Here is a 72,089-nt window from a genome sequence, read left to right as displayed (position 1 = left end):
GTGCCATCTTCAAACACATTTCCTACAATTTAATCATTTATACTGCAACAGTTTTATGATTTAACTACATCTCAATCATTGCAATTTCAAAAACATATGTGCCATCTTCAAACGCATAGCGATCTTGCCGGAAGGGGATAACCTTCCTACAATTTAATCATTTATATATTCATCATATTGACATGATCTACAACACCGATTCTAATACTCCACAATCTCTACAGTTTAAAAGGGAGAAGAAAGCGCAAATAAAAGATTTAGAGGATAAGAGATACAAGCATTTATAAGTACTTTGTAAGGAAGGACGGAGAGAGAAAGCCCAGACAGGAATGGGGGGCTGTTTCTCATAAAAAAGCCAACAGGGAGAGTAAAATAGAGACAATCTCCCTCCTAAAAGAACCTACAGGAGACGTCCCATAGGAAGATGACAATGATCAACCCGAGACATATTCCCAAGATGATGATGATTGTCTTAAAGAAGAGGTCGAAATGGATATCATAACAGATGAAGGCATAGTCAAAGCTCACCTCCCGTAAGAGGAAGATGACCATACCCACTCTGAGAACAAACTATCAAAAGTTGATGAAAGGCTAGAGAAACAAGAAGCTGCGTCATGAGATGATCGCCATCCTCTCACTGAGGACAAACCATCAGAAACAGAAGATGAACCACTGAGAACAAACCACCAAAAGTTGAGGACAAGCTAGAGATTCAAGAAGTCGAGTCTAAAGATGATAAACCTCCTAGAACATTAGGGGCATCAAGTTCACTCAAGCTATCTACCCAGACTGGCATTTCCATTCTAACTATAGTCATGTGGGAAAGGGGCATATCCGGCTCCTTTGGGATCCAAAGACAATCCGATGAGCTTGAAATTTGTTTCTTCGTCATCGGTTTGCTCATAGGTCACTAGTATTTTTTGATCATTTGAATCATATTTTTCCCTATCTAATGTGTCTCATGGATAGGGATGATGATTTTCATACTTAAATGAATCATCTTTCTTTACATTTATAACCGGTATGGGTCCTCGCCAAACCCCAGCTTACCTACCAAAAAAAGGTATTTTGTAAGAAATAGGTTTGAAGATGGCACATATGTTTCGATAATGGGTGGGATGTTGAGAAATGACAAAACTGGTGAAGTATAAATGATTAAATAACACCAACTCTAACATCTTAAGCTTTTGGAGTGATTGGTTGTTTCACATGACAAGCATTTATGGTTATTTTGTAGGAAATGTGTTTGAAGATGGCACATATGTTTTTGTAATTTCAATGATTGAGATGTAGTTAAATCATAAAACTGTTGCAGTATAAATAATTAAATTGTAGGAAGGTTATCCCCTTCCGACAAGATCGCATTGTGCAGCGGAACAAAAATCGCGTAGAATTTTAAAATTTTCTTTTGATCTTGCTTTTACCCAAGATCCTAGAGTCTAGATTAGTTAATTAAGTTAATCAAACATAAATAAATACCTCTTTGAAGAAGAAATCAAGGAATCACGCTGCTTGATCTAATCCTCGAACGGTTGCGATCGTTCTAAACGCCGCGGACCCCGCAAGCTAAACCAATGGATTCTTTTTCTTTGCTTAGACTATTGTGGATGTGAATAACTCTTATTCACCTGTTTAAGGTCTGATCTAATCAGTACCTTTGTTGTAGGGAATAGAGAAATTGATTTGAAGCATTTCTCTTTGAAACTATTTCAATTGGAAGAGAGATAGAGAGAGATGGAAAACTATTTTCCAAAGGGGCAAGCAAGGGAGAACGAATTTTTGAGTATTCCACACTTGAAATTTTGTTCTCCCCTCTCTCCTTTATATAAAGTAGAGTTTTGTTTTGATAAATCCTTGTTTCTCTCTCCCAATTCCAATCCAATTGAGAAACCGACTTGAATTGAGACTCCTCGAGTGAATGAGACTCTCCCAAACCTCCAAGGCTATGTGGGGATACTAAAGATACATGGGAGAACGTGTATGGAGGCCTCCCTCAAGCCCTTGTGGCCTTATCTCATAAGAGTTGGTGTTGGAAACAAATTGCTTGCTTTGTAAATCCTACAATTTAGCAATTCTTATCCAACAAGGAGTTTGAGTGCAAGTCAAAGTCCTTGAGCAATTGGGACTCTTCTTTCCAGCTCTCCAAGTGATTTAGGAGTGTTGTGGGCCCCACAAACCTTATCCAAATGTGTAGTCCTATCCCAATTCCCAATTCCGCGACTTTTGCAAAACCGGTTTGGGAATAACTATCCTCATTTGGATTACACATTATTATGATAATTATTAATCAAATTAATAATACATAATAATTAAATAATTAATCGATTAATAAATTAATTAAAAATTTAATCGATTAATAACTCACATCTAATGGGAGTTATTTCAGCTCAAATTTGTCTTCAAAAAATTCTCTTACTGTCTTTTGCTACTTTCCTAACAAAGACAAGTGTGTGTGTGTGTGTGTATATATATATTTAATTAATATCCACATTAATCTAATGGATCATATCCGTCCGTGCAATTATATGATGGGTGGCCGTGAAAACACGTGAAGTCTAAAAAAGTAGGTACGGCCCACTCCATATGATGATCCAAACCGTTCATCTGTTTGGGCACAACGTAAATAGGTTGTGCCCCAAAAATCATTTCCATAGGATGATCCTAACCCTCTGATCTGAACTGATCTGAATATGGAGTGCCCCAAAAATCGTTTATGGAATCTTCTACAGATCGGAGGGTTAGGTTCATCCGATGGAAATGATTTTTGGGGCACAACCTATTTACGTTGTGCCCAAACAGATGAATGGTTTGGATCATCATATGGAGTGGGCCGTACCTACTTTTTTAGACTTCACGTGTTTTCACGGCCACCCATCATATAAATTCTCTCTCTCTATATATATATATAATTAATATCCACATTAATCTAATGGATCATATCCGTCCGTGCAATTACATAAGATGTGGAACCCTGATCCATTTGGATGTTACCGGGTCATTCGAGTTGTGAGTGGAATCGTCGCACGAATCCGACGGTCAATCGTGCAGAACTCTATGGTGGGCCCCACTGCGATCTCACTCTGTAGTTAAACTACACTCGCATTAGGTCAGTGGCCTCCATCGAGATGTAACCCTGAAGATGACCGTCAAATCATCTTACCCATAATCACATCATGTATGTGCAAGTCCTTTCTTCGTAACCACATCTACTGAGTTGAGTCATACGGGAGGTGACCAACATTTACCCCTTGGCCCACTCTTGGTATATCATTTTGGTCAAGCGGTGTTTGGCCTCCAAATGCATTTGTAAAATCCTTTGAAAACAATTCTATGTTTCATAAAACTTTTCCATAAACGTTTTATCAAATCCACCTGGCCATGCTATTTAATAGGCCTACCACTCTGACAAAATTATAGATGTCAATCCCTAAATTTTAGGGTGAAGAATCCCTTGTTTGAGTATCACTATTGGTCTCGAGGGTTTGCTCTAGGATATAGCTCTATCCGGATGTGACTCTAAAAATAGAATCACTATAAGATAGACTAAGACCCTAGAACGGACCGGCAGACCAATAATATCCCTCAGGTCTAAGGACTTGTGAATGGTCATGTCTGGAAGAACAACTTTATACTTTATTGTCCACCAGTTGTTCTTTATTTAATCTGGTTCGGTTACGCGATCCAATCGTCGCACCCACTCTTCTTGCTTAGGGTCCACTACCCAAATGACCGAGATAAGTCACGTCACGTCACGTGCATGTAGGCAAGGCTGGTGCTAGTTATATACAGAAAGAGATGTCCAGTCTCTTTCCCAACTAGAAACTATTAAGGCTTGCATAGAATTGAAATGTCATATCTCGTTGCTCCCTTCGATCTGTGAATCCTTTGAGCATGTCATTTCTACTATGCTACCTAAAGATGAACATGTGTCAATAAAATAAGCACATCACACACATTTATAAATGTAAATACCCATTCAAGTCATGAAATAAATCTTTATTGATTAGAAAATGTCATTCTACTGGCTTTCCAGGGCACATACTCTAACATAAATAACATCAACTCTAATATCTTGAGCTTTTGGAATAATTGGTTATTTCACATGGTATCAAAGCTGTTGCCTCACGTCAACTCCTTGATATTAAAATCCACGCGTACAGCCAACTCCCCAAAAGAGGGGCCATATGTGAGGGTGAGTGTTGAAGTATAATGGTAAAATAACACTAACTCTAACAACTTGAGCTTTTGGAGTAATTGGTTGTTTCACAAAAACTACCTCTAACCCAGGGCCGGGACGGAGCCAGGAATTATGTCCAATGGGGGCATAGAATGCTTGTCATAGCATGTTAGGGCCGTCACTTTTACACTTCATATTTTGATAGATGGGGCCCACCATCTTACATTTCATATTTTAATAGATGGGGCCCATCATCTCCTCACACATGTATAAGGTGAGCCCACAATTTACATATCATATTTTGTTGTACCGGGGCCCACTATTTACACCTCATTTTCTGATGGATGGCGCCCACTATTTTAATATGGCCCAAGAATGCTAGATTAGAAAATCCTAATAATTCCCATCATTTTTGTTGTTGTGCGCAGATGTAGTCCAGTATTTACAAAAAGTACTATGTGGCCCACTTCATAGGATGATCCAAACCTTTCATTTATTGGGCTACAACGTAAATGGGTTGTACTACATAAATCATCTACATGGGATGATCCTAACCCTTTTATCTGCAGTGGTTTCTATAACGGGCAATCGCATAGTAGATCAAAGGGTTAGGATCATCCCATGGGGATGATTTAAGGGGCTCAACCTATTTCCATTGTGGCCAAACAAATGAACAATTGAATCAATCATATGAAGTAGGCCCCACAATAGATTTTGAAAAAACCTAGACTTTAGGTTCAGCAACATAAAATCTCACAACTACCTATTGTGGATCCCGTCCGGAGGTCGTCTCCTTCTGTGACCCACGAGGGTGTGTGTTACGATAGCGCCTTTGTCCATTGATTTTGAATATGGTTGCTTTTTTCGTAAATTTGAGATGAAAATTCTAACTTACAAAAGAAGCCACGACTAGAGTCGCCACCTATGTTAGGGCCACGACCTATGATTAACTCTGTATGTTTGGTCTACGATTCCGAGTTGGGTAAGTTATCTGGTTACAAGAAAGGAAGGTGTTAGGCACCCTTCTTGCCCGACAAATGTCGGTCTTCACTCTTAAAAGCTTTAATTGTTTAAGTTTTAACTAAAGGATGTGAATATGTGTGTTTATTTGAACTAACTTAAGGGTTTCTAATGATTTGGCCGTTCACATTTTAGACTCATGCGGGCCGGGAGTGCATCATACCAACTACATACCTATGTGCCTATGTGAATGTTTTGACATTTTATGAGATTGACGAAACTTTGTTTGAGTTGAATTAGAATTATTGAATTGAGTGAACTACGCTACATGATCCTAAGACTAATGCAATGGTCCTATGTTGCATTTTTTGCCTATTTGTGAACTTTGGATTCCAAGAATTCTATTTTAGGGAACCTAGAGTGTGATTTCTAAGTTTAGAGCCTAGAATTTTATATTTTGGGAATTGGGATGCTCCAATCTAAGTGATTATGAGTTCTTAGATTCTTTAAGATTTTCTTGAGTTCCAAATTTAAACAAATACAACTAATCATGCAAAATAACTAACATGCAAAGTAATAAAAAAGCAAAGCAAAACAATTAGTAAGATACATAAACATGTGATTTCTAAGCATACGAAGAGAAGAATTAACAAATAAAGAAATCTAAACATGCAATTAATCATGCAACTAGGCAAAAAGAAACATCTAACATGCAAAAAAAATATTTTAAGGAAAAGGAATGGGTGAAAAAGGGAATGGAAGAGATGAAGAAGGGTGGAACTGAACTTGGTTTTGCCAAGTTGCCTACGTACCCTATGCTGGGGATCAAGCCACATGTAGTTTCATTGAGGGTTTTGATTAAGAGATGACAATGGGAATTTGGACTTGGATTTTGAATCGAAAACTTGGATTGGAATTGGATTTTTGAGTTGGGAATAGACTTTAAGGAATCTTTTATACTCAAGGAATTGGATTTAGGGATCAAAGGGGTGAGCTTATGATATTTCGCCAAGTAAGTTGGGTTCAGGGGGAATGGGGTTTGGGTTGTGTTGAGGTGCAACTCGGGTTGAGAATATAGGGGTGCTACTTGGTTAGGAATAGTGGTGACACTTGGGTTGGGAATGGAAGGCATGACTCGAGTGAGTCATGGAACGTAACTCGGTTGAGGTTTAGGTGTATGACTCGGTTGGGGTATGAACCGATTAGGGTGCGAGTTAACTCGGGTTGAGTCTGATTAGGTCTGGGTAGGACCGGTTGGATCCAATTGGGATTTTAGTTTGTTAAGTGTGCTTAACACTAGGGGTGTTCATTATTCGGTTATAACCGAATAACCGAACCGAACCGAATTGGTTTGGTCGATTCGGTTCGGTTTCGGTTTTGGTTTTCTCAAAAAAAAAATCGGTTAACCGAAATTATGATAAAAACCATTATTTTTTCAAAAAAAAGTGCTATATGAGCACTCTGTAGGATGATCAAAACCGTCCATTTGATTGATCACAACTTAATTAGGTTGTGCTCAAAAATCATTTTCGATAGGATGATCCTAGCCTTTCGATCCAAACCGAGATTTTGCTTTTCCCTCTTTTTCTCCCACTATTCGGAATTTTTAATCGGTTCGGTTTCGGTTATCGAAATTTGATAATCGAAATTATTTCGGTCTATTCGGTTCGGTTATAGCCGAACGAACACCCCTACTTAGCAAATGTAATTTGGGGATACGCACAGTGTATTCGAATGCTTGGTTTGGTTTGGTTTGGTCGGGTTGAACCCGGGTTGACTTGGGTTGGACCCGAGTTGGGTCAGGTTGGACCCGGGCTGACTTGGGTTAGCTTGGGTTGGACCCGGGTTGCTTTGGTTAACTTGGGTTGGACCCGTACTGACTCGGGTTAGCTTGGGTTGGACTCGGGTTGGACCAAGCGGGTTCGGGTGTTGCGGATTGGTTGGACCGAGTGGGTCTGGTTGAGTTGGGTCCGGGTTGGACCGGGGTGGTTTGGGTCGGTCACGTTGTGACTTGTTAAGTCGGGTTGAGTTGACTTGGGGTCATGTAGACACTCCATTTTGACAGAACCCTAAATCTCTTTGTGTGAATAAAAATCCTTCAAATAAGTGAATTAGTGTCCCAAAGTTTACCCTATGATGGGTTAGGATCCCAATAAGGTCCTTGAAAATTTTCATTGAAATCCACCAAAAATTACCTAATAAGACGAGCCCGGTTTGTAGTGTATTGTAAAAAGGAGAGTGCATTATCTGGATTAAGGGTTGGCCTTTGGAAGAAAGATTTGAATGCGTTACAAAAGTGGGGTGAATTAGACTAATAGAAAGTGTCCAATAGAGTTTAATAAAGTCAAAATTCCTTGCCATTTCAAAAAAAATAAAGTCAAAATTCCTTGAGTATTTACCTATTTGTTTTTTTAGAGACACCCCTATATAATAAAAAGTGGTTATACAAGTGGGTTGTCCTTGGAACATTTTGGGGGGTTAAAATTTTTAGTATATTGTATAAATAACAGCTAAGAGTCTAAGACTAGTTATTTTTATTTTCTTTACCAAATCAAAGCTCTTTGAGAGAGAGAAAGAGAGAAAATTCTCAAACCCTAAGCATTTTCCCATTTTCTTCTCCGGTCAACTCCTCCGGCAAGCTCACCGGAGCTTCGGCCAAAGTTTTTTTTCGTTCAATCCTTTAGATCTCCTTCATCTTCATTTCTTTTTAGTAGATCTTGTTATTTTCCCTTAGCAAGCAGCCCTAATCTTCTCCTAAAGTTCAAATTTCACCTTAAAACCTTGACTCAAAGCCTCAAACCCTAGCTACGACCTCAGATCTATCATTTCTTTGCTTAAAAATATTAGATCTAAGCTACAAACCTTAAATTTGAAGATAAAAACCTTACTTCTGTTCTAAAACCTTAGATCCAATCGTATACAAGTAAAATCAGGACATCTTTGTTCAAGATATGATCATTTCTTATAATTCCTTCATAATCAATTTCGAGAGGAACTCAATAGAGAAGAAATCAAGTAATTTGTCAATGATCGAAACGTATTCCTTTCTTTTATATTGTTCTTCTCTTATTTCTAGAGCTGTGATGTGTTATTAATTTCTGTATGCTGATTCTTGTGGAAGATTTTTTTTCCGATTCTTCTTCTATTTAATGATTTTTGTTTTGAAATTTTTAATAAAAATAAGAGAGAAGAACAAAATAGAAAAATGAAATGTTTCGATTTTTTTAAGGGATATGATCCTATATAAATGTTTCGATCTATTTTTTATTAAGAGATTTGATCCTATATAAATGTTTCGATCTAATTTCTATGAAGAGATTTGATCCTATGTATTTAATTCTTGTAATATTTTGCTTTCGGTGTAAATGGAAAATTCTGATTTGATCTTGATTTTGTCACTTCAAAGCATTGATTTGTAAAGTGTTTTATCTTTAAAAGAAGAAGAAGAGAAATAAAAAAGTTACAGCAAGACTGAAAGATAGTCTTATTTCTTTTATAATCTGTTGAATTATTAGATATTGCTGGAATTATCACATGAAGTTTTAATTTTGTATATTTCCTAAGCTTGATCTCCTTGCTTCTGTAAGAGTAGTAGTTTTGATCTTATCTTTTTTGTCTAGTTTTTTTTTATGATGAATTTAAAATTCTGATGGATCTGCCATTTGCAAGAGACACATATTTTGTAATAAACTTGTAATTTTATAGATCTGATCTATGGGATAGGTTGAACATTTGGAAAATTTGATCATGTTACATTAACAGATACAAATTGTGTTTATAACTACATGTTTACCAAGGTTTGTAGTGAGTTAAACTTTTGAAAAAATTATGTTGTGAATGGGTCATAACTGAATGGATACTGGAATAGACGTCAAATTATATGTCATGAACTATTTGTTTTTTTATATTTGTGTTTACATCATAAATAGATTAAAAATGAAAATTTGTTATTAGTTGAATTTTATCAAAGTGCATTTGATAAAATGCACTTTGATAAAATAAAAATCTATTATTGAAGTTTAATATCTTTATTCCGAAAAACTAGAAGTTTTAAAAGAAAATGATGATGAAGAATTCATTACTTATTTTTAAGATAAGCACAATGTTGTTAAGTGAATAAAGTTTATTCTTTTTGCTATCATGTTGAAAGATTGATATAGCTTCGATATTTGTTTGATTTATGGAGCAGTTTGATGTTGTTGAAGCTGTATTCTTTACCTAGGTCTGTTTGATTTTCTATCTTTAAAATGATATAGTAAAATTTTGTTGAGGGTAAAGATAGCATTTCCACTTTGATTTCTTACTATACCGTGGGAACCGGTTTTTTCCCGCGCTCGTGAAGTGGCAGTGGATCAACACATTGAGTTCTCTGGGAGTATTTAGTTGATCTGCATTTCTTGTGGACTCGGGACCGTGATCCTAACTCTGCAAGAAAGAGAAACTCAGAGTCGCCACCTAGGTCAGGGCCTAGACCCGTGTTCTTCTGATGAAAAAGGGAGTAGTACCCGACTTTCATTGGAAGAACAGGAGTAGTACCCGACTTTCATTGGAAGAACAGTAACCAAAGGGGTTCTTTTGCTCTGGGCCTAGAACCTTGTAATTTTGCTCTGTTTGTTATGGCATGGTCCTTACAGATATCTGGGTAAGGGTTATGGTTACAATCGAGGAAGGTGTTAGGCACCCCTCTTGCCCGGATGAATCCGGTCTCTTGACTTAGTTTGGCATTTTCGAAGAATTTTAATCAGGATAACTTATCCTTTTATCCTTTATTCTGATTATATTTAATTCCAGGATGTAAATAAAATGAATTTACAAAAAGACTGAAAATAAGCGGTAGTTATCCTGATTGAGATCGTATGTTGTAATATGAGTCCCGAAAGATCTCACAACTGATCACAATCAGGTTAACTTAAATCAAACGGAAAAGACAGTGCGGAAAGTAAAAGAAAGGTAGATGAATTTATATCATAAGTTCTGAAGGCAATGTGAGCCGTAGATCTTATAATGTCACCACCTCGTACCTTACTTTGTAAATGAAATTACAGAAAACTGGAAAATAAATGTAAATTTACCAGAATTTGTAGAGAATTTGGCAGCGTAACTGCACTATTCTGAAAAGGGGACTCCGAAGTTGCCTAGATTTCGGCAGCGTAACGATGCTATTCGGACAAAGGAGTTCCGAAATTGCTGAGAAATCAACGGCGTAACGACGCTATTAAGAAAAGGGGACTCCAAGGTTGTCGAGAAATCGACGCCGTAATGACGCTATTCTGATAAAGGAGCTCTGAAGTTGTAAAGAAATCGGCGGTGTAACGACGCTATTTTGTAAAGGGGCTCCGGAGTTGCCAAGATTCGGCAGAACAATGGTGCTATTATTGAAAAATAGCTCGTGGTTCTGCGAAATTCGACAGAACAACGGCGCTATTTGAAGGATGTCGCTCCGAACTTTCGGATTTTCGGTAGAATGCCGATGCCCAGTGTGAGCTACCTAAGGGTTTCTCTACTTTCTCTCTTCTAAAGTAAAGAAACTAGGGTTTTCTAGAAATTCAGAGGGGTTTGGACTGGAAAAGTCCAAAAGGGGTGAAAAACAATGGTTTTTCCAAAGCAAAAGAGAGGAGAGAGAGGGGGAATTAACCATCCTCAATTCTTACCCCCTATTTATAGTTTTAGCTGGGGAGGGGGGGGGGTATTTTATGGTCATTTCGACCAAATTTTGCAGGGGCAAAATTGAATTTCGCCCCTGCGAAATTTGGTGTCATCCAAATGATGTCATCTAGTTGACATCATATTTCGGTTGGCGCGAAACTTCGTCTCTTGTGTTTCTATTCCCTAGTACACTTTGCACCCAAGATGGATTCATATAATTGCACCAAAGATGAATGGGGCTAAGTGGTTTGCCTGGGTCAGAGTGTGGCATAGTAGTCGTTCTTTCCTTGTTTCATTTCACAAAACAAACTATCTTTACGTCACATCCATAATACCCAGAGGAATGCTAAACTCAGGGGTGCCCGGCAAAGATGGGCTGAAAGGGCGCCCCCATTGGCTGCATGTCACCAAAATGCAATTAATACTCTTGGACTTGCTGGGGCACCCATTTTTGCAAGGGCGCCCTTGAGTTTAGCATATTATCACTCTTTCTTTATAAAAGCCATCTCATATTGTTTAATTAAGGGAAAAATACACTTAGACCCCCTGTGGTTTCAATTTAGGTCTACCTTACACAAATTGAAACCACGGGGGTTCTACTTGTAACTTTTTAAACATTAGGGGTTAAGTTGAATGTGTCAGAAACCACATGAGGTCTAAGTGTATGGCACTGTCCATACATATTGAAGGGTCCAGCGATCATACTGCATGCTATTTTGAATGAACGTTGTAATGAGTGTTTAGTTGACTTATGGGGGGGAGAAAGGTATTTCCGTAATTAATACAAAAGGAAGGTGCCTTATTATAGTATAATGTTGGTGGCGTTTAAACCATAACTCCATATATATCACAGGCAGCACAGGCGGTGCAAATCAAAACTGCTTTCTTGGAAAATAAGATATTATTTAATCGTCCGTTCCGTTCCGTTGTGAATCGGGAGAAGAAGAGGGAGGATGGCGGAGGGGGCGTTGGCTGGCAACTCTTACCGTATCGCGGTGGTTTCAGAGAGGCTGGGGCTCTACCTAAGGAACGGCGTCCGTTCTGAATCGGGCGACGTCTTCAACCTTTGCATCTCCTTGGCCAGGTATCTATCTATCTATCTATCTATCTATCTATGCTCCAATGCATGCTTTTTATCTCTCGCTATTCATTCTTCTCTTGTCTTACTAACTCTATATCTACCTACTCTGACTGCTTTTGGTTCCGATGGTCGGTTTATGGATGCGAGAGTTGAGATGTGTTTCTTCTTTAAGGCCTCATTTTAGTCAAAAATAATTCATTCATGGATTTCCATCTTCGTGCTTCTTCTCACATTGGTTTTCCTCCTCTCTAGAAGAAAAATAAAATAAAAAATTAGTCACATTGATTGAATGAAAGATAGATGTAACTCTCCTGGCTGCCTCTAGAAAGCTTTTGTTGATATCGAGTCAGAGTTGCTCACTCTAGGAATTTTGTTTTGAGTTGTTGGAACACGGGATAAAATTTTCCTTACATCTGCTTTTACAAGTGGGAAAAGAGTTTTATATAGTAACCTCAAAGCCCCTTTTCCCTACATTAGAGAGGAAATAACTAACCCTATGAGGAGTGGTTAGGTGTAATTGCCTGCAACGAAACTTAATTGGCATCAAAGGTCAAGGGAGACTTGCCTTTCCACAATCTCACCACTTCTAGAGGCAAGAAGAACATGCTCTAGCAAATTCAAATGGAAGGGTTTTGGACTTTGTGCGCAACTCCGATGGGAGGGAGTAGCTATTTCCAAATTCTTTAGCAATCCTTATAAGAATATATGGAGGTCTCATCTATGGATTGTGGTGGAATTCTGATTCCTTCCCAACGAGCCCTAGTTTTCGATTGAAATCATTTATCTAAGGAAGAGTTTTAATTCACAAGTACAATTGCAATTTGTGCCCTCTTAACCTTCTTAGTATTGATATTGAGTGAGGTCAAAGCCCTAACATCGTGCGCCATTTCATTGACCCTCATCAGAGGGTTCTCATGGATAACGGGCCATCAATTTTGTCAACATATTAGATTATGGCTGTTTTATTGTTAACATTCACTTGGAAAAAGCTTCTGATTGTATCTAATGGCTTGTTTGATGTGGAGGATAGGGAAGATGACTTTTGGGCTCACATGTGGACTTGGGTCTGGGGTTGTATCTTTATTCCTTCTTTTTTTATATTTGATTAGTGACTTACAATTTGTCCACTTTCAGATTTCACAGGTCTTGAGACAAGGGGCATCCAGTCTACTATTTTCTTTTCTCCTTAATTGAGGCAATTGAATTTATCTTTATTCTCCAGGTTGCATCAGCATGCTCTCTCCTTACATAGATTGTGATGGATTGTGGTGATCTTATTGCTACATCTTTCCATCAGATAATGCTAACATTCTCATGTTGACATTTGGGAAAGCCACATGCTGTTGCTTTAACCATGTGATATGGAATCATTGTTGACAATTAGAATCTGTTACAGGATGTTGCTTGGCATGCCTCTTAAACAATGGGCTACTTTTGCATAACGTATTGATGCTTACTTGAGATATGGATTTTGTTCAGTGGGATAGATAGAAGGAATGCTTGTGTATGCAATCAAAATTTTCATTGATTTAAAAATTCTTTGGGTAAACTCTCTGCTTTCAATCTTCTATGGATGTGATCTTGACAATCTCATTTTTTGGTTGCTTGTTTCTTATATTTAGCATTCCCTACGTAATCATCTATTCTATTTGTTTCATTCTTGTTTTCATGCTCTATTTTCTTCATCTTATTGCCAAATTCAATTATGCTGTGATACTTTCTTGCTGTTTTTCTTTTAGTTGTTTATCTTTAATATGTTATTTCTGTTTTGCTTATGCCACGTAAGAATTGTTTCTCTTGATCCTGATATGATACAAGCACTTTGCATGTTATTTCTTGTATTAGTTTGTGTAGTTGGACAAAGGGTGTGAACTATTTATCTCAATTATTTGACTAGATTTTCTTTGAAAAATACAGAAGTATTGATTATGCAGTCACATACAATGAGGTTCCTACAAAAGTTCATGATTTACCTTCACTGATAAAACAGGTAATTGTCGTGAAGCCTTGGGAGTGATGTTGTGGAGTTTTTCTTCTTTCATAAGAGAATTTAACCTGTCAATATGATTTTGTGACTTAGATATGTTTGTTAGATCTGATAAATGAGCTTGAGAAGTTGACATGCATACTTGGATGGATAATTATGAGAATATCAGCATTAAAACAATGATTTTTAACAGCTATTAAAAATTTTAATCATCCAAAAAGTTTCTTAGCTCCATGATAAACACAATTAAAATGAAGTGGAAAAATGAGATTTCTTCAAAACCCTATTCACTCTATTCTCTTTGATTCTCCTTCCCAGATCTCCGCCCTGAAAAGTCCTCACCCATCCTCCTCCTTTAAATTCTCTAATTTAGAACACAAATCCAAGAAGGAAATCAAGAGAAGCTGAAAATACAAGAACGAAGTCGAAAAATTGGTTGTCTCTGCACCAATTTTTTTTACATACATTGAGTATGAAGGCCTTTCCTTCATGAAAATTTTCTAAAGGATTCATTAGCCGACCCCCAACTAGTTTGGGACAAAGGCTTAGTTGAGTTGAGTTGAGTTGAGTTGAATATGAAGGCCTTTCTTCTACAAGATGCCTTGTCGTAGGTCAATGGTACTTTACTTTGAGGTCAGTTAGTTTGATTCTTTGTTTGACTGCCTCTAGCATCTTAGGACTGAATATATGACTTGCATGCCATTCATGTAAAAGACATTCATGGTAGTTTAACTTATTGTGGAGACCTCTGCCATCATCATAGTCACTCAATTCTTTTTGGAATTCCTGCTTCACATCTGACAACAGCCCTTGGCAATCTGCCATTTAGGCCCCAACTTCACTCCATTCCAACCAAACCGTAGCAAGTAGGAGAATTCAAAAACCAAAAGATAACAAAAAGCATTGTATCAGCACTATAATCTATCACAAACCCACCAAGACAGTCTCTTGGACCTCCATGATAAAAACCACTTTCTTGACTTCCTCTTATTTTCTTATGCGATACCTCTCCTCCACGGGTGATGGGGTTGAAGATGTAGAGGGTGTCAAAGACTTAAGGATTTTGGCAATATAGGTTTTTGATTGAGATGGGAGATATGGTATGTAATTGTAAGGTACCTAACGCTGAAATTAATGGAGCAACAACTATCTCCAGGGTAGTTCTATCATTGAACAAACTCTCACTAGCAATTGGTGATAAAAGGTAGTGTTTAAGTTATTGAAAACTACTCTCAAAAGGTAAAACTGTTTGACTATTAGCTATTCATTAATGATTAATTGGGATAGGTTTTTATTGAGATGGGAGATGCAGTCTGTAATTGTAAAAAACCCAACGCTGAAATTAATGGAGCAACACCTATCTAGGGTAGTTTTATCATTGAACAAACTTTCACTAACAATTGGTAATAAAAGGTAGTGTTTAAGTTATTGAAAAATACTATCAGAAAGTAATTTTTTTTTACTATTAGCTACTCATTTATGATTAATTGGGATTTATTTCCCAATTTTGGGATTTATGGGAAAATCCCTTAAATTAATATATGCAACTATCACATAAACATATAGTCCAAAAGTATCAAATTGAAAGTAGGGGAGAAATACTATCAAAAGGTTACACTTTTTGACTACTCATTAATGATTATTTGGGAGATATTTCCCAATTATTCTTAATATGATATACACAGCTAACATGTATGGTAAACATAGTCCAAAAAGTAGCAAATTGAAAGCATGGGAGATACGGTCTGTAATTGAAAGGAACCCAATGCCGAAATTAATGGAGCAACAACTCTCTTCAGGGTAGTTTTATCATTGAAATAACTCACAATACCAATTACATAAATGCCACTAGCTCTAGCACACTAAAAGTCATCTAGCCAGCAATAGGCATTTGTGGGTGCCAACAAATGTGAGGGAATTGACATCGATTTTGATGTGGTTGGTATTGATGTCTGTGAATTCTAAGCTCTAGAAGACATTGAATTTGGCGTCGATCACATGACTTGGGAGGTTCATCATTTGTGCGATTGAAGAGGTGAGGTGTTGGGCGGTGGTGGCTCTGTGAATGCTTGGAAAAGGCAAAGAGGAGGACGATGCTGTGGTTGGACTTAATAGCCCTTTTACATAGCGATGGAGAAGAGAAAGGAGGTGCTATGAAGGAAGAGCAGGGGGATGAATTTCGTGTTTTTGTTGGAATTGTGTTTTTTGTAGAGATGCCACCCGATGGAGAGTAGGTGGCATCTTTGGTGAGGTTGAGGAAATGAGATTGGTGGGTGGGAGTACCGTAGATGTTTAGGATGGTGAGATCAAAGAGGTTGTTGATGAAATCTATCTGTGGTTCCCAATCATTTTTTGTGCTTTACCAAAATATCCGTACAGACGATGGTTGCTGACGAGAATGTTGTGATTTTTGAAGGTCCGCTGCTGTCACTGGAGAAGATGAGAGGACGAATAAAAGAGGGGTGTCATGGATAAATATGGGGTGGAACTATCTCCCGCCATAACAATAATGATTATAATAATGCTATTGATAATAAATGCAAGGAAATGATGTTTATAGATTTGATAATGGCACTTGGATTTATTTTCATTTTTCTAATTAGCTTTTTAAGGCTATTGCATGTCCGAAAATGTAATAAGCAACTATTCAGAGTAGCGCTTAATAAAAGTAGCGCCGTATTTCCGTTATCAAAACAAGGGAGTGCGGATATTTCTTCCCTAAATAGAATATGATATAATGTACTTGTATCTTTCAAAGCTATATTTACAACCAAGTGGCACATTTTGGTAATTACGTTGTAACGAGATTTTAGTTCATTTCTTCCATTATTTTGTTCACATATCATTAGATACCTTCTCCTCATTCTCATTTCATTTATTATACCATGTAGGTGTATCAACGTAAGAATGACGTTTTCCTTCAATCAGCTATTATGCTGCTAATGATTTCAGTCAAGGTAATTCTTGTAACACATGCCGGTATTATATTTGTTCTTGTAATATTTGGCAACATGATGAACCATGATTGCTAATGACAAAGTTAATCTTGATTTCTGCTAAACATAGATTGTTTCTGTCAAAATTGATGAAATTGATCAGTAGTGTTAGGGAAAGCTCCAAGTGTCCGGAAATAACAAAAACCATATGAAAAACTGGGAAAGTTCAAAATAATATCATATAAACCACCTTGAATCAATCCTAAACTTATCGTGAAATCCAACCATGATTTCATTTAATAGTTGTCCTTTAAACTGACTGGATAAACCTTCCGTTAATTGATTTGGATTCATAATTCACCTAAATTCTCAAAAGAAGGGTTTCACTTTTCAATTTTCAGACAAACTGAAGGTGGTGGTTTCATGGTTGACATTATCTTATGTCAGGTTGATATCACCAGTGTGATCAAATTTTGATCACCTTTTTTACTGTTCTTTCTTTGTCCACCTTTCTTTGATGCCGGTTGAGGCCATGTATAATCTTTGATTGCATCATTCCATCCAATTTTTAACATGAATTTGTGCTTGAGTTGTTGGCCATAAGTTGTTGGTACATGTCCTTTTCAATCGTTTCAAACCCTTCTGAAGTCTGCATAATATTTGTGCTGGCTGTCCCATCCTTTGGACCAAGTGTTGATGATAAGAAACTCCTTGCCTCTTTATTATCTGAGCATCCAACACTTGATTTTGTTCTTTGTCTCCTTTGGAATTTGTTCAATTAAATAAACTTCGACAAGTGTGAGAAGGATTACAATGATAATTGGAAAGTTTTACCATTATACGTTGGTTGTATTTTTTCCCCATTATATGTGTGTTGTTTATCAACACCCAATGGCATCAAGAAGCTCCTCTCAAGGAGTAAAATCTCAAATTTGGGGTATGGTGGTTTGTCTATTTAGCCACGCTATTCTGTTGTGATGTATAAAGGTACGGTGGTCTGTCTCTTTATCCAGGATTGAGGGCCTCAACGATGAAAGACCACTCACCTCAGAAGAGTTATCAGAGGGGATCCAACTTCAGGAAGAGTATAATCGAATCATCCTGCAGGAAGAGCTCAAGTGGAGACAAAGATCCAGATTAAAATGGTTTAAAGAGGGAGATCCAAATACAACATACTTCCATAGCATTGCCGGTGCTAGAAGACAGAGTAATAGAAACTATTCCCTGAGAGTCAATGAGATGTATAGAGGACCAGACAACTATTTCTTCGAAAATTGGCTCTTTTTTTTTTTTTTTTTTTTTTCTGAAAAGCAATATTCATTGGAGGAGCGCTGCCATTCTAATCCAAAAAATATACAGTTTGGGGAGTTGGACGAGGAGACAAGGGCTAAGATCGAAAGACCTTTTCTAGAGGAGGAAATCAAAGATTCCATTTTTTAAATGAAAAGATATAAACCTTTGACTTGATATCTTTTGTTTGGCATTTTATTAAGTAGGAGTGAATGGATTAAGAAAGATACCATGAGCCTATCCGAGGAGTTTTATGATGGCGGTAATCTCTACAAATGCACGGGTGCTGCATTTATCGCCCTAATTCCTAAGAAGACTCTAGTAGACTGCCTGGCTAATTTGGCCTCATCAGTTTGGTTGGTAGTGTTTATAAAGTCCTCGCTAAAGTTTTGAAGGGAAAGCAAGAAGCAAGGGCTTTTGGGAAGGGTGGGAGCGGGAAGCGTTAAGGGTTGGGGAAGCGTAAAAGGAAGCAACGCTAGTGAAAAATGGGAGGGAGTGCGAGGCGTTAAGGGTTGGGGAAGGGTAAAGGGAAGCAACGCTAGTGGGAAGCAACGCTAGTGAAAATTACAAAAAATAAAAATAAAATAATTTTAAAAAACTAGTGATAATCATAAATAAGTTCTTATAATCTATTTCTCAATATTGTACAATTTAAAAGCGACTAAATTCAATGAGGCGGAGGGAACTGTGCGGCAGTTCAGAAGCTCGGCCTTTGACTACACAAACTTGAGAACCGCCAGCTTTTGGCTTCTTAAAGCTTAACTTTGATGGTTCTAGTTTGGGCAACCCCGGGCCAACAGGGATTGGAGGAGTTCTTAGAGATGATTCAGGGTCGGTTCAATGGGCGTTTGCGAGTTCCATTGGGTTTGCTGATTGCAATGAGGCGGAGGTCCGTGCGGCACTGCAAGGATTACGATTAGTGGCAGGAGAAAAATTGGATCGGGTGGTAGTGGTCCTAGTGGAAGGGGATTCCCTTAATGTGATTCTGTGGCTGAGGGGGACACATGCCTGCCCTTGGCGATTTGTCGTTTTCTTTGACGAAATTCAAGATATTGTGGGTTCTGCATCACTATGTTTTAACCATGTTCATAGATCCACTAATGGCTCCGCGGATAATTTAACTAGACGCGGTGTCAATTTGGAAGCATTGGAGCTTTAGTATTTCCTTCCGCTGTGATTTTCGCTTTATTTTATCCATTTCTGTTGCTCTTGGTTTAATTTTGTTTCTCTTGATTTGTTGTATTGGACCATCTCAGTCTTTATATTAATGAATCTCCCGACCATTAAAAAAAAGCAACTAAATTCAAGTTGCCACGTAACATACGCAAAATAAATCTAACCACCATAAACGAATCAAAATTCCAATCAACATAACCAATTTGCATACAAATCTAACTCCCAAACATTAATCAAACTATCAAATATCAAAGTTAATACAAAATTTGGACAATGAAGTGATTAATCACTTAAAAGAAGAAACTAAATCACCTTTCTTGTTAAGTGAACATAGCAACATATACACATCAACCAAGGTTTAAAATTTTGATTTCGGTTTCGATTTCGGTCGGCACGGAAACATAAACATTTTAGTTTTGGTGGTGTTGAGGAAGAGAATGAGAGAAAAAAATTGTGAGTTAGGGAGTCTCCCCCTCACTTATGTATTTATATATAATGAGAAATGTACAAAAGACGGATATGCCCATAGGCATATACATACACTAACACTCCCTCAAGCTGGAATGTATATGTCAAACATTCCTAGCTTGCTACAATTATCACTCAATTTAGCTTTGTTCAATGGCTTGGTAAACATATCCGCTAATTGGTCCACCGATCTATTGAACACTGTGCATATTTCTCCTTTTTGAATCTTGTGCTGAATGAAGTGGCAATCAACCTCGACATGTTTAGTTCTCTCATGAAAGACTGGATTTGTGGCAATGTGTATCGCTGCCTTGTTGTCGCAATATAACTGAGAAGGAGATTGAAACCGATATCTGACAAGAGAGAACGTAACCAAATGAGCTCTCCACTTGTGTGTGCCATAGCTCTATACTCCGCCTCTGCACTAGATTTGGAGATAACATCCTGTTTCTTACTCCACCATGACACAAGGTTACCTCCCACAAATGTGCAGTATCCTGTGGTAGATCTCCTATCAGCTGGAGATCCTGCCCAATCTACATCTATGTACCCTTCTATCTTCTGACGTTCATGTTTCTTGAATAGCAACCCTCGACCTGGAGCACTTTTTAAATACCAAAGAATCTGATTATCTGAAGAACTGCGGCCCAGTGTGAAGTACGAGGTGAACTCAGATGTTGGCTGATAGCACCAACAGCAAAGGAGATATCTGGGCGTCTGACTGTAAGGTGGATAAGTTTACCAACCAGCCTCCTGTATCTCCCTGGGTCATCTAACAAGTCTCCCTCTTCAGGTAGTAACTTCACATTTGCGTCCATGGGAACTGAGGCAGGTTTCACTCCAAGACAAACTGTCTCCTCAAGCAGGTCTAAGACATATTTCCTCCGTGAGAGAGAAATCCCCTTTGTCGAATATGCAACTTCAATACCCAAGAAGTATCTAAGACGACCCAAATCCTTGGTAGAGAACTCATTTTGCAAGAATGTCTTCAATTTCTGGATCCCAGCTGTATCACTGCCAGTGATGATGATGTCATCGACATAGACTATCAAGAGTACACACCCAACTGTAGATTGACAGCTGAAGACCGAATGATCAACTGCACACTGCTTCATACCAAAGCACATAATGGCATCATTGAACCTTCCAAACCATGTTCTAGGAGACTGCTTAAGACCGTAAATGGCTTTCTTTAATCGACACATAGAGGATGACATCTCCCCTTGAGCAACATACCCAGGAGGTTGCTCCATGTAAACTTCCTCTGTGAGCTCACCATGAAGAAAAGTATTTTTGACATCCGACTGATGTAGAGGCCAGCCCTGATTAAGAGCAAAAGAAAGTAGAATACGCACTGAAGGAATCTTCGCCACAGGAGAAAATGTCTTGCCATAGTCCACCCCAAACGTCTGAGTGTACCCTTTGGCAACCAAGCGCGCCTTAAGGCGCTCAACAGAACCATCAGACAAATATTTCACAGTATAGACCCAACGACACCCAACAGGGCGTGCACCAGGAGGTAGTGAAACTAAATCCCAAGTCTGATTTGCTTGAAGGGCATCCATCTCAAGGTCCATAGCAGCATGCCACCCCCGGGTGATCAAGTGCTGCAGCCAAGGACTCTGGTGAAGATAGAGAGGATACAAAATTGCAGAAAGCAGGCGTGAGAGCATCATATGAAATAAAAGACGAAATAGGATGAGCAGTACTATGAGACCGATTGCGGGAGGCAATAGGAGAGTCAATAGATACCTCAGATGTGGAAGGAGGGAGCTCTTGATGGGCTAGCGATGGCGTTGCGGGAGATGGATGAGCTGTAGAAGTATGGCGGCGTTGATAGGTCTTCTTAATTAATGGAGCCGGGGCCCTAGAAGGTACTTGTAAGGGAGGAGAGGTATATGGAATAGGAACCACAGAAGGAGAAGGTAAGAGAGACGATGGAGATGGACAGACTACCGGGTCAGGAAGAACGGGAATCGGTAGAGGAAGATCTGAAGAATGAGAGAGATGGATCTTATCCGGAGAGCTCAGAAAGAATGGCTCAGTATCGAAGAATGAAACATCCGCCGAGACATAGGATCAACACAACTGAGGGCTATAACAACGAAAACCTTTCCGGGTGCGTGAGTAGCCGAGGAAAATGCATCGTTCAGATTTAGGATCTAATTTATCCAAACCAGGTCCAAGATTGTGGACAAAGCAAACATACTCGAATACCCGAGGAGGAAGAGGAAATGGCTCATGATGAGGACATAAAATTGAGAAAGGGGATGAGCCGCCTAGAACCGAGGATGGAAGCCGATTAGCCAGATCGTTAGTAGTGAGAACTGCATCGCCCCAATAAGATTTGGGAACTTGCATCTGGAAGAGAAGAGTGCGAGTTCCATCCAATAATGATTGCATTTTCCGTTCAGCGACACCATTCTGTTGAGAGGTGTGAGCACAGGAAGATTGATGTAGTATACCACAAGTGGAATTTTTTTTTCTCAAAACCATTGGACTTTGAGACATATTCCCTGATATTATCAGTGCGAAGGCATTTAAGAGTGCAAGGAAATTGGTTAGTAATTTCTGAATGAAAAGTAAGAAAAACAGAGAATACTTCTGAGCGATCTTTCAGTAAATAAAGCCAACACATACGTGAATAATCATCAATGAAAATGACAAAATAACGTTGTCAAAAAACAGAGGTAGTCCGCGCGGGACCCCATACATCGGAATGCACTAAATCAAAAGGGTGCGAGGCCCGACTAACAGGTTTAGACGGGAAGGACACCCTATGGTGTTTCCCAAGTTCACAGGCCTCACACGTAAAGGGGGTAACAGAAGAAGAAATTATAGATGTCCGTCGCAAACGATCAAGGCTGGGATGTCCAAGACGGCAGTGCCATTGATGTGCGTCGTTGGAGCTGTGTAAAATGGTACGAGAAGGGCTACAGTCCAGACGATAAAGCCCATCTATCTCACGGCCCGAGTCAATCGTCCTCCCAGTCAAGAGATCCTGAAACAAGCAGTAAGAGGGATAAAATGAGACAGAACAGTTGAGATTTTTAGTAAGCTGACTAACTTAGAGTAAATTAAAGGGTGACTTAGGTACACATAGAACAGAGGACAATGTAAGTCCAACACGAGGAGAAATATCACCAACACCAGAGATAGGAGTGGAGCTCCCATCAGCCAGTGTGATAGACTGATCAGAAAGTGGACGGAATGAACGAAGTGTGGAAGAAGTACCTATCATATGATTGGAGGCTCCAGAATCAATGATCCAGGAGCTGGAGCTAGTAAGAAGAGATGCAGGGGAGCTACCTGGTTGAGCAAAAGTCGCAGTTGGGAGATGGCTAGTAGACCTGAGACGCTGTAACTCATCATAGTCAGCACGAGACATAAAAATACCATAAGCCTGAGGCCCAGTGCTAGGCAGAACGGAAGCAAAGGAGGGCTCAGAAGAATCTGGTGCAGCGAGGTGTGCAGAGCGGCCAAAACGAGCCTCAGTGGAAGGACGAAGCTCAAGGTGCAAAACATATCAAGTCTTCATATAGTGTCCCTCACGACGACAATGCGAGCAATATGGACGCGGTCGGCCACCATGCCCTGCAAGAAGATCATGTCCTCCGCCACGACCACCATGGCCACGACCACCACCAAAGGTGCCTCCACGCCGAGTATCACGGTCACCTACGCCATAGGCAGCAGTGGCAGTAATATCAACCGAACGAGCCGACACAGAGTCACCAAGAGTACACTGCTGGGTACGCAAGTAAACCTCCTGAAGAGAGGGCATCGTGCCAGATCCAAATATTTGTTGACGGAGATGCATGTACTCAGGACCCAAAGTCTCGAGAAACTAAACGACACGTATCTGATCACGTTTCTCCGCGGCCGTAGTCAAATCAGTGGTAAGAGGCATAAGAACATCTAACGGCTGGCAATGAGAAACAAACTAACTGTAGTAGGTCGAGAGAGGAGTGTCTCCGCAGCAAAGGTTCATTCACTGAGAATATGTGGAACAAATTCGAGAGAGGTTGCCTTTCCCGGAGAAGGTAGTAGCAGTATGATCCCAAACCGGCAAGCAGTGAGAAGGTATATCATGGTCCCAAAAATCTCAGGGGACATACTCTGCCAGAGGAGAGTACGGATAAGGGCATTGTCTTGCTCCCACTTATCATAAGTGAGATCACTAGAAGGAGGGGGGTCACGACGAAGAATAGAAATCTTCCCCCTAGCAATGAGATAGGTCTCCACAGCCACTTTCCAATTCAGGTAATTAGAACCACCAAGCCTGATTGTGGTCATGGGAGGAAAAGAACCATCCATCGAAGAAGACGGAGGGTTATAAGAGGAGGAGGATGGGCTAGCCGTAGGAACAGTAGCCACAGGGGGTCGCCCGAGAGAGGGATCCTCAATAACGGGGCTATCCATGAGTAAATAATCAAAGAGAGAATCAACTGACGAGAAGAAACGACGCCGAGGCGGAAAGCAGAGAAATCAATAATGGAGATCGCGGCTCCAAAGAGTGACAAATGATAAATAGGGCATGAAAGAAACCCTTGCTGACATCATGAAGACACACAGATCTAGGGATATCAGATCAGGGCCGCGAAAAGAAGACGAAAGTAGGTAAACGAGATTTAAGTCATTAGGAGAAGAAAGACAGAGAAAGTCAGGCTGCGGGAGCAGATTTCAAGGGTATAAAAATGGTTTTTTTTTTTTTTGGGTACTGTAGCAGGGAGGAGAGGCGGTGGGGCAGGTTACTGTAGCAGGGAGTGGAGGAGTTAGGGGAAAGGGAAGATGGGCAGTGGGAGGAGGAGAAGGTAAGGAAAATGAAGAGGGTGGGGGCGGGGATGTTGTGTTAGGGTTAGGGTTAGAGGAGAAGGGAGAGTGAAGAGGGAGGGTGAGGGGCTGCTATGGGGGTCCCTAGGGAATCAAAACCCTAGGGCTTTGATACCATGTTGAGGAAGAGAATGAGAGAAAGAAATTGTGAGTTAGGGAGTCTCCCCCTCACTTATGTATTTATATATAATGAGAAATGTACAAAAGACGAATATGCCCATAGGCATATACATACACTAACAGGTGGAAATCATGTAAATCATGGAAACATATGCAAATGATGAAATTTTAAGATGAAACTTTAGGAAATGCTAGAATAAGAACAAATACCTGGGAAAAAGAAATTGAGAATATGGTAAACTGTAAAAATTAACAAATAGTAATAGTAAAAAATTAACAAATCTGAAAGGGCTAATCCTATAAAAATCGCTATCCTGAAATGGCAATATTCCAAAATCAATGGCCGATTTCCTACAATTTATCCCTGTATTTATCAACACATGTTTTCCACCCAACATAATCTCAGAGATTGAAAAAGCAGAAAGATTTTTACCCAATAGATTTGAGATTTTGATATTGGCCATGAGCTTATATGATCGACAAATTCGAACTTTGAAACTTTAGTTGTAAGCATGGTTTTAAATTTCGAAAATCAGCTGAAAGCCTTAAACTGAAATTTCTGAAATTTTGTAAAGTCGAAATTTCGGCCGAAATTTTGTAAAATGATTTGGTCGAAATTTCATTGCAAAAAATTGATTTTTTTTTTACCGAATTTTTACCGAAATTTTTGTTACGTTTGAGTCCGAAACCGAGATTTAAAAGCATGATTGTAAACACCATTTGATGATTAAGTCAACTGAATTGGATTTTTGTAAATGTTAAGCTTCAAGAATTTGGCATATTCAGAATCCCTATCTTATTAATTGAATATGTTCTACCCAAGCTGCCGATCCTGCTTTGGGACCTCTCTACTGCCATATAATCCAAATACCAACAATACTAAGAAGTACAATGTAATTGAATATGATCAGTCTCCCCTTCAGGGACCCCAGCTATATGTCAAGACCACATAGTTACGAGGTATTATTGGTCGCATGCCGATTTGAGATCTCATGCATAACATACGGTTACTTTGCGGTACAGTTCAATGATGTTGCCTACCAAATATCATTCTCTATAGTAATGTAATGAAATGAAATGCAAATCATAATGTCTTTCCATTTTTTCGCCGTTGCAACCATTTCGGTTGAATTTCGGTCGAATTTCAAGAGTTCGGGCGGAAATAATGACGTGGAAGGTATTCTTTGAAATTTCGTTTCGGTGGGGATGGAAATGGAAACATTTTAGTCATTTCGGGAATATTTCAGGGAAATTTAAAACCATGACATCAACCTTACATATACACTAAAATGAAGTGGGACAGATTGACAAATTTTAACTGAAATGGACAATTAATGACTTAGATGAAGTTACTAACTAACATCACTTAATCCATTTAGTTACTACTTACTAGTATAAAGTTATAACTGCATTACAAATTAGCATTACATACACATTAAAATAAAGCACCTAACTCATCTCAAATGAAGAAACTGTCACCTTCCTTTTCAATTGAACATAGCTACATATACACATCAATGGTACAAAATGCATTACATAGCATTACTAAAATGAAGTGGGACAATTTGATAAATTTTCACTTAAATGGACAATTGCTCACGTAAATGAAGTTACTAACACCACTAAATTAAAATAATTATTAGTATAAAGTCATAATTACATTACACATCAACATTACATGCACACTAAAGCACCTAACTCGTCTTATCTATGAAATATGAATAATAGCTAACTAACATATATAGATTATAGTCATTCACATGCTAAAACGAACACTCAATTATTGAAGTTTTTTTTTTTTGAATGGTACTAAATTATTGAAGTGTTGAACGCTTAATCTAGTATTGTAATTTAATCGAATTATCAAATCAACTTATATCTCGTTTTTATTGATTCTTATCCTCCTTTTGTTGTGATTAGTCAATTAATCAGTTAAGAACAAGAGTGAAACTACAACAAATGAGCATTTAAATTAATCAATATTCAAAAATAAAAACTTAAAGCAAAAATAGAGAATATTGGTAAAATAAAAACGGAACTTTAAATACATATTTATTCTTCTTCCCCTCTTCTTATATCCAATCCCTCACCGTTATGTTTGTGGTAAGGGTCCATGAATTTTGTCTAAGGTCTTGCGTTCAATTCCCACAGGGATTTGGTACCAAATATCCTTCTTCTACTCCTCTTCTTATAATTAATCAATTAAGAACTTAACAACTGCCACAAATGAATATTATGCTTTAATAATAATTAAAAATTTTAAAAAAGAAAGAGAAAATGAACAAAAAAAGAAAAGAAAAAGGGCGGCCCAGTGCACAAGGCTCCCGCCATTGCGGGGTCTGGGGAGGGCTAGATGTACGCAGTTGTGCCAAGGCTCACCGTTGCGCCAAGGCTCACCCTCTATTAAAAAAATCTGAAAATAAAGAAAATATAAAAAAGTGGGAGGCATGCTTTCCATAAATCTAAAATTTGCTTTCCCATATTTTGGAAAGTGTTGCATTTTCTGCTTCTGAAATGCGAATCCCAAGAAGTATGCTTCCCACCTTCCGGGAGGGTTTCCGGGAACCTTGGTCTTGACGGTAGAAAGTTGAGGGATTGGATGTCGATGTGTTTGTTGTCAGTATGGTGCTCGATTTTGGTCAACCGGTAAGACAAAGGCTTCTTCAATACATATAGGGGCCTTCGTCAAGGAGTTCGTAATCCCCTTTTCTTTTCACAATTCTGGCGGAGGCTCTGAGTAAAATGATAGATGGGGCTAGATTGCGAGGTCTGATTGAAGGTTTCTATATTAGTCACCAGAGAGTATAAATCTCTCACCTTCAATATGTTGATGGCATGCTTTTCTTCAATAGATCTGATGTATGGGAACTCAAAAACTTCAAGTGTTTTTTTTTTGGGAAAAAAGGCTATCCTTAGATGTTTTGATGCAATGTCTCGCCACTGAGTGAACTTTGCCAAATTCTTATTCATGGGAATTGGAAAGGAGGAGCAGGAGATAGAGATTGTCTACAGTTGTATCAAGCATCAGGGCCTTTCCCCTTCTGCTTTGTTTTCTTTTATTTGGCCATCTCGGTCATTGGGCTTTTGCCCTATTATTCCAAAACCCAGAAAGGAACATGGATCGGAGAAAGGCTCTGATACTTGGTACAACTGTGGAGAATTGTAAAGGGAAACACTTGGACAATGAAGAATTGTATTCCTCCATGCTCCCCATTTGGGTTATTATATTATCAGAAATAAAAGGAGAATTATTAATGTACCTGTGAAAAAGAAAATCTTCCATGCATGTCCAAAAGACAATATTTCCATCCACAATACACCATTATCTAACAGTCAGCACAATCCTGTTCCTAATGTGGATCTGTCAACTACACTCCTTGATAGTAGTCAGACTCAGCAGGGTCAATTTCAGTGGGCCTTTCCTGTTATTCTATGGTACATTTTCAGCCTGTTGTACTCCAGTGCATTGTTGGCCATTCCCTCTGTGTCATTGTTATTCTATTTTTCATTAACTTTCAGTCTTTCCTATGTTTTTTGTCCTGTTTTTTGGATAAGCAAATTCGACATTCACATTTCTTTCCTTTTCAGAATAAGAAAATTCAATAAATCAAGTTATTTACATTCTTAGTGTGGCCTGGCATGTAGTGCTCTGCAATTTCTATCAATCCAATTTATTTATCAATTCTTTTCATTTCTTTTCACAACTACCTTGTACTTCCATTTCAAAAAAAAAAAAAAGAAAAGAAAAGAAAAGAAGACTACCATCTTGGACTTAATACATTTTCTGTGGGATTACAATTGAAATTTGTCTATTTCGTGCCACAAGTCCAACAACACGTGTAACTGCAACAATTTTGTTATCATTCAAAAAAAAAAAAAAAACAAAAAAAAACGAAGCAGTTCCTGGTGTCATTATTCTATTATACATGCCTTATATATTTCATGTGTAATGTTCTGGTGTGCTATTGAACAAACTGTTTCTTTTGGTAGAATGCTTGTAGGAATGGATGGTTTCAGGCTACAGATACAGATGAGCTTCTTACCCTGACAAATGAGGTTTGGCGACATTTTCTCAGTCTACATGTTCTCTTTTTTGTGATTCATTTATGTCATATGGGCATTTCTCATTTATATGATATACTTGTTTGCAATTATTCGTTTTTCTCCCGATTTTAGATATCGAGCAACTTTTGTAGCACAGAGAATATTGCTGTTGAACCAAGCAATGCTCTACACATAATCTCAACAATTATGCCTAGGTATGTACTTCCTTTATGCTTTGCTTTGTAGTGCACTCTTTCCAAACCCTCTGTGATTTGAACTGTTCTTAATTTGTAGTTTCTGCTTCCTTATATGACTTTGCTACGTTCAAAACTGATTGCAATTTAGTTAGTAATAATTGATTGCATGTGTTTCGGATGCTTTTCATTGCACTCTATGGTCATCATATTCTTTAGTAAAAAAATGCTGCAATTTTTCAACATGAAATCTCACACTTGCGTGCTTTAGTCATAAAAGAAAAACTTTGATTTTCAGAGGACATTTTCCAACTTGAAAATATAAAAATATAAATAACTGGTATCGATCAAAGAACTATTAGTTGAAAACAATGCAGATTTATGGGAGTTGAATGAGGTCCAAAGTCAGCAATGGCACGGAATCAGAAATTTCAATGTAATTGGTGGGTAAAACAAGGACACTTTGACATACCTCTCCACATGTGAATTGTTTTTTGTTTTTGAAAAAGATTAATGAAAAAACAGACCAAAGGCCTAAAATGCTACAGCTAGGGCCAACATGACGCAAGGGCCAACATGACCCTAGCATAAAAAAACAAAAAAGATTAGAAAGAACGACCATCAGAAATAGGTAAGAGATGGAGATGAGTTCGAAATATTAAATTGAGGAGCCTCTTTATCATGGTCAAAAGTCAAAACATTACAAAATTTGACAGAAGAGTGCTTTAACGTCAGATCTTTTAAGTATAATAACAGATGAAAAATCATGCGGTCTTGAATCCTTCGAAGAGCATTCATAGTGATGTAGGACCGGGAAGAGAAATAGAAGAAAGGGGAGAAGAAGAGAAGAAGAATAGGGGAAGAAGAGAATAGAAGAGAATAGGAGAAGAAGAAGAATAGAGGAGAAAGAGGAGGAAAAGACTTGGGGGAAAAGAAGAGAGGAAATTAGAGGGGAGAATCTCAATTCAATTAATCATTCAAAGTTAAAATTCCTAATACAATGAGGCCTATATATAGGCAACGCGATGGAAATAAAATTCTATGGAAAATAAAATCCTAGAAACTTATAACATGGAAATAAAAATTCTAGAAACTAAATAATATGGAAATAAATCCCTAAAAGTCCTAATGGGCAAATATGCCACTTATTTAGCCTACAATCTGCATCATTCTCCCCCGCTTGAAAAGAACTCGACCTCGAGTTCTAGTCCTCCTGGATCAAATATGTACATGATCCAATCAAGCAGTAGGAGTCATAATCCGTCGAACTTTGGAATGCTGTACAACGCTCGTGATGATTGTGAAAGTGGCATGGAATGTGAGCGTAGTAATACAGAAGAAATCATCCATGCAGAATCATAAAAACGCGAACCTCTCTTGGCAATCAAATAAGCTGGGAGGATGGGAACGTACTCCTGGATTGGCATGATAGCAGTAGGTAGTATCAAGCTATGACCAACCACAATAAGATCATCATCCACTGGTAGCACATCTGGCGCAATGGAATCAACAACAAAGTCGTTTTCTAGAATCGTATCTGGCATACTGATATCATGCTGGCAATCCTCCTCATCAATCTGCGTAACAAGCACCTCTGTGCCAGCACAAATCTCGACAATCTGCTCAATTGGCTCAAAGATAGGGCAATCCTCAACAATATGCTCTCGATCATCCGTCTCAGGTAATGGCTCATCAATCAGATCACTCGCCTCTGACTCATAACAGTGCTCGGTCGACTCTGTCAAAGGAACAACCTCACATGGCTCTAACACAATATCGGTGGAAGTGTCAAGGGGTCTCTCTGAATGTTTGACAATCGGTCCTGGGGAAATCTCTGAATCGCCATGCTCGTCGACGTTGGGCTCAGCAATCACTGGACTCCCTGGCTCTATATCGGACATCTCTGACTCAGTATCTGCCATCATGGACTCAGTATCTGACATAATCATGGGCTCAACCTCTATAATGAGCTCATCAACAATATCATCTGTCGGACCAATAGCATCATTTATGTTTGTCTTGTCAATAGTGTTAGCAAATTCCTTCGCTGCTTCAATTTCGGCCTCTCGTGCACGACGGGCTGCGACGTTTTGTTCAAGGCGGGCAGCGGCTTCACGTTCGCTGCGGTTTGTGGCTTCACGTTCTCATGCCAATTTCCTCTCATCCAAGTCACGCACTATCCTTTCCAATATTGCCTGAAATTCAGCTTCTTGTGCAAGTCGAGCAGCTTCTTCTCGTCGAGCGGCTTCTTCACGCATCAATCTTTGTTTATACACTCCTCGCTCACGTTTCAATCTATGCTGATAATGATATCTTGAGTTTGAACCATCACCCTCTTTTGAAAATCCTGACCCAAAAAAAAAAACAAGGAAAATAAATCAAGGGGGCATGCTAATGGAATTTTGTAGGCAAATATATTGGAGAAGAAAGAGGGAAATTTAGGAGAGTTCTCCAATAATAACAGATCTTGCAAAAGATTCTGTTTCATTGCCCTGGTTATTTGGAGCGACATTTCCTAGATGATGTGACTATTGGTCAATAGATCAGGTATTTCCTTAGTTTCCTTGTTTAGCAACTTCTTTTTCAACTTCCATGAGAATCAAAGTAAGCATTTTTTCATCTTTTCAAAAGGTATAGGTGTTCGTTTTTATAACATCATAACTCTGATCATACATCTAAGGCCTTCCCAAGTCCCAAGGAGCAAATGAAAAGCTTCCGTAGGAACCCAGCAAACAGTATCATCAGTACAATTATTATCCATCAAGAATGAACTAAGCATTGAGAGACAATGGGAAAAGCTCTATATTTTTCTACCCGAACAGTTGTGTAAAGATACCATTAAAAAAACCACATTCTCGATGAGGGTGCCTCTCTGTCTTCAGACACAATTGTCAATCATTTCTTATAAAACCACATTTTCGTTGCTCCCACAATTTAGAATCACATTGCACACCTTTTCCACAAGGTTGTACACGTGTGAATGACTTTAGGATGTAAGCAGTCCTTTCCAAGGCTTGTAGCAGTCATGATGCATCAAACAATTAAGTTCAGGAGAGGATGATAGTATGGAGTTTTCCAGGGCATTGATCTTTACAGGAGTTGGGGTTTCCTCCGATCAGCAGTTCCGCTTCAAGTAGGCACAATGTGGTATGCAATAGGGATCGGAGGAGAATTTGGGGAAGAGAGGAAAGTTTTGACAGAAGAACTCGGACGGGATGGAAGAGTGATTCTGTTCGGGCATAATGATGAAAGAACCAATAGTGCAAATTAGGGTGCAAATCTAGAGCGAGGGACATCGCTTTCGCCAAGAGCAATGGCGGTAGGGGACATATCTGGCTAGAGGCGGGGTGGTTCCATCCCTAATTTTGAAAACGATCTAGGAACCGTCAGATAATATGATCTAGTAAATGAAGGGCCTAGATCATGAAGCCGAGAGGCTACATAAATGTAAATTCCTAGCCGCAGATGATAGGGCAGGAAGTGAAGATGAGATCTCAGCCGCTAGTTTAAATTTCAAACGAGCGCTTAGTCACAACAGTAAGGAGGGGCCGTTAGTTTTGAAAATAAAAAAAGGCTCTGTAGAAAGGCAAGCATTGCCAAATATGTTGGGACGCATGGCAGATAAAACTTCTACCCCCCCCCCCCCCCCCCCCCCCCCCCCCCCACACACACACACACACCCAAAAAAAAAAGCTAGAAATAAGAGAAGGTGCGAGGCACATGGCTGTTCAACTAAAATGAGTTCGATTGAACCCTAGAACAAAGGGTGGATCTCGAATTGATGGAGAATGATTGGACGGATAATATGGAGCTTGCAACCGAGGGACCCAGCGGATATAGCGATGAAAATGCTTAAAGACGAAATTAATCCTTATAATACCAATCCTAGTCCCTCCGGTATTGGAGGGCTATTGAGCAACGAAGAGGGGTTGGTGATGGGGGCTTTTGGAGGCCCCATTGGAATTGCAGATGCAAACGAGGCGAAAGTCAGAGCTATCCACCAGGGTATCAAAATGCTCCATAATGTTGACTTGTCTCGGGTGGTAGTAGAAGGGGATTCTCTAAACGTCATTAGATGGCTTCGTGGGTCAAAGGCGGTACCTTCGAGATTTGGTGATTATTTTGATGAAATCACGGATAGAATGGGGTCGGCCTCGATCAAATTTGTGCATGTTCGGTGGTCCGCCAACGGAGAAGCGGACAGGTTTGCGAGAGATGGGGTTTACAAAGAGAGTCTTGAGCTATTTGATTATCTTCCCCCCTAGGTCAATTTGTTTAATGTTCTTCTCTTTATTTTAAGCATTGTTCTCCTCAGGGACCTTCTTGGTCTCTGTGTTATGAATGAAATTTATTTGCCATTCAAAATAAAAATAAAAATACCGAGGATTATGAGGATATAGCGACGAAAATGATTAAAGCCTGAATCTTTATTAAAGTCATTGCCTTGATGATATCATGGGTTTAAATTCTTCCAATCGTCAAATTTGTATCTACCTATGCCTTGTGGGAAGATTTGGAAGGAGTTTACTATAGTAGGGAAAGAGGGAAAAAATAGTACACCAACGGACAACGCCTCCCAGCGTCTTCCTCAAATTAAATTTTGATGGATCTAGCTTGGGCAATCCCGGCCCGGCCGGGATTGGAGGAGTATTGAGAAATGAAGATGGGGAGGTCCTTTGGCGTTTGCTGGTCCCATTGGTGTGGCGGATGCCTCGGAAGCAGAGGTGCGTGCAGTTCACTAAGGATTAAAACTATTGGATAGCGATAGTCTAGATAATGTGGTGATAGAAGGGGACCCCTTAAATATGATCTGTTGGTTAGGAAAATTGGAGAAACATCCGTGGAGATTTGACAAGTTCTTCGATGAGATGTTTGATTGGGTGAGATCTTCTACTCCCTTAGCATGTGCGTCGATCTGCCAATTCTGTGGCGAATGGTTTAGCTAGAAAAGGTGTCTCAATGGAGACTCTGGCGTTTTTTTTATTCTCTTCCTCCTTGATTGTATTTTCGTTTCTCATAGTTTCTTGTTTTGACTTTTTATCTCTTTCTTTGTTGTACCCATGACCATCTCGGTCTTGTTCTTCTGCAATAAAATTGGCTACCATTTTTTTTTTTTTTAAAGACAAGGATATGATGTAATGGTGGATTTTCTATGGAAAGAAGCAGTTAAGGAAACAAGGAGATTGAAAGGCACCTCTGCAACCCGAATGCTGCACCCTCACTGGAGAATGGTCAAGACGCCAGTCCAAGCAAACAAGAGCCTCAAAGGGCCACTGGAGGTAGAGGAGATGCATCTCTTAGGTAGATAGAGAAGGAACACGAGTTAGCTCTTTAGTACTTGTGGAACTAGGTGACTAATAGAAAAGATCAGCCATTGGGCGTGGAAAATTGATACCCAACCCATCAAATTGAAGGGGGAAATTAAGGTGTAGGAGAACAGAGTATGGAGAAGAAGATTCAGAGAGTATGCGGTGAATGCAAAATGCAGTATGGAGATCGATAAGTTGGCTGGCTTGCTGGCATTCCGATCTATTGCAGTCAAATTATAGCATTGGAAGCATAACGAAATTGATGTAGGGGTGACAACGATCTATTACGAGGAAGGGCGTTAGCAGGGAAATACAAGGGGTTGCTAATGACGAGAAAAAAAGATATTTATTGCTGAATATCAATGGACAGGCTAGGACTGACGAAAGCAAATAGAGCAAAGGGAGTAGGTGAGGCAAAGATACTCTACATCCCGATAACATTCAGAAGGTGAGGAGTTTTTGTATTACCAATGGCTTCGCGGGATGCCATAGAAGGTGGAGATATAAAGGAGACGAGGCATGGCAATGAAAAAAGTAGCAATGCCATGACAAAGGGGTCTGGGAGCTACAGGTCTAGCCTAACTCCTTGACAAGTTGGGGTAAACAAAGAAATTAGTAAGATGAAGTTAATATTTTGGATCATTAGAGGATTGAGGGCGGAAGAGAAACAAACAACGATCAAAGAAATTGTGCGGAGCATCGGTGCGAATATGATGGTGATTCTGGAATTGAAAAAGGTCGGAGTAATGAACTCCCTAATCAATTTTATATGGGGAAGAAGGAATAGACGCTGGAGTGCACTTGATGTCAGGGGCACATGCAGGAGGCATAATCATTATCTGGAATGAAGAGGCAAGGTATACATGGACCAACAATCAATCAAACATCATCATATGTAGACTGTATCGTGTTCTAATATTAAATGATTGAGAGGAATGGTTTCCGATAATTTTGCAAAGGGTGTTACCACGATTGATTTCAGACCATTGCCCGTTCCTTTTTGGAACTAAAGGGTTTTGAAGGAGACCCAAGCCCCTTAAATTTGACCTGGCACTGAGTGAGGCACCTGGTTTTGAAGAGAACATAAAAAAATGATGGCAGCAAAATGAATTGAAAGACTGGAAAGGTTTTATGTTGGGTCGCAAACTGAAAGGCGTAAAGGGAAGCATTACAGGTGTAAAGGCATATGAAGAAGAAAAGAAATTTAGAAAGGAGCAGGTATTGCAAGAAATTGAACTCCTGGACAAAAAGGAAGATAGGGAAAAAGAAGACGAGGATATCATTGAAGTTGGAGGATGAGGAAATATTAGGAAGAGAGGAAATAAGTTGGCGGCAAAAATCTAGAGCATTTTGGCTCCAGGTGACAAAAACACTAGATTTGTAATACCCGACCCCACTTTGGGTCGGTGAATTAGGACATCTTAGTCGATCTAGGGTCATTTAAATCATCAAAGAAAAATAAGATTTAATTGATCCCTTCGATTGGGGTTAGTCTTACGTAGCGATCCGGGTTTTCAGATCCCTCCAAAAATCCGGGTCGTTACAAGATTCTTCCGTAGGATGGCAAGTGCGAGAAGAAGAATCAACTCCATAAATTCATTGAGGGATGGAGAAAAATTGATTGAAAACAAGGATCGCATTAAAAGCCTCATCATCAATCAATTCACTAAATTGTATTCCAAGAAGTATGTGGGAGACCAAAATTAGGCGGTATCATTTTCAAACGGCTGCACCCAAACCAAAGTGAGTGGTTCGAAAGGGAGTTTTCTGGAGAAGAAATGTGGATGAAGATTCAAAGTATGAAAAAGGATAAGGCTCCTGGTCCCATTGGCTTTCTACCAAAGTTATTGGGATTTCATTAAAAATGACATGGTGTTCGTGAAAGAGTTCCGTCAAATAGTTCCATCATAGAGTATATTTTTTGAAAAATATTTTTCTTTTATTTTTTATTTTTTGAAAAATGACGATTTCATTGATACTATGAAAGACACAATAGTGTAACGACCCAGATTTTTACTGCACGGATCGCTACGGGCAACAAAACATATTTATTCCTGTAATTACACAGCGGAAGGTTAAAGTACATCATGAATTTACAAAAATCTCAAGTATGACATATTTAAAACCTTTTTACATCTGAGGAGATTGACCAGGGTCATCATTTCTATATTTCCCAAAGTTGCTTTCACACTTCTCATAACTAAGGTTCCTCATTGACAAATACTCTCGCATCCAAATTTTCAAATCCTGGTGGGAAAAAGTGGGTTAGGAGAGCAGGTATATACAAGCTTCAACAAGTAGCTGAAATCAATACTAAGAGACAGTTCTATAAAAATATGCAGTATTTTGTATAGAATATAATATGAATTTAAAACTAACACTAATAGGATTTTTTTATAGAAACAATTTAACCAGATAGTAAAACAAACCATTTAAAGCCCAATAGTTTCCAACTGTTTCTTTTTTTGAAGAAGTTTCCTGTAACTATCCGCCTCACCCTCGTATTGTCCGCTTTGGACTTGGCTCGCTTCCGCTTTTGGGTAAGTCGACGGCTCAGAGGTACAAACACGTCACACGAGAGAGACTATCGCACATTGACCTCTTCCATTTCTTTCATTTCTCATTTTCGTTCAAACTTTTCGTGCATATGAAATCCAATATTTCATTTCATTTTCCAGAATGAAACACATTTCATCATTTTAAAACAAATATATGTAAACAATGAATATTCGAAGTAAAACAGATAGGAAATATCTGAATAAAACAACATGTAATCATATCCCCATTACTTTCATTGAGAAAAGATACCAGTCGAGTCTGGCTATCACCTGCCTTATCAAATTTGAGAAGTGAGAATTTGAAGATGCTTGACCTTGAAGATGACAACGATCATGGAGAAGTGATCTCCCAGCCTTTTCCTTCTTCTCCCTCTCCTCCTCCCTTTTCTTTCTCTTTCTTCCTTTTTTCTTCCTGGCTGCTCTATTTATAGGAAAAACTGAGGGGAATAGGAACATGTGAATAGTTTTTATGCATAATAACTATTATTTTTACCGGGTATTACATTTTACCCCCCTTAAAAGAATTTCGTCCCCGAAATTCCTCTCTCCATACTCTCAGGAGAAAATGGTTCTACCCTAATCGTAACAACAAGCAATGGTTACATTCTGCATCTGTAAGACGAACACACGAAGGATTAGATATATTTCAAGCTCGATCTATTGTCTATGTTTCATCTATCTAACCCTTTTCCTAAGACATACCCAAGACTCGTGCAACCAGGTTCCTCACAGACTAAATCTAGTGGTTCTGATATTATCTGGTTCTTGACTGCAGCCTTCCTGGTTTTGTTTTTTCATAGAAGACGCCTCTACACAGGGAAGGTGGGGATCTACACAAATAGCCCAAGAACTTTTTCTCTTCGCTTCTGGTGTGGGACCAACACACCCTACTAGAGGAGATACATCTTTGATACCAACTGTAATGACCCAGATTTTTACTGCACGGATCGCTACGGGCGACAAAACATATTTATTCCTGTAATTACACAGCTGAAGGTTAAAGTACATCCTGAATTTACAAAAATCCCAAGTATGACATATTTAAAACCTTTTTACATCTGAGGAGATTGACCAGGTTCATCATTTCTGTATTTCTCAAAATTGCTTTCACACTTCTCATAACTAAGCTTCCTCATTGACAAATACTCCCACATCTAAAATTTCAAATCCTGGAGGAAAAAAGTGGGTTAGGAGAGCAGTTATATAGAAGCTTCGACAAGTAGCTGAAATCAATAATAAGAGACAGTTCTATAAAAATATGCAATATTTTGTATAGAACATAATATGAATTTAAAACTAATACTAATATGATTTTTTTATAGAAACAATTTAACAAGATAGTAAAGCAAACCATTTAAAGCCCAATAGTTTCCAACTGTTTCTTTTTCTGAAGAAGTTTCCGGTAACGATCCGCCTCACCCTCATATTGTCCGCTTTTGACTTGGCCCGCTTCCGCTTTTGGGTAAGTCAACGGCTCAGAGGTACAAACACGTCACACGAGAGAGACTATCGCACATTGACCTCTTCCATTTCTTTCATTTCTCATTTTCGTTCAAACTTTTCGTACATATGAAATCCAATATTTCATTTTATTTTCCAGAATGAAACACATTTCATCATTTTGAAACAAATATATGTAAACAATGAATGTTCGAAGTAAAACAGATAAGAAATATCTAAATAAAACAACATATAATCATCATTGAGAAAAGAAACCAGTCGAGTCTAGCTATCACCTGCCTTATCAAACCTGAGAAGTGAGAATTTGAAGATACTTGACCTTGAAGATGACAACGATCATGGAGAAGTGATCTCCCAGCCTTTCCCTCTCCTCTTCCATTTTCTTTCTCTTTCTTCCTTTTCTCTTCCTGGCTGCTCTATTTATAGGAAAAACTGAGGGGAATAGTAACATGTGAATAATTTTTATGCATAATAACTATTATTTTTACCGGGTATTACAAGTAGGGACCAGAGGTCCATACCTGTATTACATAACATCAAATAGGTTAGGCAGGAGCATACTCCTATGCCATAAAGAGGGTCTTAGAGCAAAAACTAGCCTATGTTACAAAAATAAACACTACTAGACCTTCCTCCAAACCTCCACAGTTACTATTCAGACCCCCAAGAACCAAACTTCTAACAGTGTCCCAAAGCTTAGGGAGCTCCCCTCTTTCGGGCATCTACAGCAGCATCTCACCTTGAAGCAGCTCACCTATGCTGAGATTTTTTCCAACGCCTCCAAGATGTGCTGGATTAGGAAATCCGGCATGTCAATGAGAAGTTCCTCCAGCATCCGATACAGGCGATTAGGGTTTTTTCTTTCAGCAATCCTTTCTTCCACTAATCGGATGCCTACCACCTTGTCAACTTCCCAAATCATTCTCCCCTCCGCCCTTTCTTCAGCTAACAGTAGTTTGAAGAGGGGGTGCTTAAATAACGGCGAGTGGGTATCTTTGACCTCACCTGTTCCACAGAGTTTGTACAAAGTAAAGTGGCAATCCTTGGCATCTTGTTTAAAGGTTTTCCACTGCTTCTGAAGGAGCCTCTTCGGTCATTTCTTTGTGGGTCGGTTCAACCTTAAAAGCCTTCTCCTCATTATAAGTCATCAACGTCATTCTCGTGAGGATATCTTCTAAGATTATAATCTCCGTGAATAACCGTCTGCTCCGCCCAACCGAGCCAGAGGAGGAACCCCATCACGAGTATATAAAATCACGGGCAAGGTAATGGCAAGAAGGGTTAAGAAAATAATGGGGAAAGTCATATCTAAGTTCCAAGGTGCCTTTGTCGATGGGAGACAGATGCTAGACAATGTCATCTTTGCCAATGGGGTACTTGATTCGTATAAAATTGCGGTAAAAGGGTGATCATATGCAAGGTTGGTATTGAAAAGGTGTATGACCATGTAGATTGAAATTTTTGGAATTCATCCAAGAGAAGATGGGATTTGGCTTGAGATGGAGGAGTTGGGTTAGAGAGTGCATTTTTGCAGCATCTTTCTCTATCCTGGTGAATCGAGCCCCGTGGAATTTTTGGTAGCTCGAGAGGCATAAGATAGGGAAATCCAATATCCTCATATTTATTCTTCATTGTCAAAGAAGCTTTGAGCCTACTACTATCCAAAGCAGAGAAAAAAGCTTTCATTAAAGGCTTAAAGGCTAGTTGGAATAGGTAATTAATTTCTTACCTCCAGTTCGCCATCGACATTCATTCCTGGAGGAGTTTGTAAGGAACATCAAAAGAGTATTCAAATGGTTTTGAGATGACATCTGGGTTGATTAATTTCCCCAAGAGCTCTATTGCAAGTATTAACCTATGTCACAAATATCGTTCTTAGGAATATCTTAGCAAGGGAAGATCTTGGGATTTTTTTTTAAATTTTTTCTGGTTATATCGGGAAAAATGGTAAAAATAAATTATTTAAAATACAAAATATAAAATATATACACTTTTTAAACTCGGAATGAGGGTTTGTTCAAAGGTTTTAGGGTGTTTCGGATATTTTAGAGTGGGCGAGAAGATCGAGATATTTTTGAAGTCAAGTCCCCAATTTATCGGGACAATTCGTGCTAAATTCAATTTTCGCAATAAATCCATTTTCTCATGGTAAATTCATATTTTATCGTTTAAACAAATTTCTCGCCATGTTTTCAATTTGTTGCCAATATTTGTGACATAGGTATTAACTTGCTGAAGGAAGTGGGAATATATTCATCTATCTTTGGATTTAAAGAGGTGGAGCTACTGATCATTTATGTTGGTTTACCATTGGGCTATGGAGTTCCAAAAGCAACATCCTGGGATTTAGAAATTGCAGAATGGAAAACAATTTGGCTGCATGGAAACACAGGTACCTACCTATCTTTGGAGGTAGAATTGCACTGATAAAGGTGCCTCGATCTAATTTTCCGGTGTAATTTTTGTCACTTTATAAAATACCAAGTAAAGTAGCTAAGAGAATGGAAAAGCTGCAAAGAGATTTCTTATGAGAAGGCAAGGAAGTAAGGGAAAACTTGAACATTTGATGAAGTGGCATTGGGTGTGTAGGCTGGAGATTTATATTGGAAATCTAAAATTGAGGAATAAAACACTACTTGAAAAATGGTTGTGGAGATTTGGAAAGGAGAAAAATTCTTCGTGGCATCAAATAGTCGGGGATAAATATGGGAAGGGTTGGGGTGAGGGTGGGAGACTCGAAACCCATCACTTGGAAAAAGGATTGGGTGCATGGCAGTCTATTTGCGAGTCTAGGCTGTTGTATGATCCCTTGGTGAGGTTTAGAGTGAGAAGAGAGAGAGGGGGGGGGGGGGGGGGGGAGGACAAGGTTTTGGGATATCTTTGTCTAGGAGAGTCATTATTGTGCCATGGGCCCATGCATTTCCGAGCGTAAACCTTTTAGCGACTTGTAGTGAGGCTAGGGTGTGTGACTATATGGGTAAGAGGGGAGATGGCAGTGTGGTTTGGCCCCCTAGACTTAGGCATAACCTAAAAGAGAGTGAGATTGTTAGCCTTTCTACCGTGTTTCTTCTTTTTATTTTTATCCTACCAGATCAGATTGTAGAGTATGGATCCCAGACCTAGGCAGACCAATCTCGGTTTGCTCTCTTTTTCAGGTTGGCTTCGGAGAATAGAGAAGCATCTCGCTGTGAAAGGATTTGGAAATCTCTAGCTCCTCTCACAGTGGTGGCATTTTCTTGGACTATGGTAAAGAAATAATTAGGTATTTTGTAAGGAGAATGAAGAGACTTTGTAGCACCTTCTAGCCCACCTCCCTTATTCACATTGGTTGTGGATGAACATTATAAAAAGCTTTGGTTTAACTTGGTCATTTCAAAGGTCCATCAAGACAATCATCTTGGAATAGTTGAAGGCTGTTCGGGGATGCGTGATGATCATTATGGAGGATAGTACCGTATGCGATGATGATCTGACACTTATAGGAGAGGAATATTGTCACGCCCTGCCTCCACAGAGTGGTTCGGGCACGGTTAGTGCTGCTGGAAAGCAAAACCGAGGAGGTAATGGTATCAGAGCCGTACCTCCCATCCAGTACGGTGTGCCAACGGGTATGCTGGTCCCTAATGGGAGTCTCCCAGCGAGGACGCTGTGCCCTAACGGGGGTGGATTGTAAGATCCCACATCGGAAAGGGAGGGAGTGAAACTGGGCTATGTATGTGGTTTCCTCTCTCCATGTGCATACGTGTTTTTAGCATCTCCAAGGGGCGGGCCCCACGAAATGGGTTAGGCACGGTTAGTGATGCTAGAAAACAAAACTGGGGAGGGTGGGAAGCCCTAGAACCGGACAATATTTACAGAGAGGGGTCGGGGCGTGACAAATAACCAGACTTTTAAAGATCTTTGGAGAGGTGGTGATGTGATCCTCACTGTTGGATCATTTGGACCACTATTTTTGTTTTTTTTTTGTGATTATTGCATTTATTTTCACTATTTATATTTCCTAGATGTGAAGGGATGTTCACATCACCTAGGGCCCACCCTTTGCATGCAGTTTAACCTTTTATTTTATTAGTTTAATTAGGATTGACCCTTTTACCCTTAGTGCATATTTTCTTATGTGTTGTAGGAGGGGTAGATTGGTATTTTTGCATGACTTAAGTCACTTAAGTTATGATTTGTTATTATTGGTTGAGATTGGGCCCACATAACATGATATATAAGAGAGTGGTGGAGGAGAGCAACCCTAATTTATTGACGTATTGTGAAAACCCAAAAAAAGAAGCTGTCAGCCCTCCTCTCCTTCCACGCCCTAGGGCGTCCCACTTCTCTCCCTCCAACTCACAGCAAGGTGAGTTCTTCCCCTCTTTTCTATCTTCTTCTCCTCTCAACCCCCTTTTATTCTCTTTCTCTCACCCCATCCCCTCGCAATTGATCTTATTTCTTCATCCTTATCTCTCCCTTTTCCAAACTTATTTCTTCACCTTTATCTCTCCCTTTTCCATTCCATCTATTACAACCTACCTTATGACCCAACAATCTTTGTTTCTTCTTCCCCATCTTTTCTCTAACCTTTTCACTTCTCTTCTTGCCCTTTCTTGGTCTATTAATTGATGGTAGCTGCTGCTCTACTTGAAGAATACGCCGACGGGCTTCTCCACCGCTCTCTTTTGGCCTCTTTCAAGCTTTTGGGTTGAGGTATTGCTGCGTTTGTCGGGTAAGATCGTGTTAGCACCCTTAAAACCCTCTTTCTTGACTAGTTAGACCCTTATTCCATCGTAGGTTTATGTCTTTACCCCTTAGTAGTGATTTAGGTTATTTTTCATCCTAAAATAAGACCCATGGGCCCTAGTTTTAATGATTTATGTTTCTGGACAGCAAGCATTAATAAATCTGATCTTCATTTTTGTGGACCTTTACATGCCTTATGAATGCTATGGAACTTTTATATTCGATTACTATTTGATTTAGCATCTGTTTGCATTGATTTCTATCTCAACGGCTAACGTTACATGGGTTTTCTAATCTGAAATTAGTAGCTTCTGTTTACTTAATTATTTGGGCATAATATGACTATGAAAACTTGAGGTATTATTCCCCACGAGCTCCATTTAGGTCTTAGCGGTTGTCGTGAGCCTCCAGGTTTGCACCAAAGTGGTATCAAAGCCCAGAGTTCAAGGCTGTCATCTTTAGCACACCAAGTGTTCGTCAAAAGTCCTGAAAGAAACCTTCTTTCATTGTTAGTCCTAGTTAGTATGTCTAGTGCCCGCCAAATGTTCGGTTAAATTCCTGATAGAGTCTAGATTAGTCGGTCTTCTCTTTAGGGCATCTTTAGTTCATAACGTTAGTCTAGGTCAGTTTCGTAGTCGTCTAGTGTCTAGAGTTTCATTTCGCGTCAGTTGAGTTTCACTTAGTTCCTGCATTTCCGACGCGTTCGCCTATGGCGCATCGGGCCAACGTTCCCATACGGGGCCGTGGCCGGGGTCATCTGCAGCCTAGAGGATCCTGGCAGCAACTAACTCAAGATACACTAGACCAGCAGGCCCAGATGATGGCTGCGATGAGCGCAACCTTAGAGAGGATCAGTACCCATCTAAGGATACCACCTACAGGGCCAGCCGCACCTCTTCGACCACAGCTTCCTTTGTCTCCCACTACCACAGGTGGTGAGCATGGTCGTCGAGATCTAGATTTGGAGGGTTTCTCAGACGGACTATCAGATCAAGATGATACCTACGATCCAGATGAGGAGCAGGGCCGGTCCCGGGATGGGTCCCGCCCATGTTTTGAGGAGAGATTGGTTAGGGCCTTAGAGCGTTCACGAGATTATGGCGTCAGGGTAGATATCGGGGAATTTCAGGGTCATCTCGATCCCGATGAATTCCTCGATTGGCTCGAGAGCGGCGATAATTTCTTCGAATGGAAAGAGCTTCCCGAGGACAAAAAGGTTAAATTCGTGACCACAAAACTGAGGGGTTCTGCCCTCGTTTGGTGGAAACAAGTGCAAGCCAGGAGAGTTCAGCACGGTAAGCGCAAAGTTGGAACCTGGGAAAAAATGAAAAGTAAGTACCTCCCAGCCGATTTTAGATCCTATCTCTACGAGAGATTGTTAGAACTTCGGCAATGTGCGAGATCCGTGAGGGAATCCACGGAGGAATTCCACCTTTTGACCACTCGCAATAGTATCGTAGAGGATGATGACCAGGCTGCTGCTCGATATGTTCGCGGTCTGAAGTACCAGATTCAGGATGCCATTTCCTTTCATACTATTCTGACAGTGGACGAGGCCTCACGTCTAGCCTTGAAAGCCGAGAGTATAGCCCAGCGTTCCAAGAAGCGAGATGCATCTTGATCCCAGCCCAGCTCGTCCGGTCGAGGGACCACAATTGTTCGACCACCACCCACTTCCCCACCTCAGAGTACGGCTGCGAGGCCCCATTAGGGAGATACGAGTGCAAGTCGTGGGATCCTTGGGCCCAAACCACAAACCATGACAGGCAAATGCTTCATATGTGGTGAGCTGGGCCATCGCTCAGCAGAATGCCCCACGCAGGACATTCAATCCTCAGAACGCTTTAGCGGAACCAGTACATGTTGAGGGTGAGGATGATCCTGAGTTTGCAGAGGATCATCTCTACGACATTCCTCTAGAGGAGGATACAGGAGCTCGTGAGGCTACACTTGAGAGACCAGGGCCATGACACACTCATTATCCATAGGGTCATGATGTCTCCTAGGGTGCCTAGTCCTGATAGATGGTTGCGAAGTAACATTTTCCACACTACATGCACATCAGGGGGAAAACTTTGCACCATCATTGTTGATAGTGGGAGTACGGAGAATTTGGTTTCCCAGTTGATGGTCGATAGGCTCAAATTGAAGACTGAAAAGCTTAATCGACCTTACAACATCGCATGGTTTAAAGGAGGAGCCGAAGTGCCCGTCACACACCGATGTCTTGTGAACTTTTCCATTGGAAACGTTTACAAAGACGAAGTTTGGTGCGATGTGGCTCCTTTAGAGGTATGTTATATTTTGCTAGGGCGTCCTTGGCAGTTCGACCGTAAGACCACGCATGATGGGGAGCGAAATACGTACTCATTCATGAAAGACGGTACCTGCATTACACTGAATCCTGTAAAGGATCCACCTAAGCCGTCTAGGAGTGTGCCAGCACCACATGAGCTGTTTAGAGTGGATGCTCTACCCAAAGGAAAGGAGCTGACACTATTCTTGTCACGATCTGATTTTGAGGACGCTTGTAGAGAAGCGAACATGGTCTTCGTCCTCGTACCGAAGGAAGAGCCGGATAGTTCGCCTATCCCGCCTGAGATGTTGTCATTATTTGAGGAGTTTCGTGATTTAGTTCCTGATGATTTACCAGATGGGCTCCCTCCATTGCGTGACATTCAACATTGCATCGGTCTTGTCCCAGGCGCGAGCTTACCTCACTTGCCACGTTATCGGATGAGCCCGACAGAGTATGAGGAGTTAGATCAACATGTCTTGAACTTGTTGAAGAAGGGTTACATTAAAGAAAGCATGAGTCCATGCATAGTTCCCGCCCTTCTAACTCCCAAGAAAGATGGGACGTGGAGGATGTGCGTTGATAGTCGCGCCATCAACAAGATAACTGTCAAGTATAGGTTTCCCATACCTAGGGTCGATGACATGTTAGACATGTTGAGTGGTGCTCGTACCTTCTCTAAGATCGATCTTAAGAGCGGATATCATCAGATTCGCATATGGCCTGGCAACGAATGGAAGATCGCCTTTAAGACTCGTGAGGGTTTTTATGAGTGGATGGTCATGCCATTTGGTTTGTCTAACGCACCCAGTACCTTCATGAGTGTGATGAACCAGGTGTATTACGGCCCTTTATAGGGAAGTTCGTCGTTTATTTCGTTGATATCCTTATTTATAACAAGAACCCCAGCAAGCATGCTTCCCACGTGCGTCAAGTCTTCCTTGTCTTGAGGGAAAACAAGTTGTTCGCGAACCTCAAGAAGTGTGTTTTCTTGATAGATAGTTTGACTTTCTTGGGATATATTGTGTTGGCCGAGGGCATTAAAGTCGATCCTATCAAAATCGAGGCCAAAAAGAGTTGGCCAGTGCCGACATCGATTAGTGACGTGCGGCGATTCCACTGGCTTGCATATTTCTATAGGCGATTTATTCGCAACTTTAGCTCCGTAATCGCGCCAGTCACAAAGTGCATGAAGCGAGGTGTATTCCAGTGGACTCCTAAGGCTGATCGGAGTTTGAACCTCATAAAGACCAAAATGACGAGTGCTCCCATCTTAGTACTCCCGGATTTCAATAAAGTCTTTGAGGTTGATTGCGATGCCTCTCAGGTAGGTATTGGAGCTGTCCTTAGTCAGGAGGTACGCCTGGTGGCCTTCTTCAGCAAGAAGCTGAACAATGCGAGGTTGAGGTACTCGACATATGATGTTGAATTTTATGCCTCGTCCAAGCTCTCAAACATTGGAGGCACTACCTGATCCAGCGTGAGTTTGTGCTTAATTCTGACCATGAAGCATTGCGCTACATAAATTCCCAGCATACTTTAAATAAGCACCATGCTAAGTGGGTTAGTTTTCTACAGGAGTACACATTCAATCTTAGGCACAAAGCAGGGGTTCATAATCGTGCTGCAGATGCCGTGAGTAGGACATATCTGCTTGTTACGATGAGACCAGTAGTTATCTCGCTTGATTCCCTTAAGGACCATTATCCGACTGATCTATTTTTTGGTTCTATTTGGGAGTCATGTCAGGGATCCTAGTTCGACATATGTTGTCCATGAGGGATTCCTGTTCCATGGCACTCGCTTATGCATTCCAGAGAGTTCTTTACGCGAGACATTGATTTAGGAACTTCATAGTGGTGGTTTAGCGGGTCATTTTGGGCAAGCAAAGACCCTTGCTCAGGTCGAGCAAAGGTAATTTTGGCCTAGGTTAAAACGGGATGTGATTTGCTATGTGCGTCAGTGCCGGGCATGTTAGTCATTTAAAAGTCAAGCCCAGAATATAGGTTTGTACTCTCGTTTACCCATTCCTAGTAGACCTTCGGAGGATGCCAGCATGGACTTTGTCACAGGTTTACCCCGAACTTCCTAGCAGTTCGTTCAGTTTTTGTGGTTGTCGACAGGTTCTCTAAAATGTCGCATTTCATCCCATGTAAAAAAACTTCCGATGCCAGTCACGTAGCTGATTTATTCTTATGGAGGTTATTCGTCTGCATGGAGTCCCTAGGTCATTCACTTCAGATAGGGATACTAGATTTTTGAGTCATTTTTGGAGAACTCTATGGAGCAAAATGGAGACTAAACTTCAATTCAGTAGCGTATATCATCCCCAGACAGATGGGCAAACAAAAGTGGTTAATCACAGCTTGGGACATTTACTGAGGTGTTTAGCTGGCGAGAGACCACATCAGTGGGACTTTGATTCTACATCAAGTGGAATTTGCATATAATAGTTCCACTTGCAGATCCACAGGCAGATCACCCTTTGAAATTATTTATGGATATCATATACCCCATCTACTTGATCGTACCCCCATACCATACCCCGGACGTAGCAGTGCTGAAGCCGAGGACCTCACTCAGCACATAAAAGAGGTACAACAAGAGGTGTTGGAGCGGTTGCGTACGAGCACTGAGAAATACAAGGCAGCAGCAGATCGACACCGCAGAGAGCAGATATTCAGCGAGGGTGATTGAGTGATAGCGTACTTTCGATGAGAGCATTTCCCAGTCGGAGCATACGGCAAGTTGAAGCGGAAGAAGTATGGACCTTACAGAATCCTCTAGCGGTTGGGTCCCAATGCCTTTATTGGACCTCCCTGGGGATGTTGCGACTTCTCCCGTCTTCAACATTGCTGACTTGTACCAGTTTCACGGAGACCCACAAGAGCACGAATCAGACGACATCAGCACCCTACCATTCAGAGCGAGCAGTTCCACTGATGAGCAGATTGAGGACATTGTTGATGTGCGGAAGACAGCTACCCGCTACGGATCACATCGACGGTACCTTGTTCGATGGAGGGATCGTCCGTTGACGGATTGCACTTGGATTGATGAGACAGAGTTATGCAGGCTTCGCGAGGATTTATTCAGCGCCTTACAGATGTTTACTTGACGGAGTCGAGTTCTTCCCACACGGGGAGAACCTGATGTGATCCTCACTGTTGGATCATTTGGACCACTAATTTTTTGTTGTTGTTGTGGTTATTGCATTTATTTTCGCTATTTATATTTCCTAGATGTGAAGGGATGTTCACATCACCTAGGGCCCACCCTTTGCATGCACTTTAACCTTTTATTTTATTAGTTTAATTAGGATTGACCCTTTTACCCTTAGTGCATATTTTCTTATGTGTTGTAGGAGGGGTAGATTGGTATTTTTGCATGACTTAAGTCACTTAAGTTATGATTTGTTGTTATTGGTTGAGATTGGGCCCACACAACATGATATATAAGAGAGTGGTGGAGGAGAGCAACCCTAATTTATTGACGTATTGTGAAAACCCAAAAAAAGAAGCCGTCAGCCCTCCTCTCCTTCCACGGCTAGGGCGTCCCCCTTCTCTCCCTCCAACTCACAGCAAGGTGAGTTCTTCCCCTCTTTTCTATCTTCTTCTCCTCTCAACCCCCTTTTATTCTCTTTCTCTCACCCCATCCCCTCACAATCGATCTTATTTCTTCATCTTTATCTCTCCCTTTTCTAATCTTAATTCTTCATCTTTATCTCTCCCTTTTCCATTCCATCTATTACAACCTACATTATGACCCAACAATCTTTGTTTCTTCTTCCCCATCTTCTTTTCTCTAACCTTTTCACTTCTCTTCTTGCCCTTTCTTGGTCTATTAATTGATGGTAGCTGCTGCTCCACTTGTCGGGTAAGATCGTGTTAGCACCCCTAAAACCCTCTTTCTTGACTAGTTAGACCCTTATTCAATGGTTGGTTTATGTCTTTACCCCTTAGTAGTGATTTAGGTTATTTTTCATCCTAAAATAAGACCCGTGGGCCCTAGTTTTAATGATTTATGTTTCTGGACAGCAAGCATTAATAAATCTGATTTTCAGTTTTGTGGACCTTTACATGCCTTATGAATGCTATGGAACTTTTATATTCAATTACTATTTGATTTAGCATCTGTTTGCATTGATTTCTATCTCAACGGCTAACGTTACATGGGTTTTCTAAGCTGAAATTAGTTGCTTCTGTTTACTTAATTATTTGGGCATAATATGGCTGTGAAAACTTGAAGTATTATTCCCCACGAGCTCCATTTAGGTCTTGGCGGTTGTTGCGAGCCTCTGGGTTTGCACTAGGTTGGGGAAAAATAATGCTTGATATCAAACCGACATTACAACGTGGAGTAGATTAGGAAAGGAAGCATCTTGTTATAGCATTGGCGAGATTCTAAGAAACTAGAAGGAGATTGTGTTTGAAAAAGAAAGCAAAAAAAAAAAAAAAAAACCAAGGTGGAGCTCGCACCTATCGGATGGAGCAAACTAAAATTTGACGGAAGCTCAAAAGGAAACCTGGGATGGACGTAAGAATGGCAACGGGCCGGGGCCGGATGTTGCATCCCCCCGCCACGTTCCGCCCCGTCCCCGCTTTGGGGATGGCGGGGAATAAATCTAATCCCCGTCCCTGCCCCGTACACTACAAGGAAAAATTCCCCGCCCCATCCCTGCCCTACTATAATAATATTTTCTACTTTTTTTATTTAATCAAACAATTATTAAATAAGAATCCAAAGTTCAAAACTAAAATATAACACTTTATGGAAAGGCAACCGCTTATATATTTGAAGATTTTTATTTCAAAGATGATAAAGATCAAAACCATTCCATAAAAAAATAATAATAATATAAACATTGTTCAATTAGGGGATTATGGGGTCGGGCCAGAGCCGTCCCCATCCTTGCCCCGCCCCCGCCTAAATCGGGGAATCCCCACCCTGCGAGGGGCGGCGTGGGGCGGATCCTCCGCTTTTGCTTGTTTAATTGCCATCTATGCAGCACGGGTACTCTCCACGCACTCGTATCGGGTGCGTATTGGGTGCGGGTGCGCCCGAGTAGTACCCGGTACGCACCTAAACATCATCGGGAGGATGAGGGTGTACTCGGGCACACCCGCACTCTCCGGAGGCCCAATGTACCCATATCCTATTTTTATAAATCCTCACTGTTGATCGTCTTCAACATGGAGATAAGATCATTTAGGGGCCGTTTGGATACGCGGATTTTAGAATCTGGGATTTCCTCAAAATCGTAGTTGGGAGACTAGAGGAGACCGACCATATCGCTTCTCCGGAGCAGACCGACCAAATCGTAGTTGGGAGATGAGAGGAGAACGACAATTAAATTTCACTATTTAATTTTTAATTTTTTATAAATATATAATAAAATATAAAAATATATTATATGATGCATACCCCCAACGTACCCGTATCCTATTATTTAAAAAAAAAAAATCACGTATCCATGTACCCGTATCCGTGCTTCATAGATTGCCATCCCTAGATGGACGTGTGTTGGAGGACTATTCAGAGATTCTAGTGGGCAGGTAATATTATCCTATTTTGGGTCAATCTGCGCTTGTGATTCAAATGAGACAGAAGCTCAAACGTACCCGTAATATTATCCCAACGTACCTGTATCCTATTATTTAAAAAAAAAAATCACGTATCCATGTACCCGTATCCGTGCTTCATAGATTGCCATCCCTAGATGGACGTGTGTTGGAGGACTATTCAGAGATTCTAGTGGGCAGGTAATATTATCCTATTTTGGGTCAGTCTGCGCTTGTGATTCAAATGAGACAGAAGCTCAAACGCTCTTATGGGGATGGAGATGGTTTGCAACTAGTGGTGTTGCGCCTCTAATTATCAAAGGTGACTCATCAAACGTTGTCATTGGTCTGCGAAAAAGCGGTGGGACCCTATGTTCTAGTGGACATCATCCTGGAAATTCGAGATCTAAAGGCGTTCATTACCCCGAAGTTTCACAGTATGCATCAATCAGAGAATGAGGATGCGGATAAACTATTGAAAGAAGGCACGGACAGGGAAGATGTGGCAATCTTCTCAGCCGACTGTTCAACCATTGAGTCAGTGGTTCCCTGTTGGGGATCTTGCTTGGGATGCAAAGTGTTGGCAAGGAGGGCGTTGTACATGTTCATGTTTCTGCAAGTGCAACAGTTATTTGAGTTTGCTCTCTTCAATCATACTAGATTAGGTAGGCAATGACTACACATGAGTTTTGGATGAGGGCCTATATGTAATATTGTGGGAGATCTCGTTCCCGCCTATTTACTTTGGTTTGGGTCTTTCTCAATAAAGGTTAACCTTACAAAAAAAATAATAATAAAAACAACAAAACAAAAACAAAAATACAGTCATAAACTGGCTTAGGAGCCCATCTTTAAAAAGAGCAAATGTGAACCCAACTATTGCACCCTAACTTTTTTTTTCTTTATAAAATTCACGGGTTTCTAAAACCCACTTAAAGTGACTTAATAACATGTCTGAAATATGTTAGGATCCCACAACTCCTGGTCATGTTGACATCGTGGTGGCGCACAGTGTTTCTTCAAAGAAGATCCCTTTATAAGATTCTTGTAACTCAAATTTAAGCTCCTCCCATCTTTGACTTCTTACTCATTCTCTTTGATGATCATTGTCGAGCATCATTTGGGTTGGAATTTGACATCATCTTTAGCTTCTGAATTTCAAATACAGGTAGAAAAGCTCCTTAACCAGGAACTGTGAAACCCATTCATGTAGATTGTGTGTTGATTCAATTTTAGTATTCTTTCTCCTTTTCAAATATGTAAGTATATATTGAAAATGGTGTTTGTGCTTGTATCGAATTGTGTTCCCTTCTTTTCCTCGCATGAGGATTACTTGAAAGGGGGATGCTTTTGGATGAAATGATGAATGGTGTTTGACTATTATGGAGTATATACTCTTCTATACTCTTCTTGAATGATGTTTTTCTCTGCAGGTTTTATCCACGGATGAAGATGGGCCATATAATTGTTTCTCTCGAGGCCAAGGTTAGTTGATAGTTTTAGCCATTTCAACAGTTTAATTTTTGAAACATCAATCTTCTTCTTTGGAAGTGAACCGTGACAGTTTCCATGGGAAAATGGGGTTCTTTTGCCTTATTATGTATCTTCTCATTTTTGCATCAATACTGGGGACCTATAACAAAATTGTTGCACTCATCCTTCGTTGTTTCTCGGTCCCATCTTATTTTGGGTGTTTGTCATTTGTTTATTTAAGTGACATGTTGATTTTAAAACTGGAAAGTGTAAACTAATTCATGCTTTGTTTTGTAGCCTGGATATGAGTTTTTGGTGGCTGATTTTTATATCCCCAAGAGTATTTCACTGGCTGTACAAGAACGAATCGTAAGCATCTCCATAAGTCAATTTGGTTTCTGGAAAGTAGCTTTTCATGCTGAATTGATGGTTCCAATTTCCTTGTAATGAACACACTGCGAATTTATCAGTTCTGCAGCCTGCTTACCTTATTGCATTGCTTTGCTTTAAGGCAGTAGTACGACTGCCAGATAAATTGCTCTGTGTTGACCAGGCACTGTCCAACATATAGCTACTGTTTGTTGATCGAGCCTCCCACAAGGGTGGCACCTAAAATTTGTCTGTTTCTAGTTAGGCCATGATGTTTCCTGCCTTAGCTTTGTTGATTCGCCGGTGTCCTCTAGGTCTGCACCCTCGCTAGGTCTTGGTTGTATCTGTCCTCGATTCATGGAGAGGATAGAGAGACCTCACCTTCTTTTCGCCACTCTTTATTTCTATTTCTATGACTTTCTTGAGTGCATACCCATTGATGTGAAATATTTCCCACAGCAAATTACACTACTTATAGATGCATTCCTCTCCTATTCTTGTAAATGCGGACTAAGACATGTGAACCTCTAATATTATTATGTATGAATTGTTCTTTCTAAAATTTCCAGGCTTGGTTATGAATTAATGCGGCACACTAACTTAACAAACTCTGAGTTCAGAAGCTTTTTGTGTGTGTGTGTGTTTGTGTGCTGTCTTTTCTGTGCAGCGGCTGTTTGTTGCTCGAAAGGATTATATTGAGACATCCTCTTGCATTATAAGTCCACCAGATGTGAGGTATAGCTCTTTTCCTCCTGCCTCTTATACTATTAAGTAATTCCTATTCTGATCATTTTGTTGGTTCACAGTTTCGTGTTGAATGGAAATGGAGTAGAGAGGAGGACTACCGTTTCACCGGTTTGTTTTCTTTATCCAGACATTTCAACGAAATAATAATGTGCATGAATCATCTTTCCTGGTGCTGCAAATGCGTTGATGGCCTTGGTTTTCTTTCTGTCATCATTTTCTCGATCAGGACAATGGACCACAATTTCCAACAGATGTCACAACAATGCTCAAGTTTGGCACAAATCTTATGCAGGCTGTTGGGAATTTTAATGGTATCACCCCAACATAAACTGTGTAGCCATTGTCGTTCAGTTGCTTAAAATGGATTTGCATCTTGTCACAATTAGTAATATGTCATTTTCAGGTAATTATATTATAGTCATTGCCTATATGAGTGTGATATCAGCCTCTGAAACTACTGTGCTGCAAGATTATGTCCAACCTGCTGCATCATCACTTGCATCAGGTAATCAATAAATCCCAATTTCATTTTTTTTGGTAATGTCTTCATTAATGCAGTTGGAAAGGCTGATTAATAACGTTGATGAAAAACTAGTACAATAGCTTTATTAATTACATGATCATCATCACCTGTTACATTTGCTACATTTTGTGATTTTTGCATGTATTTGATAGTCTCCAATTACATGCTCAGTTATGTTTTAGATTTCTCAAACAAGGCGGGTAGGGTATTTTTTTTGAAAGATGACAAATTTCATTAATATCCAGAAAGCATTCGGGACCAGGAGTCCCATCCTGCAATACAAAATATTAGATTGAATTGGCATGGGCATACCCAAAACCAATGTAAGAGAATGATTCTTGAACAACACCTGAAGCTAATCTGCACATAAATCTTTCATCTATTCCTTTGTCAGTTCCTTTCTTTGACTAAAACAGTAAGAACAACTCGCAGCCCAAAAGGCCTCAGCTAGCGAAAGACCATGGTCTCTCAAGCTATGGAGGAACAAAGTCTTTTCTCAACACATCTAGGATCTGGGATTACCTACCGCCAATATTAACCCCTGCGACACGTTCCTTACAACAAGATACCTTACTCCCAACCTATAGGACTAATACCAACAGCACACAACCCCCCACCCCCATACTAAGTTCCGTACTTCCTGTGACCTTCCTCTTCCCAACCAGACTCTATTACTATATCAAACAGAAACTTCATGACTATGCGATCCACCAGAAATCAGGTAGACAAATCCACAGCTGACGCACCTTACTTAAGATCTTTACTGGGCAAAGCAGGCCCCCTAGAGCAGCAAATCGTAGCAACTTCTCGAGATAAGTTCTCAAACTCTCACGATTTAGGTTCTACTTCAATCACCTTGTCTCTCTCTATTTTTCCTTTGCGACTCTGGCTTGCGTTGCGAGGAACATTTCTCTGGTCTTGTCTAGATCCTCCTAATAAGAGATTCCAAGGACATCTCCCATCGCTAAGAAATCGTTAAAGCCCTCCACCTCTGGGAGTCCAGCTTCGTCGAGAGCCGGTGGTAACAAAATAACCTTTCCTTTCTCATTACTATTGGATTCATTAAACTGCATTAATCGCCGATCATCTTCCACCATTGGGAACCCTCGCCCCCGATCTGGGTCCCGCCCAGACGCCTTCGAGTTCGCCTTTCCTTTTCTAAAATCTTGTTGAAAATGGGCAGGTTACGGAGGGGCGTGTGAAGTTCTTCTTCGCTATTCAAAGTGGTCTGGGAAGGAGACAACTCCGAATTTCGACTAGCTGTTGCGCTTTCTTTCATCCATTGCTTCTTAAGAGGGGAGAGTAACACCGCACCAGGTGTAGGCGATTCCTTCCTTGCTAGCTTTTCCTTATATTTAAGATTTTTTAGGAGATACAGGTCTCCATCTACTAGGGCAACTACCCCCTTGCCTACACTACTTGTGTCCTCAGGTTGATCGTTGCCGGACATACTTGAAGTAGGCGACTTTTGCAGAGTTCGAAGGTAGTGTTAATTTGGAGTCACGTTTTTTCTTTCTAATTTCCTTTTTTCTATACAAACACTTAATTTTTCTATTAAGTACTGACAACCCTCCAAGTGTCGCCAAGATACGAGCATCCTTCCCAAGGCCTTTCCTGAATTTACCTTTACCCAAGCGGGTACCCTTCATGTCAACACTTTTACCATCCTTGAGAAACCTATTTTTTAATTTTTAAAGTTTTCAATTCCTTTGCCAACTTTAGGCTAAAAGAGTCTACGACATCTTTTCTACCTGCCTTCCTTTTTGTGCCATGTGGAGCTGCCAATACTGATTTCCTTACATTTGGCAGACTCTCAAGTCCCCTGACCCTAGCCTCCCTACTTTCTGACGAGACAGGGGCGATCTCAGAGGGGACATGCGCGTAGGTGGGAAATTCAAAATTTGAACTGGGGACCACCACCGGCTCCGATCCACATCCAGTGGCCTCTGCCACCTTTTCCGATGGATAGACCGCCGCCGGTGAGCCTTTATCAGTGGGAATCTGATCGGATCCCTCGAAAAGTGGCGAATTGTCTTTACTACTGGCCTCGGACACCACCTTAACTCCCACCGAATAAATGTTAGCATCTACCCTTAAATTAATGGATTGAGTAATGGATTTCCACAAAGGGGATATAACCAAGGCAGAGGCAAAAGCCAAACAGTGGGTATGATTCCCAAAAAACTGGGTTTCGAGGACCTGGCCCAGATGTAGGGTATATAAACAAGTACATGCATGATGCATCTTATCAATATCATTTGATTGTAACTTTGTAAGTGCTCATTCAGCCATGTTTTGTCTAATGCGCCCCCCTCGGGAAACTATAAGATCTCATATATATTATTCCTGGAAATGTTTATGCTGTATTCATACTTGAGATGATCCTGCAGTGCATATCACGAAAATTGTTGTGGATGTAATATTTATCATCCGGACCTATACCATAACATTTCAAAGAATTTATCGTAAGTTTTGTGATACATCAAATGATATATTTTGCTATTGGTGTCTTCATTTTTCTTCATTTTCTCATACCTGTTTTACGGTATCATTTGCCAGTCTCTGTGTGGGAAGTGATGGATGCAGATAATTTACATGTGCATTTGGGATATATTCTATGTCTATGGTCATATCCATTGAGACAGGAGATAAGTCAAACGAAATCAGCTTGATTTTATGTCATTGTCACATAATGATGTCACCTTTTTTGGGGGGTTTTGAAAGTGATTTTACTAGTGCTTCTATTTCTATTTTGTTAGATTTGTTATCAAGTTAATTTCTTAATCTGACTTGATATCTATTAGGGCTGCTATCCATAGTTAGAATGGTTTTTTGCAGCCTTAAACGTTAAATGGAAAGCTATAATGTATAGAAATATTTTGTTAGACTGTACTTTCTACATTTCAGTAAGATCAGGTTAGTTGCTTTCGTAGTATGATTAGGACTGACATTTTCCAAAAAAAAGTATGATTAGGACTGAGAATTAAATTTATATTGCGTTCAGCGTTTTGGGGTTGATAAGCATGTAAGAATGTCTCCTATTACTAATATAGAGAATCAAGTTTCCTTTTGGGTGATTTTCTATTGTTGTGCTATGTCATACAAGCTAATATATCTATATTTCTCCCCTTTCACTTTTTTATCTGTTATTTTGGCATGTATTATCAATTCTCTATGGTGTTTATTTGAAATTCTATGCTTCATGCATTTTAAAAAAAAAAAAAGGTAGATGAGGAGAATTTTGTTAATATGACACCATTGAAGAAAAAGAAAACACAAAGCCCTAAAGAGAGAAGAGAGGGCGTCAAAGAACTCAACTCAACTCAACTCAACTAAGCCTTTGTCCCAAACTAGTTGGTGTCGGCTAATGAATCCTTTAGAAATTTTTCATGAAGAACAATGAGGGCGTCACAGAACACTGAGACAAAAATAAAAACATTATGATGCAGAACAATACCTAATTTAAGAAAAATCCTACACTCCTAATGGGATTAAGACTTTAGGACAATTTAGGGCTTACATGGGAAACTAAAAGAACACTCAACAACTAACCTAGGGCTGAATTAACGCCTAAGTAATCTATGGACAGCAGCAATAATGAGACCTAAATAGCATACATAATTGTAAAGATCATAATTAAGCATGAAGTAAACCTTATACAAATCAATCAAAGCGATAAAGATTCGTAAGATGAATTGACAGTAGAAGGATTAGTCCGAAACTAGGCCTGTGCATGCAACCAATTAAAAGAACTAAAAGATAATGTAAGCCCTAACAATTAGATGTAACAAAAGCATGAGAAATTAATAATAATTAATGAAGAAAACAAAAAAAATGTCCAGCAACAAGAATTGAGTCAAAACAATCCAGATTTAGGCCGTAAGGGTATTTTGGTAATTTTTGCAAATCTGGAAATTAAAGGAAACTGCTGTCCAGATCTTAGATAAGGGTTTAGGTAGGTAAAAGAAAGGTAATTCTAGGGTTTAGGTTCTGATTTGATAGCAGGTTTAGGCTATGGATCTTTAAAAGGGGTTTCCGGTCTTGACAAGGGTAAAACTTGTAATAGGGTTCAAAAGGGTTTGAAAGTTGAGATTCCTGTGAGTTTTAGGTGAGGTTTAATCACTTAAACAATCCCTCAAAATCTCAAAACAAGATCATGAAGAACAAGGGAGATCTATGGATTTTGGGTTTTTCTAGTTTTAGGGTTCAAGAACAAAGAAAATAGAAAATCTGATTTACTAACCTTGTTTGTGCTGATTTGATTGAAGAAATAGAAGAGAATAGATGAGTGGAGATGAGAGAAGATGGTTCCAAACCACAAGAAGAAGAGAGAAGAAGAAAGCCCAAATTTCTGGCTTCAAGCAAAATGTTAATTCTATTCAATATTTAAAATGCCCTTTACATTGCTTTCATAAGATGCATTTATAAGAAAAGAAACCCTAGAAGGTAACTTAAAACCCAAGTAACTAATCTCAACCATTCATCTAATCCAAATTAAACTAAATGAAGTTAAAAACCATGTCTATGGGCCATGCTAGAGTCTACACCATCACTCTCGTCCGCGCCTGTTCTTGTAAACCTTGAATCCACCCCCATTGTTGATGTCCCCATCACCTTAACCCATCAAATAGGGATCTAGACTAAATATTAGACACATAATTCATGCTTACAACTTTAAAACAACAAACCCCAAAGATTAGCCAAATGGTCTGCATAAATTTTCCTTTCCAGTGAATATAAGAAAACAATCATCATAATCCCGAGTCAAAGACTATCTTGGGGAAAAAATATATTAAAGTGCCAAAGAGCATGAAATTTTCTTCAACCAATTCATAAGAGTACTCGCCGACATGTGCTTTATTGGGGTTGACCTTCGCCACGAATTATATAGCAAGCATGCCCATGAATGCAATGATGATTGGATCAATGTTACCGGGGTCGCCATCCCGCCTTCCGATCAGCGATCCGAGGTCACATGATCCCAAACGCAGTTCGTTCGAGATCCGGATAGCCAAAAATGGCGACCCACGCAAGTGAAAGTGAGAGATGCATAGAGAGAGAGAGAGAGAGAGAGAGAGAGAGAGAGAGAGAAGCATAAGTTTGCGAGGGGCATTCCTTCGGTACCCTTCTTGGAGGGGAAGGGGTTTACGAGTTACGACTACCAAGACATTGCTGGTTTCGTTGATTTTATTGCTTGTTGCACTTTTTTATACTAGTTGGTTTTCTTAATCTTCTCTTCATTTTTTCCGTGCGGGTTTTTAATGGCAACTTTCTCTTTCTCTTTTATTCCTATGGGTTCTTTTGATACTTGTATGGAGGTTTGTAAAGGTAAAGGCATACAATTAACAAAAGTTTTATTAATGGTAAATTCCCGCTTCTTTCGTTTTTTTTTTTTTTTTGAAAATAAATGGAGGGAAAGCTCACGTTGAAGGAAGGCAAAGATGATTTTTCCTACGTATGAGTTTTTTTTAATAGTAACTTTCTTTTCTTTTCTTTTTATCTTTTTTTTAAAGAGTCCAATTTATAACATGGGAAGCCGCAGAACGTGGAAGGAAAGGCACAAAATGTGGAAGGACTAAATTACATAGACCAATTGAAGAACATCTTGCACAAACATCACTCCTAGTCGTTAGGTCACCTATTCCATAGATTTGCTGCAATGACAAGAATAATTTATCTGAATTAGCGCCTCCAAACCGACCTGTGACCCCAAATAGCGAACTAACTTAGCCTACCTTCATCCTGTTTACCGGGCTACCATCGTATCCCGTATCCGTTCCTGTACTGCGTACCGGAACAAACCTTGTTCCAGATAACATTGGAGTGGACCAAAATAATTAGAAATGACCCCGCCAAAGCTAATGTGTCTACGATCACAATAAGCCAAAGGCACTTTTTATGTTGCCACCAAAGTTCATATTTAACTAGCTGTGGGGCTGTATCCGTTATTTGTCCAAATTTTGTGTGATTGCACAGTCCAGTTACAAATTAGCAGGTTGAAATATAGTTTTTTCTCAAAAAAAAAAAAAAAGAAAAAAAAAAAGAAAAAAAAAATTAAAAAAAAAAAATATATATATATATATATATATATATATATATATATATATATATATATATATATATATATATGAGGAAAGTGTCTCTAGTCTCTCCCCTAGATAAGCTTATCTACTCCTCCCTTTAAAAAAACACAGTGGGCCCACGCTGTTTGGATGATCCAAAGCATTCATTTGATAGGTCCTAACATAGATAGGGTGTGCCCAAAAAATCAGCACTAAAGGGTCATCCTAGAACTTCATTTTGTTGGGCACACCGTGTCCAAAATGGACGCATATAAACGTGGACGTTTATATGTGTCCATTCTGGGTACCACAAGGCACCACAAAACGAAGTTCTAGGATGACCCTTTGGTGCTGATTTTTTGGGCACACCCTATCTATGTTAGGACCTATCAAATGAATGCTTTGGATCATCCAAACAGCGTGGGCCCACTGTGTTTTTTTAAAGGGAGGAGTAGATAAGCTTATCTAGGGGAGAGACTAGAGACACTTTTCTCATATATATATATATATATATATATATATATATATATATATATATATGTTGCCACCAAAGTTCATATTTAACTAGCTGTGGGGCGGTATGTGCAATTTGTCCAAATTTTGTGGGATTGCACTGTCCAATTACAAATTACTAAATTAGCAGGTTGAAAGATATGTTTGTAAAGCAATCCAACGGTTCTTTCTAAAACTTAAATTGTTATGGACTTGGTTAAGCCCTTGAGAATTACAAAGGATCTTAAAAAACTTGTCAGTCATGGCGTTTGACATTTGATTTCGTGCCCTCACACTCCTTGGTGATCTCCTATTGGATCAAGAGCTTTGTGGCCTTACCAAGACACAACTCGTTCTCGTAAGAGCTGGAGATAGGACCATGACTGGAAAAAGGAAAGAATCATATTCACCCGGTTTTGGGGTATGGATCTGGGCCTGCTAAAAAGAATCTCTTTTGATTTTTTGACTCAAAGTGAATTGCATCTTAGAATGGGATTGTGGATAGAAAAAATCTATACATCATTGAGACTGGACATCTCCCCGATCTTTCACTTGGGTACTCTCTGAAACACCTCTAGACAGACTTTTGTTCATATGGCTACTCATTTCTGTTAAAGTATAAAAGATTAAATATTGCCCTTCTACAACAGCTTAAGCTTTTGGAGAAGTTGGTAAGTTTCTAGCATGGTATCAAAGCCAAAGGTCTCAAGATCAAACCTCCCTGATGTCAAAACAAAACAAAAAATCCACATGCAATGGTCGGCCCAAGGTGGGACCACATGTGCCACGTGTTTGCCAAGTGGGCCACACGTTAGAGGGAGTGTTAAAGTATAAAAGATTAAATACTGCCCTTCTCCAATATCTTAAGCTTTTGGAGAAGTTGGTAAGTTTCTAACAATTTCAAAAGATGACAGGAACTTCATACTCTCCTAGATAATGTGATTTTTTGTGAATGCACATGTTCTTGACACGATTCGAAAGTTCTCTCCCAAGTGTGACTGGGAAAGCAGATAGCTTCTCGTGATTGGTGCATGGACGTGCCGTGGTTCATGGAAGAGTCTATCTAGGATCAAACATGGGTCCATTATGCAGGCTAGCTGGCTAGTTGGAGGGCAGTGGTGGCACATGGTCACGACTCAAGTGGGCGTGGGAGTTGCTATTACCAATGGGGTGTCAATATCAATTTGGTATTTGGGTGTACATATTTCCCCCAAAAGAGTAACAACCTCTTTGATGGGTGGCTTAGGTGGGTGGTTGCCCCAACCCCTTATGCCCAATAGGTAGTAGACTAGAACCTTGCTGGTGGCCAAGAGGCTTAGTGAGGGACCAACCTTGCAGGAGGCACGACAGGAACCATGGTGGCATTTCAAGGTACCATAAGGGAGCTTTGTATACGGGCTGCAAGTTATCACTGTTTTAAAATGCGGATGCGGGTCAAAACGCAGCCAAAGCAAATCCTAGTTGACTCGACATGATGCGGTCGAGTTCTCAATTGACGCGGGGCATTACACGGACTTGGACAAGAACACAACCAGGGTAAAAGGGGGTTGACTCGAGAGAGTCAACGATGACACGGAGGAGTTTTGATACTGAGTTATTTGAAGGGATGCTTCAGCTTCTTTGGTTGGGATTGAAGGCCAATGAGAGTGTTAGCTTGGTTGGGTTCCAACCTTCACTGCGTATGCAAACCAATGCTGAAAATTAATATAAAAACCTTAGTGGCGGGGACCATCATTTGCTTAACTAGGAAGATAGGGCCAATCATTGGTGTTAAAAGTGGTTTTTATTTAGTTTTAGAATGTTATTTAAGTTCTTTTTAGTCATAGGGGGGATACTATGGTCTCCTTGTTATAAAATCACTCAAGTTAATCTAGTGTTAGCCTCATAAAAATGTAGTCAATCAAGTATTACAAAAATTTTGGGCATCCAAGGAAATCAGGGGCCTAATTCAGATAGCTAATCCTCAAATTCAACATATGAGGAGGTCGGCAAACGAAGCAATGGACATTTTGGAAAAACAGGGAGTGGACTTGACAGAAGTTCAGGTTATGGAAAATGTATGATCACAGCCATAACAACCAATCTTTGGCTAGAGGAGATTGGATATTGGATATGGGAGAAAGAATGTCGCATAGGTTTGGTTTGAATCCATGCCAAAGATGTCAAGGGGGTTACTATCTTCTTGGTATGCTATTTTGTCGCCTATGATTCTGTTGTGAGTGGGGTTAGGGCTGGTGGTGTATGCTGATGTCAGGAAGGTTCTTGCTGTAACTATCATTAGCATTGGTGGGACGCCTCGTCCCCCTTGATGTAATTTTGGTTGATAACTTATGAATAAAATCCCGCTACCTTTAAAAAAAAATGTACAACAAAAATTTTAAGTGGTCTTTCTTATTAGAGTCCTATTGTCATATGGAGTTTTAAGAGTAGTCCACGTTAAAGATTCAATGTTTTAGTTTAGAATCCTAGTTGGTCTTAGTCCAAGGTTCTATATATGTAAGGTCGTTGGCTCCTTTTGGGAATAGATTATGATGAATTGAAAATAAAAAAAGATTATGCTTGCTCTGCTGCTATCGATGTGATATCCTTAGATCTGGTGTGATGCCTTGATCATCCTACGGTGTGATGACCTAGAAACCCCTTGGTTTGAGGATTTGGGTTTGGGTTGGTGTGACTTGAACCTTACTATCTTCTTATCTAATAAGTATCATCCTTGACTCTCATCTTTTGTTCACATCTCATGATCTATGGTATCTATAGTTTAAATTTTCTCTTTGATTTCAATTTACTTCACCGATTGATGAGGCATCCAATCCCCATTTGAACAACTTTTGTTTGAGAATGGTAGCCAATTTTATTGAAAAAGGGACCAAGATGGTCAAGATACAAATCGGCAAAAGGAAAATGAAGAAGAAACAAGAAAAGAGGAATTAAGGGGGAAGAGAGTCAAAGAGAGCTAATGCTTCCTTGGAAACTCCTTCCCTTGCGAGGCGATCGGCCACTTGGTTAGTGGATCGACGAACATGAAGAAATGACCGCTAAGACCGAGACATCCAATCAAACATTTTATCAAAAAGATGATCAAATCTCCTAGGCGGATTTTGAGATTTCTTCAACCACCTTATGACATTCAACGAGTCTCCTTCAACTTTCACATTTTCCACCCAGTCTCTCACTAGCAATTTCAAGCCTTGGTGTACCCATTTGAACAAACTTATCTCATGATCTAACTAATTGATTTGGATACAAGTCTGGGTTCTCTCGGGACATTTATTCAACATCTTATATTAAAATCCAAGTGACTGCTGGATCTGGATCTACAATTGGATCAGTTCCTTAGTCAAATAAAAAAAACCTGCAGAATTTAAGAAGCTCCCAAATTTGATCTTCCCATGTTCCAATTGAGTCCAAATGTGAATATTGTCTTTTATTGCATATCCAAACTTTGAAGAGATCCAACAGCCATATCTTCTCCGATCCGTTGGGCCAGTTGTTAATTTCAGCTTGTTTTCTAAATTCGAGAATTCAACTACTTCCCTATTGAAACCCTGGACTTGGATTTCATCTGGTTTACTCCTAAAAACTCTACCTAGCCCTTCCAACCATCGTTTTTCCGTAGAATGTCCTATATACTTAGCATTGTGTTACACCTTGTGGCAGACTTGACAGGAGCGTATCGAGGTGGCTTTGTCTACCCTCGCGGGTAGAGGTTTTGCATATTGGTCCATGTGCATGCTTGCACCTTGGACACCCTATCCAAAGGGACTGGGTGGTTTGGGACGTGGTATGGTCCTGTCTTGTGCCTTGATGGGCTTTAACTATTCGAGTGGGACATGTGGACTTGTGCTTCAATCTCGTGCAAGGGCTCTTAATGAATCCATTTTCCTTGAGTATCCAAGTTAAAGGAGTTGGTGGTGCGGAGTGTGGTGAGATCTTACGTGGCCTATAGTTGGTTTAAGCTATCGTGCCGAGCTTCTGATCCTTTGGATTAGTTCATGGTAGGGGTTTTTGCCTTGAACAACAGGGTCACAAGACTAAGATGGAGTTGTAGAGGGCTCGAAGGCATTGTATTCTATTGGTTCGTAATTTAGGACGACGGCGAGAAGTAGGCTTAAAGTGGTACACGACTAGGGCAAGCTAGTAGCATGGATGGGCTCGAGTGACTTGTAGTTCGTGAGCTTTCGAGAAACGATAGAAGGTGTCAACCATGTAGGGTCTTCAGGCCCTTGCACTAGCGTAGGCTGTCCTTGACATACCATATGTTGGGGCGTCCCGACCAGTGTTTAAAAACATGGATGTGATGCGGACCGCGGCCAAGAAAAATCCTTGTCGACTCGGCAAGGACACGGCCAAGAATGCGGCTGACGCAGTCATAACTCGAGAGAGTCAAAGGAGTTTTTATTGACTCTTTAGGGCAAAATGCGGATGTGGTGCAATGCGGAACGCGGCCAAGAAAAATCCTTATCGACTCGGGCGAGTTCCTTGTCTTGTCAACTAGTTTTTAAACACTAGTCCTGACATATGCACATGATTGCCTTGCGACATGGGCCCTCAGGCCCTTGCACTAGGGTTGTCTGTCCTTGACATACAATAATTTGGGGCATCCCATGGGAGTGTCTCCGAGGAAAAAAGTGAAATCCTGTGACGCAAGGCAATCATGTGCATTTTTCGTTGGCTATATTGATGGGCGCAGATGATATCAGTGATTCATTGTCTTCACTCAATGTCATAAACTCACTCTGTTTATGTTTGATAAGCCTAATTTTTACTATCCTCCTACCAGAAGTCCTGAGATTAAGGGGGGGCTCAGGTACTCTCTCTCTCTCTCTCTCTCTCTCTCTCTCTCTCTCTCTCTCTCTCTCTCTCTCTCTCTCTCTCTCTCTCTGTGCATTGACTAATAGCACACGTCTTATGCAAGCTTATTAGAAGCACTATACTTGTAGCAGAAACATAAGCAAGCCCTGAATGTACAAGTTAGCATCTTATCCTCAGCAGAACCTGCAACCTTTGTAGAAGGTGTATCGATGCCACAGAGGAAGATATAACTACTTTACATAAAAATGCTCCCTGAGAAGTAGTGGCTCACCCCAAGGATAAGAATATTATAAGGTGCAAATGAGTATAAAAGATAAAGCAGAAGTTTGATAAAACAATATATAGATACAGCGCTAGACTAGTTGCCAAAAAATATAACCAGCAACTTGGTTTTGATTTGAGGAAACATTCAGTTCTGTAGTCAGGGCAACTACAGTGAGATGAATTCTAGTTCCAGCTGACATTTTGGGATGGAAGCTGAATCAAATGGATGTGGAGAATGCATTCTTGCATGGATACCACAAGCAAGAAGTCTATACGAAACAAGCCGAAGGTTTTGAGGAAGCAAACATGAGTATAATTGTTTGTAGGCTTAAGAATGCTCTCTATGCCCCTAGAGCTTCGTAATGGAGGATACAAGGAAATTATTTATGACACTTTGTTGTTTTATAGAGACACTGTGATGCAGATTGTAGGCCAATAAGTGGCCTACAATCATTATTATTAATGGTTTTATGTTGATGACATCATTATTATTGGAGCTGATAATGCAGAAATTAAAAAGCTTAAAAGTGGACTTAAAGAAAACTTGGACGTGAAGGGCTTGGGAGAACTTTATTACTTTCCTGGTAAGGAAGCGGAAAGAAGAAAGGGAGGGATGATTCTTCTAACATAGAACATATATTCAATGGTTCTTCTTAAGGTTTCCATGGCATCTTCATCCAGTCATTGAAGACTCTATCAGGGACACCCCTTCCCAATCAAACTCTTTCTTGAATGCTCCACCACTGGAGCAGCTGCATCCTCAGGGATAAAAAAAAGTCTTCCCATTTAATCTTCTCCAGCCTCAAACCTTGGAAAAGCATCCTTGGCCTCATTGCCTCAGATGAGGAACTCACTACTTTCATGTGAGATACACAAGGATTAGGGTGACCACTAGTTAGTGGTGCTTGAGCTCATCAGCCGCCACTTAAAGGGGCTTCATATTCCCAAGAGAACATGGTGCAGATAAACCCATCTCTTGCTGTAAACAATCCATGGGAAACTACATCAAAGAAGTGGAGAGAAATGGGGTGAAGAGAAAGACCACAGTAGACACTAGACAGGGAGGATCATGGAGAATTCTCACAGCCAGGAGGCTAAGCATGAATATCAATCGTCGTACCTCGTTTGGCTTCTCAAACTACATCACAATCGTATGCATGTTTCCATAAATATTGTTTCTCTGTACACTTCATGGATGTTAAAATCTGAACAAACTAAATCAATGTTCTAAAATTTAATTTTCCACCTTATTGACAGGGTGTCTTGGTGGACAACTACATTTACCAGTCAAAATTCATTTTGTGGCTATTGACATATATACTCTCCTGAAATATATTTTTTGTCACTAGAACTTGAAATCTTGCAGTTGCAGCTCATTATATTCCTTTCTAAAGTGGAATAACATGTGAAACACGATGAAGAATGGTTAAAACGTGCATCGCATTCCCATACTTTTTTGCTATTAAAAGTTGAGTGTCGTAATTTAATTTACAAAACTGTCTTCATTTTATTTTATCTTTATGTATACCATAGTTTCTGTCAGCCTTGTACTCGATGTCTGAATACTTAGCTAACACACATTATTTTTGCTTTATTTTTCGATAATAGATGCTGAGATAGTTGAGGGCCCATCAAGAATATCACTTAATTGTCCCATCAGGTATGCTATGATTTCCTTGTGTAAACTTTGATACGGCTTATCTTCATGAATGTGGTATCTATTTTGTTCTTTGTGGCATTTAGGCCCTGTATAGATTGCAGGAATTTTCTGGACAAGTTTGGAAAGGAAAAACTTTTCCAAAATTTCCTGCTTTTCCATTGTTTGATTTTACTTGAAAAAAAAGAAAACTTGAACCAGCATGGATAATGTTTAAAACCATGTTTGTTTCAGGGAAAATAAAAGTTACAAAGTTTGTTTTTGTTTCTTTTATGCATGGTAATCGATTTTCACGATTACCTTGTAAAAAGATAATGTTAGGGAGATTTAGCTAAATAGCTATTTACATCACAATGGGTTATTGATACTTGCGAAGTTGTTGAGTACTTGAGTCACCAACTTGTTCTAACAAAGATTTGTTTAAGTTCGCTAATATGGATTCGGTATGTGTATGACTGCATTTCACCTTGTATATAGTCAAATTATCCACGACATGTGCCGAAAAAATTTCTCCCCAGATCAAACAAACAATGGTTATGTAATCGCGTCCAAGATTCAGTAGTGAAATGAATACGTATGATGCATGTAATAGGTTCATTGAGGTATAATTCGCAAGTCAAAGCTTGGGCAAGCCTCTTTTCTCTTTTTTCTTTCCCTTTTTTTTGGTGGAATCTGTGTCTTTATATTCTTCTGTCATCATTCAGAGTCCTTTTTTTTTCCTGTTTCCATCAGTGTTTAAAAACTCGACTTGAGTGAGTCAATGACTGACGCAGAGTTTTTTATTAACTTGGAAAACTGAAGAGGTTTTGATTGACTGGATAGGGCTAAAGCCGAGTTAACTTCAGGAGTTTTCAAAGAGGTTTACATTTCTTATAGTAGTTATCTTTTGTGAATGTAGAGAGATGGATTTCGGCACTCCCTTGTTTTAATAATGGCATTCTTCTCTTCGTCCTGATTTCTTTAACTACATGTTAAACAGCAGCTTAGCGGAATGGACTCTCCCCTATCTTATCAGAGCTGCGCAGCAGATGCGCAGTGGCAACACCAGACTTAGCTCGTTGCTAGCTCCCCTAACCTAAGTTACCCTAAGCTCGAAACAACCAGCAAGCTTACTTAGCTTTCCCCTTTTCTACAGCCAACTTGCTAGCAACAACAACTACAGCAAGCTGAGCTACCTTACTTAACAGCAACTACAGCAAGAGCTGCCTTGCCCCCCAAAAGGGCTTCAAGTATTCATAGGAGTGTTTAATAAAGTGAAGAGATCCATTATCAAAGGGAGTGTGGATATCATTTCCCTATAATATATAGGCTGCTGATATTGGCACAACCATGCTTTGATAATGGGTGAACTCATCTTGTTTTACGTTGTTTAACCAGCTGTCAAAGGCTATTACATTGTGATGATTCTGCAAGTTCTACATATGTGATGTTTCATGACTAGATAATATGATGCTTTGCTTTCCTTAAATTGTTCGTAAGTTCCTCCATTTTTGTAATTTTGAGTTGCATCAATCCAGATATTAGTGTTAGAGTGACTCAAACTAATAGATTGAGGCAGATTTGCTGATTGCTCTTAATGTTTGACAGAGATTTTGCTGGGAATATATTCTAGATTGATAATCTGACTGTAAAATATTTCAGATCTGAATCAATCAAAAAAAAAAAAAAAGGATCTGCATTTAGTTTTGGATTATATTTATGTGCCAAAATTTTATTAGTTTTGCACCAATTTTGGTATCAGATCCAATTAGTTGCTGCATTACTTTTACTTTGGCGCTGATATTTTTTAGCACGTTCAATCAAATAGTAGCTGTGTCCTTTACATGGTAACCTATATGAAATTTAAAGGGTCATTGAAATCGGTGGTCTCCTTACCTACCCTTCTAGAGGACATCTGGCATGAACTTGTAATGTTGAACTGACTGCTGTATGTTCATTGCCCATCACTGACAGCTATAAACGTATGGTAACTCCTGTGAAAGGACACCTCTGCCGTCATCACCAGGTTAGATCTTTTTACCATATCAATACAACTGTGGGATTAAAGTTGTGAATTTATCGGTCTTCTGATATGATGTTTTGTAGTGTTTTGATTATGACAATTTCATGGAGATAAACTCAAGAAAGCCATCCTGGCGCTGCCCTCATTGTAACCAGCCTACTAGCTGCACTGACATCCGTATTGATCAAAATATGGTCAAGGCAAGTACTTTGCTATGTTCTTGTTATGAAATCTCAAATTAAATGAACTTAATGGAGCACTTATCCCATTTGAATAAATAATGCTTTATTTCAGGTATTGAGAGAGGTAGGAGAGGATGTTGTTGATGTGTTTATCTCAGCAGATGGATCCTGGAGGATTGCTGCTGAACTGGATAGCCATGCAGATCATCATCACAATGGGTCACTTCCTGGCAAAGAGCGTGATGATGGGTTAGAACAACAGTGTGAATCTAATAAGAAGGCACAGAATATCCAAGCTGGTGTTGTGGATCTGACTATGGAAGAAACAGATACCCCGGGCAATCTGACATCCAATGCTGCAGGAGGCGCAACAGAAACTTCTGTATGCCCTATAATAAACCAGGTGCATGCAGATATTATTGAAACTGAAGATAGAAAACCTTTCCAGGATATTCTTCTTCAAGGATTTTCTGGTACCGAAAATCTCATCGAATCATCATCAATTGTCAACAGTGCATCTGATACACTTCAAGAAGGTGCTTATCAACAAATAGGGCCCGACTTCTGGTCAAGGATGTTATCATTAACTTCTCACTCTAATGGATCACCAGGTCCCACTATTAGTAGGACTGATGATGCTCACATACAGACCTCCTTTCCGGTTGGTGGTGGTATGCTGGCTCCTGTGCTAACAGATGCTGTTCCTCCCGCAGTTAATAGAGAACCCATGAATAATGGTCATGGCATGACTCAACAACCAACAATCTCTTTCCCACAAGTTGGACAATTTGTGGCCACTGAAAGCTACATGCAGTTACAACAGCAGCCACGATTTGGAAATTCCATTGTCAGCAGTGAAACTGGGAGGCCATCAATACCTAGACACATCACCAGGAACCCCATAGCTGTTCAGGCCCTTCCAGCTCAAACACAAGTACCCAACCCACATCATCAAAGACCACGAACAACAAGCGCACTGAATCCAAATCCGATGATCTCCAGTGGTGCCATGCCTATTGGCTCTCAACCAACGACTTCCATGACACCCGTTCCAGATGGCTTCAATTCGGTAGGTTCAGCAATATGTAGGTTCAGTGGTGCCACACCCATTAAATTTTTTAAATTATGAAAGCATCAAACTGATCCTACATTTTATCACAGCACCAAATGGAGTGCATGTGATGGATGTTCATTTAGTTTCCCAACTTTGCAGCTTTGTAGATTTTGACGTTAATTTACAACTGGTCCTTTTATACGTTACACGGTGTGGGCTTAGCTAACCAAATAAATTGGCATAGGTTTTCTTTGTTTAATGCTTGCTGCTTTTCTTTACAGAACTGGGATCGTCAGGACCGTCACTATGCTCCAAATCAAGCACTGCAACAGGTTGTCGGCCTTCCAGCTACAAGCCAAGTTGGGACACAAATGCCCTCGGTCCAGCAACGAGCGGGTGCTTATAGAGGAGCTTCCTTGGGAATTCCTCTGGATCACCAAAATATACATCATCATCAGGGTCCTCCGACGAACTTGAGGGCTACTCAAAGCGTGAACCAACCTGCAAATCTGCTTCAACAATCTTGTCATTATCCACCGTCAATGCAGCAGCAGGTTCAGCAACCAGCCCAAAGTGGCATTGGTCTGGCGGCAGCAGCGAATCGACTTATGGTTCCCCAACATACCTCACAAATGACAAGGTCTTCAGGAGCGCCAACTGTTCAAATGCAAGCTCCCAGAACAGTAGTATCATCTTTTCCAATGTCTTCTTCTGGTGATAGTCTGAGGCTACCACCACCCATTGGGGACTATCACGAGATACACAACTTGGTCTCTTTTATAGGGGGTGACAGCTTGCCTGAGTTGCCATCAGAGCACAACTGGCGACCGACAGGTCGGATGAGGGGAAGCCTCACGGGGCGAGCGTTTTCCGCTGGTCTCACCCAATTTATGGTCCAACCGACCCCGCCACCTGCTGCTGCACAGGTCGTCAGGCCACCACCACCACCACCTCCATTGGATGTGCTCATTGCCAACAACATCAATGCCCATGGACAGCCACAGTCCTACATAAGGACTGGAGATGCAGGGTGCCAAGGAAGCTTGGGCATCCGCCCGCCTTAGTCATCTCTTCTCTTGGGATGCACTCATTTGGTCACTACTGATGAGGTAGTTATTCGACAAAACAACGGGAAAGGTATTTTTAACTCCCCTTCCAGTCACACGTGTAAATAGTATGACTAGTTTTGTACTATGGGGGGTCATCATTTTGTATAGTTTTGGAGCTCATGGGGTGATTCATGTGGGTGGACTATATAAATAGTTGTTCTGGTTCGGCTTTGAAGTTGTGAAATTTTTCCTCCTGTTGTTTGATTCCACTCTCTTCTTCATCTCGGTTGGTTAAATATTAAGACGGTGAGGGCCGAAAGTGGTTTAAGTACACAAGATTAAGTGAACAATCGCCAGCCACTAACCAGTCTCTGGAACCGCAGGGAGAATAAGCCTTGGTGTCTGTTTGAAATGTTTTCCCATGGAAAATTGACTTTCCTTGATTTTAAAAACCACATTTTCATGTAAGAATTTTTTCGTCGTAAATCCTTGAAAAAAAGAGACGTATACTTTACCTGTTTTTTTTCTTTTTCTTGGAACGATGTTTCGAGGAAGAAAATTTTTCAATAAAAACA

General features: G+C 40.0%; 1 protein-coding gene across 1 annotated transcript; it reads left to right on the top strand.

Moving 5' to 3' along the window:
* The first annotated feature begins 11,647 nt into the window (after window positions 1-11,647).
* On the top strand, window positions 11,648-71,783 carry LOC143890530 (uncharacterized). Its single transcript, XM_077395268.1, has 16 exons — window positions 11,648-11,867; window positions 13,782-13,854; window positions 16,743-16,808; window positions 28,665-28,730; window positions 28,851-28,933; window positions 52,259-52,310; window positions 52,596-52,667; window positions 53,335-53,402; window positions 53,474-53,522; window positions 53,641-53,725; window positions 53,818-53,919; window positions 67,179-67,230; window positions 69,181-69,232; window positions 69,313-69,429; window positions 69,524-70,480; window positions 70,747-71,783. The coding sequence occupies exons 1-16, from the start codon at window positions 11,737-11,739 to the stop codon at window positions 71,527-71,529; spliced, it is 2,808 nt and encodes a 935-aa protein (XP_077251383.1). The 5' UTR covers window positions 11,648-11,736; the 3' UTR covers window positions 71,530-71,783.
* The last annotated feature ends 306 nt before the right edge of the window (window positions 71,784-72,089 follow it).

Source organism: Tasmannia lanceolata, unplaced genomic scaffold (assembly GCF_043159265.1).
Source record: "Tasmannia lanceolata isolate RefF3 unplaced genomic scaffold, GAP_Taslan_0.1 ptg000013l, whole genome shotgun sequence".
NCBI classification, from domain to species: domain Eukaryota; kingdom Viridiplantae; phylum Streptophyta; class Magnoliopsida; order Canellales; family Winteraceae; genus Tasmannia; species Tasmannia lanceolata.
The sequence above is the reverse complement of the archived record's forward strand: the minus strand, read 5'-3'. Positions and strand labels throughout refer to the sequence as shown.

Bases quoted from the DNA above. Each gene is read 5' to 3' on its own strand.
- LOC143890530 (XM_077395268.1), top strand. From the start codon at position 11,737: ATGGCGGAGGGGGCGTTGGCTGGCAACTCTTACCGTATCGCGGTGGTT. The intron at 53,726-53,817 runs GTATCACCCCAA...TGTCATTTTCAG, and splicing joins GGCTGTTGGGAATTTTAATG to GTAATTATATTATAGTCATT. The intron at 67,231-69,180 runs GTATGCTATGAT...CATCACTGACAG, and splicing joins TCACTTAATTGTCCCATCAG to CTATAAACGTATGGTAACTC.